Raw genomic sequence first — 72,089 nt, forward strand, 5'->3', positions numbered from 1 at the left:
AAAGCTCCTTTTCAAAATGCAGCCATGGAGGAGGAACAGTTTGAAGAAGATGAGGATGAAATTCACTGCTTGGAGGATAAAGGTAGTGCTGCATTTTTAACATTGGCCGAATATGAAGAGTCATTGCTGCAAGAGCAAAACAGCCAGAGGTGGGACAGTGGTGTCGTTCTATAATCCGGTGAGCAGCAGCAAAGATATAATCTAAGATCCAATGCAAAGAATGTCAAAGAAAATGTTGCGCAAGAAGCGGCTGCTCAAACAGTGCCACAGAATAGCAGGCAAAGAAGACCAGCAGTTGATCTTGTTACCCTCAAGGCTCTAGTTCAAGAGGTAAAAACCGCTGATAAAGTACTCTCTTCTTTTAGTTTTGAGTCAGAAGTTCCAAAATTGAAAATAGTTGTACCTCTGGCTGAGTTGGTGAAGAGTGAGTTGTTTAGGAAGCCCATTCTTGAGGCCCTTGAACTAGAGTCTAAACAAACCTCCATTGATTCTGTCAATTTGCAAGATGACAAGCCTGCTATCGTGCTTAGCCCCATGATTGAACCTGCTGATAATAGCTCTCCATCTTTCTATGTTTCATTAACTATCCATGATAAAATCCTCCACAATTGCCTGCTAGACACAGGGGCTAGCCACAATCTAATGCCAAAAACTGTCATGGAAGGGTTAGGCCTTGATATCACTAGACCTCATCATGATTTGTTCTCTTTTGATTCAAGGAAGGTAAAATGCCTTGGATTAATTAAGGATCTGGCTATTACCTTAACCCAGCTGCCCATGAAAAGTATGATGATGGATATAGTGGTGGCTGATGTTCCTCCGAAGTTTGGTATGTTGTTATCTAGAGGGTGGATTAAGAGACTGGGTGGGACATTGGAGAATGATCTATCTTATGCGACTGTTCCAGTGTTTGGAGGAGAAAGCAGGAGGTTATATAGAGAAGCACAGCTGGCATATGTTATGAGTGATGAGAAAAATCTTACAAACCATCCCATATATGCAGTGGACACTGATTTTGGAGCTTGCATTCTCCAAATAGAAGAATCTCATAAGGCTGAATTGCAGATCAGGAAACCAACAGCTCAGGTCGAGCATGATATATGAGGTCAGATTTGGGAGATGTTCTTTGATGGAGCTTGTACCAAGGAGACTGCAAGAGCAGCGGTGGTGCTAGTATCTCCACAACAAGAAACAGTTCAGTTATCTCTAAAGATGGTTTTTCAGGTGACAAACAACATAGCAGAATATGAAGCACCGCTGTTAGGCTTTCATGAAGCCAAAGATAGAGGAATAAAAAATCTGAAGGTATTTGGAGATGTTGATCTGATAATTCAGCAAGTAAACAAAACGTTCCAAGCAAAGCATCCAAGGCTAAAAGCTTATAGAGATGAGGTATGGAGAGTCAAAGAGTTCTTTGATTTTTTCTGCATTTCATATATTCCTAGAGCCCAAAATCAACTTGCTGATTCCCTTGCTGTCTCTGCTAGTTTGTTCATCCCTCCATCGCCTCCCAAACTAGTTTATGAGGTACAAATGAAGTATACACCCTCTGTGCCTGATAATGTCCACCATTGGAAGGTTTTTGATGATGATGATGAGTTAAATAGGTTCCTTCAATTCATTGATGAGTTCTCTGAAATTCATATTGACCAAAATAATGATGCTTTGCTAGAGGATCCCAAGGCCCAACTTAGAAATAAAATTGGCAAGAATAGCATAGTCCAGCTTCCTAGTAACCATATTCCTAAGGGTCTAATTCCTCTTGAGAGGTTGTTTGACCACAATGATGTGCCTTACAAAGCTGCCCAAAAACCAGATGAGTCTGAAGTTTGCAAGCATGATATAGGAGGTCCAGGTCAGCCCAGAGTCATAAATTTGTCCACTAATCTATCTGCTGATCAGAGTGATGAATATTGCAAACTAATGAGGCAATTTGCTGATGTGTTTGCTTGGGAGTACAGTGATCTGAAAACATATGACAGGAATATAATTCAGCACAAAATTCCACTCGAGAAAGGCACTACTCCTTTCAAACAGAAGCTCAGGCCAATGAATCCTATGCTCCTTCCTCTGGTTGAGAAAGAAATTAAAAAGTTGATGGCTGCGAAGATTATAGTGCCTCTCAGATATTCTAAATGGGTGGCCAATCTGGTTGTTGTGAGGAAGAAGAATGGAGAAATCAGACTGTGCGTTGATTTCAGAAATCTGAATAGATGCTCTAAAAAGGACAATTATCCCCTGCCAAAAATGGAGCATTTGTTGCAGCAAGTCTCAGGTGCCAAAGTAATGTCTTTTATAGACGGATTTTCAGGCTTTAATCAAATCGCTGTGCACCCAGATGATCAAGAGAAGACAGCATTCACCACGCCTTGGGGCATGTTCATGTATGCAAAAAAGCCCTTTGGGCTCATGAATGTTGGAGCCACCTTTCAGCGCGCTATGGATATTGCTTTTGTGGGAGAAAAGGATAAATTCGTGCTGATATATCTTGATGACATAACTGTTTATTCTGGCAGCCATCGTGATCATCTACAACATTTGAAAAGAGTGTTTTTAAAATGCAGGAAATTTGGAATTTCACTCAATCCCAAAAAATCCCAATTTGCTTTGGAAAAGGGGAAACTGTTGGGGCATGTAGTGTCTGCTACAGGTGTTCAGATTGACCCAGAGAGAGTCAAAGCGATTCAGGCCTTGACTCTTCCAAGATCAAAGAAGGATATACAGTCTTTTCTTGGCAAAATTAACTTTGTGAGGAGGTTTATTCCTAATTTTGCTGAGCTGGTTAAGCACATAACCTCCATGTTAAAAAAGGGAGCAGAGGTAAAGTGGACTAATGCGGCCAGAAAATCTTTTGAGTCCATTAAGATGGCTATTATGGAAGCTCCTACTTTAATAAGCCCTGATTATAGCAAGGAGTTTCATATGTTCTCATTTGCCTCTAAGGATACCATTGCATCCGTCCTGTTGCAGCAAGATGAAGCAGGCCAAGAGCATCCAGTGGCCTTTTTCAGCAAGAATTTGAGGGATGTTGAATTAAGGTATGATATTATTGAAAAGCAGGGTTATGCTCTTATCAAATCTTTGAAAGCTTTCAGAGTATACATATTGCATTCCAAAATAGTTGCATATGTGCCTTCTGCTGCAATAAAGGATGTCTTAATGCAGCATGATGTTGATGGAAAAAGGGCGAAATGGATTGCAAAAATGATAGAATTCAACATAGAGCTGAAGCCCACCAAGCTAGTAAAAGGTCAAGGGCTTGCTAAATTGTTGGCTGAAGAAAATTGCAGGTCTTTGGACATTGATTTCTTGTTTAATGTAGCAGAAAATGGTCAAATGGAAGAGCATGAAACAGCTGAAATGCAAAGAGGACAGTCGGTGGCTGAGAACCTAACTTCATGTAGCTGGTATGTCGCAATAATTAATTTCCTGCTAAAGCTAGAAGTTCCTTCAGAATTTTCTCAAAGTCAAGCAAGAACGTTAAAACTCAAGGCAATGAAATATTGCATCAATGGTGGCTTGCTTTATTGGAGGGATCCATCTGGGGTGCTTTTAAGATGCCTGGACAAAGAACAGTCAATAGAAGTTATGCAGCAATTTCATAACAGCGTGTGTGGAGGACATCATTATTGGAGAACTACAGCCCAAAAGATTCTCAGAGCCGGGTACTATTGGCCCTCTTTATTTTCTGATGTATTTTCTTTTGTTAAATCTTGTGACAAGTGCCAGAGATTTGAAGGTAAGCAGTAGTTGAAATCCCTGCCCCTAAAGCCAATAATTGCAAAAGGACCTTTTCAGCAGTGGGGCTTGGATTTCATTGGTGAAATCAACCCGCATTCTAGTGGCCAACACAGGTGGATATTAGTTGCCACTGATTATTTTACAAAATGGATTGAAGCAATCCCAACAAGGAAGGCTGATCATAATGTGATAATGAAATTTTTATCAGAAAACATTTTCAGCAGATTTGGTTGCCCACATAAGCTTATAACAAATAATGCAGCAGCCTTCAAGGCAAAAGAGTTGGTGGAAATGTGTGATTCAATGGGCATTAAACTTGTTCATTCCACCTCCTATTACCCCCAAGGGAATGGTCTAGCAGAATCCTCTAATAAAAGTCTGATCAGGATTATTAAGAAGCTGCTAGAGGATAATAAGAAGAATTGGGATGCCAAGCTGAAGTATGCACTTTGGGCGAACAGAGTGACCATTAAGAGATCTATAGGCTGCTCTCCCTTCAAGCTGGTATATGGTACTGATGTTGTTTTTCCCATTCAACTTACCCTCCCTGTGGTAAAGCTGCTCCAAATAGTGCAGAATGAAGAAGATGATATGGCCAACAGAATCACTGATTTAACAGAATTATATCAGACCAGAGAACAGCTGATTGAAAAAGCTACAACACATCAACAAAAGGTCAAGGAAGCCTTTGACAAGAAGACAAAAAGAAACAATTTTCAGGTTGGGGATTTGGTCATGAAATGGGATGCTTTTAAAGAAAATAAAGGCAATCATGGGAAGTTCGATGCTCTCTGGACAGGCCCTTTCATCATTTCACAGATTCAAGGGAACAATACCTTCATACTGAAAAGTATGGGAGGAGAACCAGTCTTTGATGGCCCAGTTAATGGGCGGTTTCTGAAGAACTATGTGATTTAAGGTCTTTTGGCCTTAAAAGCTGTAAATATTCTGCTTTCATTAGTTTTTAGTGTAGTCGTAATAACATGCCCAATGGAACACTAGGAATTTTGGCTAATTTGTTTGTTGCTGGAAAGGAATTGATCTGCAGGTTCTTGAGACCTCACAAGGAGGATCTCATCCCCAGAAGGAGTCAGTGTTAGCGCTACTATGCAAAAGCATCAAAAATGGATTCAAAAATTGCTCTCAAAGGCTGCAAAAATGCTTATAATTATGCTAAAGGATTCATTGATGTTGTTCAAGTTCTCAAATCATGGCTAAAAGTCTTCCACCGATTGAAAAAATTGCAAGGGGAAAGCCCTTTGGAAGGCGGAAATAATCTATCGGGAGGCCTAAAACACTCCAAAACAATCAAAAATCAAAAGCGCAGGCCTAGCAGTTCAAATGAGCGACAGTCGTTCGATCTGGCCGATCAACGGTCCAGATCGCATCGGCGGGTCGCAATCGGCGGAGGAAGATCGGCGGGTCATATCGCATCGGCAGGGAGGCAGTGGCAGCGACAAGACTTCGCCGATGAAGCGATCGCCGAGGGGCCGGACCCGACGGCGGTATTAATTCCTTCTTATAAAATATCGGGTCCGCGGCAATATTGGCGCATCGGCGGGACGACGGTATGGGCAGTGACAATGGAGATCAGCGATTAAGCGAGGACCGTTGATCGCGTGCGCGGATCAACGGCTCACGCTGCGTCGGCTTTTCGCTATCGGCAAAACCAAAGGGGCGGGCCTTTACCATCAGTTATGTGCCGATGCGATGGGCCGGACCCGATGGATGTACAGAGCTCCATTTTATAAAATTTCAAGTCCGCGCCCTTCGCGTTTTCAGTGTTTTGTGTGTATTTTCTTTGTATAAAGGAAATACAAGGGATGCCTGGGCAGATGCCAATTGCGATGGGTTTCGGATCCGAAAGGGTTCAGAAACAAAATATATATATGATTCAAATCCACCAAAGCCATTTTTCGTGGTTTTGTGGCGGTTTTGCATGTATTTGTCAAATGTTAAGAAACAAAGGAGGGCCTGTTTAAACATGCATTGCAAGCCAAAGGCGGACCCGATAGTAAATAAAACTATGCCTGAAACCTTTAAAAAGTCAACATGGAAGCAATGATGGGCGGGAATGAATGGTTTGGGGCAGCATTACTCTGTTTAAAAGCCAGAGCAGTCATATTAAAGCCATTAAATGATCCAACAGCAGCATTTAATTAACAGTATCGCCGAGGGGAAGCACGACACCGCCGATCAAATCGGAGCATTCAACGGTTATGGGTTTCACCCATATTTCATTCCACCTGCCCAAAGAAGGACTGCAGAGGGCCAGAGGGAGACAAATCCATTTACAGCACAGCCAGATTCGTATCAAAGGCCCATTCCTGAATGTAAATGTTGTTGGCCCTCATTTATTGATTCCTGCACGCATAACCAGCAGAGCAATTTTGTAAACAAACTCAATATATACCCAGAACAGAGATGTAATAGATTGATGAGTGTTTGATGAATGAGAGCTTATTGTAGCCTTTTGACTTCTGGAGACTGTTAATACTATGAGACCTGCAGCTTCTGGTCTTGATTTTCATTAATACAAGCTTCTTTTGCCGTCACCTGCTCACTTTCCACTTCTTCTTCTTATTCTAGGCTGTGCCTGCTTGCATTTATTTGATGTGTTGTGAATGTTTGATATCAGAGGGGCTATCATCCCACCTCTATATTATAATTTAGTGGCTCATTGAAATTGCTTACAGATTGCTATTGTTTAATATCAGGGAGCTTTCATCTTGTCTGTATATTAAATGATAGTTCTACAGATCTTCTGACTGGTTGCAGTTGGCCATCACAGGGTCCTGTGCATCTGCTGATGCAATTAGTTTTCTCCATCATCACCTTTATCTTAAACTGTGAGTAGTTGGTGGTTGAAAGCCTTGTAGTTTGGGGGTTTTCACCCATGCCTGGGGATAGTCATAGTAGGAGTGGTTATCTTGCTTAAATGTGCAGCATATCTTCATTTATCCATCATCTTATCCAACATAATTGTTGAATTTTTAATGTTCCTGAGCATCACTGATTTACAACTTAGGTGAGTTTCTTGGGGTGATAACAGGAGTCACCATGAGTTTTCTGCAAAACTGGATTCTTTAACAGTGAAGTCACCCTGAAAATTTTGAAGCTCTAGATACTTGAAACATGGAGTCGCCAGGTGAATTATTCAGCCTCCTTGTGTCTTATCACTATCGACCATCAGTAATCAGATTTGGAACTTGATACACTTTTCTAAGGAACATGAAATGTTCGTCTCCAGTATGGTCGCCAAAATTTTAGCACTCTGTAATTTTCTGAGGTTGCAGAAGAAAATCACAAAGGTAACAACAAACCACTTTGGAAGCTGGGATCTAGCCCTACCAACTTCAGAGAGAGCTTTCTTTATGAGATTTAACTTTTTTTCATTAGATATTAGGCTAGTTATGAAGGTTTGAAGTTTGATTTTAAAATGGATCGATTGATTAAGTGCCTAAAACTTCCATTGGGTTATGGAGTCTACAGTTTAAAATGGGTCTGTTTCAACTTTTGGAAAGGAGGTTCACAGGGCAAGGTAGCTAGACTAATTGGATCCTTTATATTAGAATGAAATGGAATGGAAGAAAAGATATAAGTTCAATTGAATTTAAAGATAAATTAAGAATTCCTTAGCTTGATATCAGAAAAAAACATTTAAATTATCCATGGCCAGAATCAGGGTGTATGTTTCAATAAATTATATTCATCAACATTCTGTAAACTAATTCAGATTTAAGAACACATAAGTATGGAAGCAAATAAATAAACACATAGAAAGTCAATGAAGCACTTCACTAAATAGTCGAACACATGAATCCTATGAAGAATGTCCTTTTTATTAATGATCAACCCATCAAATGGAAATAGTACAATAATGTTTTGGAAAGAAAAAATCAGCATCTCTTACTTCAAATGGACTTATTTATAAAAATTTATTACAAAATATCTTGATTTAAAATATCAAGATTCATTTCAAAATATCCTAAACTAATTGTAAAAATAGAACACAAATAAAGGAAACTAAAACTAATTGAAGAGTTTGGCACTATCCTTGAGGGTTGTTGGTGATAAAGAAGAGAAATTGGAATTTGATTGCAACTCTTATTTGATGAGGCTGCATCCAAGTCACTAACTCTCCATGAGCCTTTTCCTCCCGAAATTCTAAAAAATTGGGTCCAATGATCCCTTTGTATATCCCAAACCATAATATATGTTAGGAAACGAAGAGAGATGTTTGTACATTAGGATGTTAGAAACAAAAACCTCTTTCAATTTTTGAAATTCGTTCTCATATTTTTTTAAACCATGTTTGAAATAACTGTGTTGTATAGGGAAAATACATAGTTTTAAATGACCATGAAACGAACATATGACATGGAGGTGGGAGGTGACATGGAGGTGGGGGATGATGTGGAGGCACATGGTTGGTGGAAAGGAAGTGGGGTTCGCAAGGGTGATGTGGAGAAATGACGTGGAGGTGAGTGGGGACAACAATCCAAGTGGCAAGCAATGAGTGATGCGGGAATAACAACAAAGTCAAATGTTAATTACGTAACAGACATGGCCAAGTGTCGGGATAGGAGTGGAGGGGAGCACACGGGAAGAGCTAGTGGGAAAGGGGGAGAAGGTTGGCAGATTTCAGAGGGGGGTCAAAGTGGTAAGCAATTTGTGAAGCGGGGGGGTGTGAAATAGCGTGGAGGTGACACGTAGGGGTGGGACCAACAGGGAGGAAACCACTTTTCGAACCCCCCCCCCGCATGGATAAAGCTAGGATGGGTAAGGGGGGACCGAAAAACATTGCTAACCATTGATCTGACGAGGAGTTCATCGAACCATCAAATGGAGCGTAGAACTTAACATATATGACAGTTGCCTTTTGTCGCTTATGGGTTTTATTACATATTAAATTAATCGTGTTTAAATTACACGATTAAATTTATTAAAGCAAAATTAATTTATGATAAAACATAATTACTTTATCCTAAGGGCACATTTTGTATTGCAAGCCCATTTCTTTACTTTTTCTATTTTTACTAGGAAATAATTTGCAATATGCAGTATTATTTACAATTGGATATACTCTAAGAAAATACTCAATCATCATTTGATTCTATGAATCATAGGACCCTAACAATATGAAAGCAATGCTCATGATAGAGGGCACCCCATTGGTGTTTACTAGCAAACAACTCAATGAGTAGCACTCTGGAAAATCCACTTAGAAAAAAGAAATGATGGTTATCTTACATGATATGGATATATGGTACACATTCCTACTAGGTAAATTTTTCTAAGTTAAAACATTTCATCACAAACTAAAAAACTTCTTTGAGAAAAGAATTTCATCCCTAAAGAAACAAAAATGGGTTTCCAAAATGTTGGGATATTATTATGAGTTAATTTATTTTGGAATTTGATGCCTTTACTAAATGTATGAAAGCAATTTTCATGCTAGAGGGAACCCCATTGGCATTTACTAACAAACAACTCAATGAGTAGTATAGAAATTCCTTGTAGATTCAAACTTCTTATGTAATTTGCTAAAACAAAAGACTTGAATGTACTCAACTCATCAGCAAAAACAATTAATCGATCAAGAAATCACAACATAAACATGAGACAAGATTCAATCACACACTCTCATAGATTTATCTAAGGGGAAAGCAATTGCTCAAAACCACTTCCCATCCGTATTGCATTAATCAGAAAATAGAGAAGAAATGTAATGCTTGTTCAAGTGTGAAGAATCTTTGCACAAGTATAATCTATCTCACTGCCTCACAAATTGACTCTGGCCAATACTTAGCCAATTCTGCTGCCTGCCAAGCTCCTATTTCCTTGCGTTGTTTCCTTGGGAATTAGCTGACTATTAATTAGGGAAATTCCCAATTAGAATTGCGCAATTCCTATAGGCCCTTCTCTGATTGCATGCACCACCTGTACAACTCAGAAAATTATACAACTAATAGTACACTTCCCTTGAACTCCAATCTCAACTGGGTAACTCGAATTTCATGCACGCCTAAGTTAATTATGGCTGATTTATCAGTTAACTGGTTGAACACTAAAGTTGCACCCCACTACTAGACCTCATACTAGTTCCTCCAATAGTTGGAACTAATTTAACTAACTTTAACTTAGTTTAACTGAATTAAATTATTACAACTCAAATTAAACTCAACCTAGGCTCCTAAAATTTAGGAACGACTCTACATGACTCAAGTTAGGACCTCAACTCAAATTAATTGAGCCAACTAAGTGAATTAAACTTAGTTAACTCATTCTTGTCGTCTTGTGATGTGGAATTACAATTTTCTCCTAATTTAATTCAAGAGAAAATTAAATCAGGATTTTCTTATTTCCATTTTCAACACTCCCTCTCAATAAGAAAGGGATTATCTACTACCTCGATCTTGTCTCCATGGAACTCGAATTTTCATTTTGACAATGCCTTTGTCAAAATATCTGTGTCATGTTCCTCTATAGGAATGTACTCTAACAATATGATTCTCCTCTACACACAATCTCATAGAAGGTGACATCGGATGTTGATATGATTGGACTGATCATGAAAAACTGGATTCTCAGAGAGTTTGATACAATTCTAGTGGTCACAGTAAATCACGGTGGGATCCATCATCTGACCAAATAACCCAACAAGAATCTTCCTCATCCTAATAGCTTCACAAGTTGCTTGACTAGCATCCATGTACTCTGCTTCTACTGAACTGAGTGCAATTAATCTTTGCTTCCTGTTGTACCAAGAAATTGCTACTGACCCAATATTGAAGATTATTCCTGATGTGATCTTCTTGTCTGATGGAATACCTACCCAACCTGCATCTGTGAAGCCTTGTAGCTTCACTCCCTCTGTCCATCTGTACCAAAGACCATACTGAGTAGTGCCTCTAAGGTATCTCAAAACATGTTTAGCTGCATTCCAATACAGTTTGGTTGGCTTAACCATTACTTGACTAAGTTGGTTAACTACACAACACATGTTTGGTCATGTGTTCACCAAAATACATAAGTGAACCCACAAGATTCCTGTAGGTGGTAGCCTCCACTACTTCACCTGAAGTAGCATCTTCCTTCCTTTAATTCCTTGCTAGAGGAGTTTCCATGGGTTTGTTTCTCTCCATGTGGAACTTCTTCAATATCATGTTGGCATACTTTCCCTAAGAGACAAAAAGTTCCCCATCCCCTTACCATACTTCCATAGCGAGGAAATAATGCATGAGCCCTAGGTCCTTCGTCTCGAATTCTTTTCCAAAATCCTCTTTCTGAGACTTGATCAACTTCTCATCACCGTCTAAAATTAAATCATTGACATATAATACTATAATCAGTAATTTACCTTCAACAACAATATGGTAAATGTTTGCATCTGCTTCACTTTTGGTGAATCCCAACCTGGTGAAATCACTGTCGATCCTAGTGTACCAAGCATGGACCGCTTGTTTCAATCCATACGAAGCTCACTTGAGTCTGTACACATGCAACTCTTTGTCGAAGGTCTCAAACCCTTCCAGCTTCTCAATCTACACCTCATCCTCAATCACTCCATTGAGGAATGATGTCTTCACATCCATCTGATGTATCTTCCATCCCATATGTGTTGCAAGAGATAGAATTGATTTGATTGAAGAGTACCTTGCAACTAGATAAAAGGTCTCCTCATAGTCAATTACCTCCACATGAGATAACCCCTTGGCCACAAATCTGGTCTTGTATTTCTTGATGCTTCCGTCTGCTACTTGCTTCACCTTGTAGATCCACCTCAAACCTATCACTAACTTATTCTCTAGTCTTGGGACAACTTCCCAAACATTGTTTCTGACTATGGAATGATATTCCTCTACCATGGCATCAACCCATACTAGCTTCTACAATGCTTCCTCGAATGAGGATGGTTTTGTCTCAACTAGCTCACTCATTAGAGCAATCTACCCAGTGTACTAATCTGGTGACCTCCTCTTCCTGTGCTATGATGTGGGTTCTCCCACATTCTCTCTAGCATCATGCTCTTTAATATTTCAACTTCCATGGTGCGCTTCCTTCCATCTCTAGATGTCTCTACATGAGTGGTTTCTTCCACTCTCTGCTCCTCTTCTTGTGGCTACTCCATAACATCCTAAGGTTCTTCCTTTCGAGCCAAAAGATCCTCATCTGCATGCAATTGAAGCTCCCTCTCAATGGAACATATCATGGCCTCCTCTTCATCAAAATTCACATATCTACAAACAACTAACATCCTGTGAGATGGAAGGTACACTTGATAGTTGTGAGGCACATCATTGTACCCCAAAAATATTCCCAACTCATTTATCGACTCTAGATTTTTCCTTACATCCTTGGAAACATGAGAATAAACTGATGAACCAAATATCTTGAATTGTGACACATCTGGTTCCTTCCCTAAAAAACTTCTTCTAGTGTACTCATCCCGAGAATCCGATGAGGACTCCTATTTTTCACATATACCATTGTGTTGCATGCTTCAGCCCACAAGTGAATGGTAGGCCTTGATCATGCAACATTGGTTGTGCAGCTCACACAATATTTTTGTTCTTCCTCTCAGCCACCTCAGTTTGTTGTGGGTTATGGGGTGCTATTAACTCTCGTCGAATGCCTTGTATTGCACATAAATTATTGAACTCATTCGACACATATTCACCATCGTTATCACTCCTGAGAGCCTTCACTTTCCTGCTAGTGTCTTTCTCAACAAGTACTTTAAATTCACAAAATTTGGAGAATGTTTGGACTTTCTTCTGTAAGAAGAAAATCCAACACTTACATGAGAAAGCATCTACAAATATAACATAACACATGTGCTTGGTCATGGAGGCTGTCGAGAAGAGTCAACACACATCTACGTGAACTCTTTCAAGGACTTCTTGCACTCTATTGTCCTTATCATGAAAGGTGACTTTGGTGTACTTCCCTAGTGTACACCCTTTGCATGTATCTCACTGCTCTAGTGCACCCTTGGGAAGTCTTGTATAAATCTATTGCATGATCTTCAAAGCTCCATGGTGCAAATGGCCAAGTATCCTATGCCATAATTCACAGATGTCTCGGCTTTACACCTTCTCTGATTTCTTTCTTAAGGCAGCACAGTCTTCTACATCCAATTTGTAGAGGTTCTTCACACAAACCCCAATCCGCTTCACTTATCCCATGGAAATATGTATAAGGAAATCCTTTCCTTTGTTAAATATCACATCGTAGCTAGGTATTCCAACATAGAAACTAAAACTAAGTTCTTATTTAGACCTGGAACATACATGGCATCTTTTACTGTGAGAGGAGAACCAGGCTCACTATGAAAAGTAATTATTCAGATGTCGGTCACGCTATACCTTCCATCATCTCCCATCTCGATGTGCATCTGGAGGTCCTTCTCCTCTAAGTCACTAAAAAATTCTTTGTTTCCCATCATATGGAATGAGGCTCCACTATCTAGATACCACACACTACCCATCACCAATGTCACCATGCATGCAATGAGTGTGAAATCGAACTTGAATTGTGAAGTTAGAGATTCACCTCCCGCTCCTCCTGAGGGCTTCTTGTGTGGACACTTCGTGGCATAGTGTCCTAGCTCATGAGAGTGAAAACATTTAATCTTTGACATGTATTTCTTCTTGCCTAACTGACCATAATCTCCTTTGGATTGGGATTATTCCCTTTCCCTTTCTTTTCCTTTCCATCCAAGGCACAGTTCTCCTCATCATCATGCTTGGATGAGGTTCCATCTCTGGTGTTTTGCCTTATCTCTTCTTGCACCAAGTCGGACCACAATCACTCCCAATTTGGTAGCTTCTCCCTCCCATTTACTAAATCCTGGTAGTTGTGCCTTCTCTTGGGAAGGCATAGAAATGCTAGGATTACCAAATCATATTCAAAAATTGTAATACCAACACCCCCAAGTTCATCCTGACATTGGGTGAACCTTCTCAGGTACTGTGGTATTGTGTCGCCCTTATCCATCTTGATATTTCGAAGCTTGTCCTTTAGTGCCAACTTCCTGTGGTTACTGTTGTTCTAAAACAAGTCTATCAAGGCTTGCCAAATTTCATATGGGGTATTCTTCCTATGGAGATTCGAGACAATATGATCTTGAACTCCTTTTAGTATGATCCTCCTTACCTTTGCCACACATTTCTTCCACTCTACCAGATCTTCAGAATCAGTTGTTAGAGGCTTAGGAATATCATTGTCTATGAATTCCTTTAGCCTGTTATCTTCCAACATTGCCTCCATCCTGTCCTTCTAAGAAATATAATTCGAGCTAGCCTCGAGGGCATACTCGAGTCTCAATCCATAGAACGACATCATGCTAGCTCTGAAGAATGATATTGCAAATTCGATTCACCTACAAAGACAAACTTGAATTGTTCTCTTCTATTGTGATTCCTACTCTGATACCATTTAGAAATTCCTTGTAGATTCAAACCTATTATGTAATTTTCTAAAACAAAAGACTTGAATCAACTCTACTCATCAACAGAAACAATTAGTCAATCAAGAAATCACAACATAAACACGAGACAAGATTCAACCACTTATTCTCATAGATTTATCTAAGGGGAAAGAAACTGCTCAAAACCCCTTCCTATCTATATTGCATTACTCAGAAAATAGAGAAGAAATATAATGTTTGTTCAAGTTTGAACAATCTCTGCACAAGAATAATCTATCTCACTGCCTCACAAGCTGACTCTGGCCAATACTTAGCTAATTTTGTTGCCTTCCAAACTCCTATTTCCTTGCATTGTTTCATTTGGAATTAGCCCCTATTAATTAGGGAAATTCCCAATTAGAATTGCGCAATCCCTATAGGCCCTTCTCTGACTGCATGCACCACCTGTACAACTCAGAAAATTATGCAACTGATAGTACACTACCCTTGAACTCCAATCTCAACTAGGTAACTCGAATTTCATGCATGCATGAGTTAATTATGGCTTATTTATCAGTTAACTAGTTGAACACTGAAGTTGCACCCCACTGCTAGACCTCCTACTAGTTCCTCCAACAGTTGGAACTAGTTTAACTGACTTTAACTCAATTTAACTGAATTAAATTAGTACAAGTCAAATTAAACTCAACCTAGGATCCTAAAATTTATGAACCACTATAAATGACTCAAGCTAGGCCCTCAACTAGAATTAACTGAGCCAACTAAGTTAATTTAACTTAGTTAACTCATTCTTGTTGGAATTACAATTTTCTCTTAATTTAATTCAAGGGAAAATTAAATCAGGATTTTCTTTTTGCCATTTTCAACAAGTAGTACATGGGAAAATCCACTTAGAAAAAATAAATGATGGCTATCTTACATGATATGGATATATGGTATACATTCCTTTATTTTGGAATCTGATGCTTTTAGTAAAGATATAAAATCCATGCTCATGCTAGAGGGACCTCCATTGGTGTTTACTAGCTAACAACTCAATGAGTAACGCTCGGGAAATTGAACTTAGGAAAAAGAAATGATGGCTATCTTACATGATATGGATGTATGGTATACATTCCTACTAGGGAAATGTTTCTAAGTTAAAACATTTCATCACAACCTAAAATACTTCTTGGAGAAAAGAATTTCATCCCTGAAGCAACAAAAAAGGGTTTCTAAAATGTTGGGATAAAATGGGAAATTGAAAGGGAAACATGTGAAGGAAGAGTTACTAAAAGAGCAGGAAGGAAGAATAATAGAGATATTAGGAAAATAGCTTACCATTGAAGGTATCTTCAGCCAAATATAGTGAGTTACAAGGAAGAAGGTTGGTCTACCTCCCTCTCAAGGGAGAGTTACAAAATCCATAAGTAAATAATGAATTTTTATGTCATGGAAATTTTATGGGGATGGGAAGTGATAAGACAGAATCATAGGTTTGTAGCTTAGTCAAGCATGAAAAACCCCAAATCCTACTTCTCTAAGAGACAAAATTGGGCGAACAGGAAACCCTTCAAAATGTAATATTATATAGAGAGGAAGCAATGCTTCTATAGTTGGATCTTGAGGTTCTTCCAGGGGACTATATCCCCTTTGGTCTTGCTCAATGTTTCAAATATTACATCAAGAGAAGTATCTTCATTGCATAACACTTCATCTTTGGCATCTTTCGAGAAACAAGGCATTCAATGTGATTAATATTTATATTCCTATCACTTCTTAGAGAAATTAAAATACTAGTCATCCTTATGCAATCTGGATGAATATGGGTTTGGTGAAAATTGTTTTTATTTGTGGGGGTGGGGGGGATTTCAATACTATCATTCACCCTTAGGAGAAAAAAGGTGCTCATCCATTTAGTGATATTTTGGGGGAAAGGATGTAATAGTTCATCTCCTTATTGAACTTAATTGATATTAAACCCCTTAATAATATATATACTTGGAGCAACAAAAGAGTGGATCCTAGTCACATAGCAAGATTGAATAGATTCCTAATCAACAACAATTTTCCAGAACATAATTTTTCCTTCTCTTTCCATTCTTTGTCTTGGATTGGATCCAATCATAGACTTGTTTTCTAAAATTGTAGACAAAAGAAGACTATGGGCCCTTTACTTTCAGATTCAAGCCATAATGGGTCAACTCCCAAGGTTTTTATGAAGTGATTTCCAAGGCTTGGATTAAATGGGTAGTTTGATCTCCAATTTAAACATGGGAACAAAAGATCAAAGAAATGAAGTTAACTCTCCAAACTTAAGAAATACAAGAATTCTATACTTAAGATAATGACGTTTCTTTGAACAAATCCAACCTAGAATAAATCCAAATACAACTTAAACATGATCAAATTTCAAAAAAAAAAAAAAGCCCACACAACCAAAACTAATAGTTAATCTCCTCCATAAAACTCTAAAAGATAAAGAAGAATGATAAAATTTAAGAACTACACTTACATTTTCTTGAAAATACTACTAAACCCCTTTGTCATTGATTAGACCATCGTTTTGGACAAGGTATTGATATGATGATCTCATGTTTTTCAAAATGATTTATTAATCTTATATGACAAAATATACCTAACCATTTTAATAAACACCAAACATGGTTCACATGGGCAAACGTTGAAAGAGACTCGCTATCATGTTAATTAATTGTCAATAAACATAATCTGTTCATTAGTATAAACATATCCACTAATCTGTTCAAAGTCGTTGGAGATGGGCACACCTTCCATCAAAGTTTTATAATAACTCCATATCACCTTGCTTTCCAACGACTTGGAAAGGGACGTCTCCATCAAAATTGATTACACTCCCCAAGTCAATGGATCTCATGTAATTTCGATTTGATCTTTCAATTAGGTGAGCGGTGAAGGTAGTTATGGTCAATTTAATGTAAACTCTACAAATTCTAATCTATCTATTTATTTAGTTGGCAGTTGATGATTAGCTAATTTTAAATGAAATGATATCTTCACTTTTAAAAACTTTAAATCAGTTAATTTATGAATAATAATATTTTTAAGTGTTAAATTTTAATAATTGGATTATTTAGATATCAGTGTTTCAGATTAATCACATCGTTAAGATTTGGTCAACTTTTTTTGTGATTTATAATTTAATCATATTGTTAAGATTTGGTCGACGTTTTTTGTGATCTATAATTTAATCACATCGTTAGGATTTGGTCTATGTTTTTTGTGATCCATAATTTAATCACATCGTTAGGATTTGGTCTATGTTTTTTGTGATCCATAATTTAATCACATCCTTAGGATTTGGTCCACTTTTTTTGTGATCCATAATTTAATCACATCGTTACGATTTGGTCGACGTTTTTTGTGATCCATAATTGGATTATTATTTTTTTTTTGTAATTGTGAATTTTTATTTGATGGAAATTTTACAGTAGGTTTTTTCAAATTCTTTTAAAAAATTAAAACAAATGCTCTGAATACTATTTTCTTTTTCTTTTTTCTTATGGAATCTGAATTATATATGCTAAATTTTTGCTCTGTCGATTTTTCCCTTTGTTGACTGGTTTCTTCCTATGTTTCCTCTATAAGGGGGTCTGGTGGCTGGAACCCTAGAGTTGTGGTCTCTTCTTCCTCTCTTTGGTAGCTGCACGGACTCATTGGTGCTCTTGGGTGCAAGTGTTTCCTTTGCTTGCTATTGCCTGCTAGTGGGTTGTCATCCTCCTTCTGCCCTATTTCTCTTAGGTGTGGTAAGGGTTTCTTGATTGTCGGTGTTGCTCGAATGAGTGTGGGGAATTGAGAGGGTGGAGTTGTGTGCCATGTTTTATGCCTCTCCACGCATTGTTGTTGTGATGCTTCATCGTTGTTTCTATGTTGTTGTTACTCGCTTGGGTTGTTGTGGGGTTTTTGGTTGGGCGCTTGCTCGATTTCTTCTAGAGCTTACTTTGGTCTCATTTTTTAAGGCTTGTTGGGTGACCTGTGCCTAACCTACAGCTAGTTAAAATAGGGGTTTAGTAACTTGTATATATTTGCACCCATTTGAGTTTTTTTTTGGTTTTTTGATTAGTCTTTTTTGTATTTCTTAATGGGTATGCGTGGTTACATCTTGTTGTGACTTTTAAGCCTAGTTGCGCTAACATGAAACAAAATACTTAAATATGTTCAATATATATAATATAAATTTTATTCCTCTTTTCTGATAAATAAATTTATATATTTCTTTTCAATTTTATTTTTTTATTTTTTTTAACTTCTGAAATAAATACATAAATATTTTCAATTTTTAACCCAACAAAAATATCTAATCAATATAATTTTAATAATTACCCAATAATAAATATCAAACCAATTGATTCACACCAATGAAGGTGGTGCACGTTCATTTAATTGACACCACACAAAATGTGTTCATGAATGTCTTGGAATCAATATAACCAACCATATACGAGAATCTGTTCATGAATATCTTGGAATCAATATAACCAACCAATATTGCGTCACTTTGCATGACAAAAGCACCTCGCGTCACCGCAGCGTAGTTCCAAGGGAACATGTGTTTCAAAGTAGTTGGAGATGGGCAAGCGTCTATTATATCCGACACCTTCAATCATCAGAGACTTGTAATTACTTCACCTTGCTTTCCCTTTCAAACGAGTTGGAAAGGGATGGCTCCAAAATCAATTACACTTCCCAAGTATATGGATTTCATTTAATTTCGATTTGATATTTCAGTTCCTTCATAGCTGAAAGAAGTTATTGTCAATTTAATGTAAACTCCACAAATTCTAATTTATTTATTTAGTTGCTAGGTAATTAGTACTTACTTAATTATGTAATTAATTTATTATTATTATTTTAATTAATGTTAATAATAATAATAATGGATTAGAAATTTTTGTAGTGTGGTTTTTGAGATTGTGAATTCGGATATTCTATAGTTTGCTTTTTTATGTCTACATTTCGAGTCTAAAACAAGACTCATCCTCAGCACTGAATCCACAAAGAAGAGAAATAATGCTATATATATGATATGTTGCGCTTCGAAGATGAGGAGCCGACCAGTTCAAGGTGAATAATCACTTTTTATTAAACCTAATTTATTTGGACATATAATTCATTAATTCATTATTATTATTAACACTAATTAATGAACTATATGTCCAAATAAATTAGGTTTAATAAAAAGTAATTATTCACCTTGAACTGGTCGGCTTCTCATCTTCGCAGCGCAACATATCATATATATAGCATTATTTCTCAACATATCATATATATAGCATTATTTCTCTTCTTTGTGGATTCAGTGCTGAGGATGAGTCTTGTTTTAGACTCGAAATGTAGACATAAAAAAGCAAACTATGGAATATCCGAACTCACAATCTCAATAATAATAATATTTATAATTATTTTGCATTAAAATGATAATATAGATCATATTCGATTTAAAATATATAATAATTTTTAGAGTTAATTAATAATAAAAGATAAAAATAAAATAATTTTATTAAAAAAAATAAAACTCTAAATGTTTAATTATTAAAAATTAAATAACTATTTTAAATTTTATTTTCATAACTTAAAATCACTAACTATTTAATAAATAGTTAATTATTAAAAATTAAATAACTATTTTAAATTTCATTTTCATAATCTAGAATCATTAAATCTTTATTTTAAATAGTAAATAATTTATTTATTAATTTTTTAATTTTAAAAGCATACCAACTCTAAATTACATTTGCAAAGATGGAATCCCACTTCCCTTCATATTAGGTATAGAATGCCAATCTCAACAATAAATTTAATGTGAGGTAGACACATTTAATGTGAGGTAGACACTTTGTATCAATATATGTTAATGTTTTTAAAGAAAATAAAATATAAAATAAGAAAATAAAATATAAAATTGTTATTACATTGGCAAGGATGGAATCTCACTTCCCTTCAAATTAGCTATAGAATGCCAATCTCAACAATAAATTTAATGTGAGGTAGACACTATGTATCAATATATGTTAAAAGTTTTTTAATAAAATAAAATATAAAATTGTAATATAAAAGTAGTGTTATTTTTAAATAAGTAAAATTTAAAAATAACAAAGATATTAATAATTATATATGGATTTATCTTACCTTTATATTTATCAATCTAGATCTATCTTAACTTTGGAACTACGGTTGAGAGGGATCAAATCGCTTCTCACTCTAAAAGAGGTTTACATATTAAGAGATTTGATTCCTCTAGACGCTTAGTAAATCCAGAGTTAAAATGAATCTAGACTTATTTTATTATTATTATCATTATCATTATAATTTTATTTTTTTAAGTTTACATAATTTGACCAAATTAAAATGTTTTATTGATAATTATCATTATTAAAATTTTTATTTTATTTTATTTTTCAATTTTTTTTTTATTTCAAATTTTTTTTTTTTTTTTTTCTTTTGAAAGAGACAAAATGTTTACAGGACATTACAGCATTTCTACATATTGGTTTGGAAAGCGCTTCTCTAAAAAATTTATTTTAACCTTTTATTATTTTTTAATAGAGCACACATGTAAATGTTTAAAAACATTTACACCACTATAATATCTTCCCTATACCATTTTGATTTTAGATTTAATTTTTAAAATGTTATAAAATAAAATTAAAATAAAGAATTTATAAAATATTTTGAAACTCCCTAAAATTTATTAAAGACCCGGTGGACCTTAAAAATATGAAAGGTGTTTATATAATATCATGTTCCTGTGGGACCCCCTACTTGGAGAAACTGGTTGCTTCATAAATCAGAGAATCCATGAAAATGCAACCAAGATCGAGCATGGTAGGAATCACTCTTATGCACTGAAAAAACATGCTAAGAAGTCGAAACACTATCTATATTAAAGAGACCTAGGTCATTGCAAGGATCGATCATCTCCATCACCAAGAATTTAGATAAGGCATCTAGATTAAGAGGTGGCCTAACACTTGGAATAGATATCACTATTGGAAATTTAGTAGTTATTGGATCCCTACTCTTTCTTCTTAATGTTCCTCTTTTTAGTTGTTTTGTTTCCTCTCATTCCTTTGTTTATTCCCAATTTTGTTTTTTGGTTTATTTTTTAATAATTTCTTAAAAAATATTTTTTTTTATGATTATTGTACCTCCGGATTTTAATATATATTAATTATTTTTTATGCTTATTATACCTCCATATTTTAATATATATTAATTGACCCTTATCACTTTTATTCTTCTTTTATAGGTAGATGCTATAAATTTTTTTAGGTCATCTTGAATATTCATAATTTCAATTTATTTTTATTCTTTATTGACTTTTTTTTCCTCTTATATTTGCGAGACAAGCTCGAAGTAAATTCCATCAAGATGAATGATTTATTTATTGATCAAACACAAGTAATTTATACAGATGAAAAACAGAGGGAGACGGTTATGTCTAGATAACTCCTTTGTATGAGAAAAAACTGAAAAACAAACTAATCCTAGTAATGTACAAAAATCCTGAAGGACTGGTTTAACATTTTTACCCTTAATCTGAAGGGATATCTGACATGCCAAGTAAAGATCTGAACTTTTAAAAAATTTCACATCCTAATGCTTTGGTAAAAATATCTGCAATTTGTTCTAAAGTAGGACAATGTGTCAAATGAATTGTTTTGGCCTCTACACGACATCAAATCAAATGATACTTGGTGTTGATATGTTTGGTTCGATCATGAAACTTGGGATTCTTGGCCAACTGAATTGCAGAAGAGTTGTCGACAAATAGAGGAGTTGAATCTTTTTGTTTCTCCTGCAAATCTTCAAGTATTTTCTGAAGCCAAATGATTTCCTTAGTGGCTTGAGTTGCTGCAACATATTCAGCTTCGGTGGTAGAATCAACAGGAATAGATTTCTTGCGTGATCTCCAACTAATGGTTGTTGATCCAAGATTCATCAAATAACTAGAAGTAGAGACTCCATTCTCCTTATCTCCATCAAAATCAAAATCTGAATAACCAACAAGATGGAAGTCTAAAACTTTGGAATATTTGATGTCGTAAGTTTGGGTTCCTTTTAAATATTTCAAAACTCTTTTTGCTGCTACCCAATGCCCCTCACAAGGATGATGCATAAATCTAGAAAGTATTCCAACAACAAAGGTTATATCAGGACGAGTAATAGATAAATAAATCAAACTTCCAACAAGTTTCTTGTACTTTGTTGGATCTTCAAATGGTTTGCCCTCTTCTGAAGTGAGTTTCAAATTATGCTTCCTTGGTGTAGCAACGAGATTACAATCCATCATATTATATTTGTTCAATAACTTACCAACATATTTCTTTCGAGAGATGAAAATATGTTTTGGTTTTTGATCAACTTCAATTCCAAGATAGTAATCAAGTAAACCTACATCTGTCATATCAAAAAGCTTTTTCAATTCCTTCTTAATAGATGATATATATTCATCATTGTTCCCTGTGATCATTAAATCATCAACATATACAACTAGATATACAACTAATCTTCCAACTTTCTTAACGAAAAGAGTTGCATCATCTAGGTCAAAATGCTTATAATTTAACTTAAGAAGATGTTCAGTTAGTTTCTCATACCATGCACGTGGTGCTTGTTTCAAGCCATACAAAGACTTCATTAATTTGCATACCTTTTGTTCTTTCCCTTTAATAGAAAAACCTTCTGGTTGAAACATGTAAACATCTTCTTTCAAATCTCCATTTAAAAAAGTAGTTTTAACATCCATATGATGAATTTTCCATTCTTTCTGGGCTGCAATGGCAAACAAAGATCTAATAGTGCCCCATTTAGCTGTAGGAGAAAATGTCTTTGTATAGTCAATACCCTCTTTCTGTGCATATCCCTTTGCTACAAGTCTTTACTTGTGCTTATTAAGTGAACCATCAACTTTATACTTAGTTTTATAAATCCTTTCGCAACCAATAGGTTTGATGCCAACAGGAGGCTCCACTAGCCTCCATGTGCCATTTTTTATGAGACCATCATATTACTTTTTCATTGTATCTTTCCATTGATCATAATTAGTAGCTTCTTCAAAAAAAGTAGGTTCACAATCCACAGGAAAATTAAATTCACAATGAGAATAGTTACTTGAGGAACTTCCTATCTTAAACTCATCGTATTTCTTTTGAAATGTTCTAATACGAGTTGATCTTCGCTAAGGTTTTGTAGGAAGTTTCTCATCTTCTTCATCTGTCTCAGCTCTTTCCATCTTTGTCCCTGTCACTTATGTTGTCATCTCTGTCCCTATCATTTATGTAGAAACAATTGCATCAACCAATTTTTCTTCAGAAGCAGAATTATCGTCATTAACAGAAGGAAAATCCACAGTCTGATCTAATATAGGAATCCCCCCTTCAGGATGTTGTAGAATATTATTTGATTCATAATAAAACTTTTGAGGCACAAACTTTTCTACCTGATTAAGTTGTTTATCAACAGTGAGGGAATCTTTATCAAATTTAAGAAAAATTACATCTCTTGACAAAATAAGCTTCTTTTTCACTTCATCATACAATCGGTATGACGTAGAAGTCATAGAATACCCCAAAAATATACATTTTATGCTTCTTTCACTCAACTTATTTCTTTGATGTTTAGGAATCAAAGCATAACATTGAGAACCAAAAATTCTGAAATGTTTAACAACAGGAAGACGATTATACCACATTTCATATGGAGTTCATGTTGTTTCTCATAGAGGAAGGACATCAAATTCTAATATATGTTGCACAGAGCACTGCTTCTCCCCAAAACATCAATTTTACATTCTTGAAAAACATCATTGACCTTACCATATAAAGAAATGTTCTCTTCATTAGTTCTGAAACACCGTTTTGTTTTGGATTATATGGTATTGTGGTCTGGTGTTTGATGCCATTCTCTTACAAATATTTTTCAAAAACATGTGAAGTATATTTCCCCCATTATTAATTCTCATAGTACCAATATTAAGTTGAGCTTCATTTGTAATCAAGAGATGACCTTTTTTAAAGACATCAAAAACTTGTGATTTTTCTTTAATCAGATAACCCAACACATCCTCGAATAATCATCAATAAAATTTAGTATGCATTTATTTCCATTCGTAGTTGGTACAAGAATAGGTCCACATAAATCAGAGTGTACGAGACTTAATTTCCTTGTAGCTCTAGAAGTAGAATTATGAAAAGACTATTTGTGATGCTTTCCCAATATACAAGCATTACATGGGGTCAATTTTCTTGGAACTAATGGAAGTCCTTTAATCCCCTGTTGTCTCATAATTCTAATACTTTCATAATTAATATGACCGAAGTGTGCATTCCACAATAAAGATGATGACATAGTATCATTTTGCTGAACCAAATAATTAGTGTTCAATGCAACAAACAACATACCTTTCAACTTCAACAATTTATCTTCTTCCACACCAGTCATTACAGTTTTATTGTCAGTTGCTCTTCGAATTTCTATTTTACCATAAAATATGTGAATGGAATGTCCTTGCTGTCTTATTTGTACAAGAGATAATAAATTTCTTTGGAGCTGTGGAATGTAAAGAACATCATTCAAAGTATAATTTGAAAGTCCAAGAATTTTTAAATGAATAGAAATAATGCCTAATGGTTTGATTTGAGACTTATCAGCAAAATACACTACTCTATCAATATTATCACTGAATTGTTCAAACAAATATCTTCTAAAGGTCATATGAAGTGGCACCTGTGTCTAAAATCCAATTGTCATGCCATGAAGAAAAAGAAGTACTAAATATATCTTCCATATGAAAATTACAATGAGAAACAACATAATGTGCATTCCCAGAAGATTGCCCTTTTTCTGGAATTAGTTGATCTTTCTTTTCAAGCATTTGTTCTCTTCTTTCATTAATTTTCTCTCAGGGAATTCTACAATTTGTAGTGGTATGTCCAATTTTACCACATATAAAGAATTTTACAACTGTTTTATTAGAAAAAATTCTTTGTTTGTCATTTTGTTGTTTATGTCCCTGAATATTTCCGCCCCCCTACTTCTATAATTCTTCCTACCTCGTCCTCTATTACCCTTAGTATTTCAGACATATTCTTCTTGAGGTTTTTGGTCCTTTTCAACAATACATAGGGTTTCAGTAATAGAATTACGTAATGTTTTTTCCATCGAAAATCCTTCTCTCTTTCTGCAATTTTCCCTACTAATTTGTCAAAATCTAAATCTTTTAATTGCCCACTAGTTTGGAGAGATTCCAAGTAGTGTGAATAACTAGGGTAAAGATGCTTTATAAAGGCAATAAGCTATGGGTCAATTTTAACTCTAGTAGATTCAATTTCATGATTGATGGCTTTAATTTCAGAAGCAAATTTTAAAGGATCGTTATCTTTCATTTCCAGCTTAAATAACTTCAACAATAACTGAATTATCTCCAATTCAGAATGTGAATAATAAAGATCTTTTAGTGTTAGGCCCCTATACTACTAGTGTAACCCCTTATTGTTATTAGTATAACCCACTTATTATATTGATGTACCCATGTAGTGCCCATATTGTTACTATTGTGCCCCATAGAAGCCCATTATTGTTATTATTGTGCCCTTACATTATTATTGTTATGTCGGCTCTAATTATGTTATGACCCCTTAGACTCCTATATATAGAAAGAAGGTCTTTTCATTTGTATCATCCAAGAATTGTTCATTTATGTAATGTAAAGGAGGTTGCCCCTTCGAAGAGGCTGAATTCTAAGGCGTTGATCTATCTTTTCTATCTTTTCTTGAGCTGGTTTCATAACATTTGGTATCAGAGCTTTGGATTCTAGGGTTTCACTGCTCCAAACAGGTCATCGTGGAATTTTCGCTATAACTTTTTTCTGCGATGTTTCAGAAGTTGCAAAAAAAAACCATTTGAGAAGAAATCGCGTTGAACCTCGAGTCCGAATTTTAGAGCTTTTCGCGCTATATTTGCGGAGATATGATATGAGGAAGTTGGTCTTTTTGCAGACTCTTGAATTACATTCCAAACAGGTGACCTAAGGAAAATCGTCATAACTTTCTCTCTAGGGATCAGATTGAAATTTCGTAAGAAGGTACAGAAAGAGGACAGACTGTAGTTTCTTGTATGCATTTTTCAGATCCAAAGGTTGAAACAGTGACACGTGGCACTTCATACAATTTCGCTCTTCTGGAAAGGTCTATAATCAGGTCATCTTGGGAGATTTTGCATAACTCTTTCTTAGAGAATCCAATTTGGATGAGATTGGTGGCATTGGAAAGAGGACACAGAGGGCTACTATAGGTCACAATTTCAGAACTTAAAGATCCAAAAGTACAGAGTTACAGTCGTTTCAAGGTCGAGCTCCTAAAATCAAGAAAAAGCAAGATGAGGAAGTTTGATGGCAAGGATCCGGTAAATTGGATACTTCAGATGGAGCAATATTTTGATCTACATGATGTACAACTATTACAAAAGGTATGTATTGCATCTTCATATTTAGAGCCAGATCAATTATGGTACGAAGGGCTTTGTTCTCGTAAACAACTTGTTACGTGGTCAATTTTCACGGAGGAAATGATAGCACATTATGAGGATACAAAGAGCAACACCTTCTTTAGACCACAACAATTGGAAAGAGTAAAAGGGCTTTGTGACATAGTGGAAAGCAAAATTATGGAAACCAGGAAGCGTACCCCTCACAACTATAAAGATGGAAGTGTTGTTTCTCCTAGCCTTCCACAACCTACAAGGGTTACACCACAACAATTGGAAGAAAAAAGAGAAGAAGGGCTTTGTTACAATTGTGATAGCAAATGAACTAAAGGTCATAAGTGTGCCGAGAAGAAATTATTTTACATAGAATATGAATAGGAGGAAGAAAAGGATCAAGAAACATCAAATGAAGAAGATATACACGAGGACCCCACCCTAGAGAATGAATAAATGAATCAGACCATATCTTGTAAAGCATTGGCAAGAATTACCACTCCTCAAACGCTCAAGATAGAAGGATGTATCAAGAAGAAAAATGTTCAAGAAGTGAAAGATCACATCGAGCATCAAGAAATGAAGGCTCTGGGTTCCTATTTACTATTTGATCGGGTGAAGGGTCTTTGGCTCCTAAAAACGACCTACAGTTTTCCAACAGACCATTCAACCATTGGTTGATGAAGTGGAAGTGGTCGAGCCGATGCAACAATCTTTACTTGATGCTTCTTTTCCATTGAGGAGTTTTGTGACTACTGAACAAGTTTTTTCGACCTAGTTCAGAATTTTCTGGACATGCCAACATTCCACTCACTTCGAGTGTGCTCCCTCCAAGCCCCAGGATCGCTTCCTAGGTTCCCAATGAAGGTTACATCCTGGAATGTAAGGGGTCTATAAGACCCAGTCAGGAAGACGATGGTGACAATAATTCGTTTCTTTATAAAAGATAGATATTCATTTCCCATATCTATCCATATCCCTAGTATCATAAGAAAGAAAATGGACAGAAGAGAGGCATGCGGATAGGTACCCCTGCTTTAGATCAAATAGTTTCCTGTTGCTGAGAGGTCTGCTTGCTCATTATTCTATTCTATTTCTGCGGAGAATATACGATGCTGAAAGCAGAGAGACGCACCTGCCGTTTTTTCTGTCTGCTTTCTTTGAAGCGGGTAGGCCACCTGAAAACCCAACCATATCTTGTAAAGGATTGGAAGAAATTACCACTCCTCAAACTCTAGAGATAGAAGGACATATCAAGAAGAAAAAGGTTCAAGCAGTGAAAGATCACATCGAGCATCAACAACAAGTTCTCCAACTTTTAAAGGATAACGCCACTTCGGCGCAAAATCAAACGAAACAACAGGTAGATCAACATCGTAGTGAAAAATGTTTTGATGTAGGTGATTGGGTATTTTTACTGCTACATCTCAAGCAAGCTATTTATGAGAAGGAAATGTTGGCAATACTACATGCACTTAAAAAATGGCAACCTTACTGAATGGGAAGACTCTTCAAGGATGAGGATGTGGAAGCATTGTTTTGTGCTATTTATATTACCCAACCAGATTGGATAAACGAAGCAAGGGATGAATGGAAGAAGGACGAAGAAGTATGGCCACTTATTCAAAAGTTGCAAAAGATCCCAATTCAAACAATATTGCCAGAAATTGAAGAGGAAGGAAAAATCATATTGGAACCTGGAGCAGTCACAAAAACAAGAACCCGACAGCTATGAAATCGATCAATTTCAGAGTATCTCATCAAGTGGAAGAACTTACCCGCTGAATATTCCATATGGGAGGACAAGAATTTTATACAGAAGCATCAAGAACTACTCAAGCGTTGAGGACAACGCTTTTTGAAGGAGAGGGGCATGTTAGGCCCCTATACTACTAGTGTAACCCCTTATTGTTATTAGTATAACCCACTTATTATATTGATGTACCCATGTAGTGCCCATATTGTTACTATTGTGCCCCATAGAAGCCCATTATTATTATTATTGTGCCCTTACATTATTATTGTTATGTCGGCTCTGATTATGTTATGACCCCTTAGACTCCTATATATAGAAAGGAGGTCTTTTCATTTGTATCATCCAAGAATTGTTCATTTATGTAATGTAAAGGAGGTTGCCCCCTCGAAGAGGCTGAACTCTAAGGCGTTGATCTATCTTTTCTATCTTTTCTTGAGCTGGTTTCATAACATTTAGTTTTGTTATGCATCATATGTTGTTTTACTTTGAGAAATGTATCTGCTTACCTCTTCTGAGACTAAAGTGGAGATTAAGGCGTAAGCCTTCTTATCCTTACATTCCCAGATCGCTAATTGTTTCTCCTCATCAGGTTGATTTGGTGCATTCCCTTCTCTTCCTTCACAGACTCCATCCCATATATAATTAAAAATAAGAGTATTTTTAACCTTCCAGAACCATTCCTGGTAATTTTCCTTTCTGGATAGAACTATGCCAATTAAGGATACCAATGAATTCATCTTTTACAAAGCTACTATAAAATTGTTTTGATCACAGGCAAAGAAAAAACTATGTTTCAACCAACAAAATTCACATACAGATTAATACCTACAAGAATAAATCAATTTGTCTGCCCCAACCTTTGTGTGAGAACTAAATGAGAACCCTTTAAAAGAATCAATGTGTGTCAGGCTGCTAAAAAACTATGGTTGTTGCTGCAAAAAAAATAATTGTTGCGGTTGCTAAAAAAAGCAGTGGTTGCGACTACTAAAATAACAGTGGCTGTGGGTTTCAAAACCCCCACAATGTTTTTTTTTTAAATATAGGAAAAGAACGGGTGTGTGGGTTTTCAAATAATACATTAAAAAAAAAAACCTTTTCGGAGTTTCGACAAATAGTAGTCTCCAAAATCATAGTGACGGGTCACACGTTGTTCATCAACATGAGTCTCAACAAACAGTGGCCTCCAAACTCACAGTTTCAAAACCCTTTCGGTCTCTGCTGAAATGGGTCACACTCCACCAACAAATCTATTGCAACAAACAAGCCCCCAACGTTGCTTCCGGCCACCTCGTCTTCAAAGCCCAATCATTCCAGGGACGGGGGTTTCCACTCCATACACATGCAGTGTTCCACTGCAGATTGACTCCAATCCAAACGCTAGACATGGCAGTCTTTGCTCAGACTGTAAAGGGGGTCTCACACTATGGTTGATGCCGCCATGCCAGGCTCTAATACCACTGCTAGATAGGCCCGAAAAAAATTCCATCGAGATGAATGATTTATTTAATGATCAAACACAAGAAATTTATATAGATGAAAAACAACGGGAGACAGTTATGTATAGATAACTCCTTTGTACAGGAAAAAAAATGAAAAACAAACTAATCCTAGTAACGTACAAAAATCTTGAAAGATTAGTTTAACAATATTGATTTTTATCCATATATATATATATATATATTTTTGATCATGTCTTCATTTCCAATAGTTTAATTAGAGATAATTATTTTCCTTTTGATTTTTATTTATTAAATTTTGGTTCATGTATACATATAGTCTCATTTAATATTAATTTATATATACTGTATTAAAATACATTTGATCTTTCTTACTTAATGCACTATGATTTTCTTTTCTTGACTCGCTCAATATTTTTAATTTTTTAATATTATATATATAATTTGAAATAATTTGATTTTTTTTCATTTTAAAATTTGTCTCTCAGCAACCTGATAAAAAAGAAAAACCATATCCTATGGATATATTAAAATATTTAAAGACATAAATATTTCCACATCAACATTGTAATATTTGAAAATAGTAGTTTGATGTAGTTTTATAATAAATTTTGTTATCATGTAATCTGAAAAAAATCATTAAATCTAGTATTAATATTAAGGTTAAGATTATTATTAAATGTAATATTAGTATTATTAGATTTAATAATTTTGAATTAATAATTTGAGGAAAGGTTTGTATCTCTAGGGATTTGATCCCTCTCAACTCATGATAGATCAAGAGTTAGATGGATCTAAGCGGGTATATATATGAATGAATGAATAAGTCTTTTCCTTGGGATTTGTATAATTTTATTTTTACTTTTAGTTGTGGGCTATATTTGTATTTATTAATTAATTAGCTTTTGAATGTTTCATTTGTTGTTTATTACTTAGTATTAGTAAATTTTAACCATTATAATCCACCCCTTCTGAATTAATTTTATGTTCATCTCTTCATTATTTTTATTTTTTTGTAAGGTTAGGCATATTCATTCCAAAAAACAACAAAATACAATTAAACTAGAGTTCGGGTGGCTGGCCTGCCCGAGGGAAACCAGACCGCCACCTTTTGGCTTGAAAGCCCGACCAAAATTTAAAAATGTTTAACTCTTTCTTCCTATCATATCCACTGTTCTGCTTATTCAAAGCTAGACTAACTACTGTAACAGAGGAAGGTACCCAGATAAAGTTCAAATTCATCACAAAACATTATGGAAATTAAACACACCACTAATCTTCATCCGACAGATTCACCGGGGCAGGCTTGGAGTCGTTGTCGCCCGGCTTCAGGATCTTCTGCTCAATGGCCCATTTGAGCTCCAGTGTCAATTGCTCCATGTTTTTTAGCAGCAGATGGTTTCTGGAAACTTGAACTTGGACCGCCGCGAGTTCTTTCAAGAGAATGTTCTTTATGGAGGCAGATTCATCCGACAGTTGGCGTTTGAGGAGTTCTTCCGCTTGCTTGCATTCTTCATCTTCCTCCTCGCGCACCGCTTGGTTGACCTCCATGGCCCTGCCAACCACATGCTTCATTATCCAGTAGAATTGTAACGTTCTATTGAATAACGAGTCCCTGCCTCTGGAAGTGCCTGGGTCGGAGATTATAGCCCAGTCCTCACGGGGAATCTCCTGGTCCGCACTTATTTCCCTCAGCTCGCGTTCCCATTCATGGATGAGAGCGCGGACCTCAGGAGAAATGCCAGACATGTACCCATCGATCAGTTGAAGGAGTTTATCGAAGTCGGGCTTTCTGCCTCTTTTTTTTGGTTGGCTACTGGTGCCGGCTTCCTTCTTCTGTTTAGGAGTGTTCCTTCTTGGGGCCATATTTCCTCTGGTCCTACCACCTTTTCTTGCTGAGGCCGACGAGGAGGGCTGATCGCAGAGATGTGCAGGCGTCTTTCCATTCTTTGTCATTCTTCTTGCTGATCGAAATGAGCCTGCCATCTGTTTGCTTGGGTTTATTAACTCGATGTCGTGTCGAGCATGCCGCCACTTGGCTTATAGAAATTCCGGCCTCCGTTGGTTCATTTATTTTTCCGTCACGCCAACCGGTTGATCCATCTCGGAAAGTGGCGTGGATTGTCCTTTCCATATCATGCATCATCATTCCTTTCTCTGTCCGGCTGCTCTTGCCGTAGCCCGACTTGACTCCTGTTGCCATCTGTCATCCTTCCCCTGCTCATTCTCTCGAGTTCCGGAGCTGGTTCTAGATTTTTCTTTAATGATGTCGCAGCTCGCATGTCCTCTCCGTTTAATCGGCCATTCTGGTCATGCCCCATCACCTGCCTATCATGTGCCTACCTTACCCTTCTGCCTGTTCCCACGTAGGAGCTGTCCGAGCCTTGCTGATGTGGATGATCTCCGCCTCCGCTGCGTGCCGCCTGATCTTGGCCGTTCGTTTTTCCCATGCTTTGCCTTCCTGTATCATCGTTTAGAAGTTGCTGGAGTTGGTTTTTCTCTTCCTGATGCAAAAGAGGCAGACCCTCGCTATCAATTTCCTTGCCTCGGTTCCGGCAGCCCCAATTCGCAAGCCAATCTGCCGGCTTGTTACCTGCATGCCTGGTGTGGGTCGGGAGGAGATAGTCAATTTTTGGAATGAGCCTTCCAATTTCGGTTACCAGCCAAGCGGTTCGCCAGCTTTTGCTTATTCTCTCCGCTGGAATTTTCTTCTGGAGCTTCCTGACCATGTCAATTACCAGCTTTGAGTCCCCTTCGATTTGGAGTCGTTTAAAGTTTTCCCGGAGAGCTATTTCCAGTCCTCGTTTCAGAGCGTGCAGCTCTGCTTCGTTGTTCGAAGCTTCCCCACAGTCCATCACGAAAGTTCTGAGAGTGTTTCCCTCTGCGTCTCTGAAGACTCCGCCAATGCCGGCCTTGCCTGGGTTGTTCTTGGCAGCACCGTCGAAGTTCAATTTTGTGAATCCATGTGGAGGGCATCTGTACTGGTTACTTTCAGTCACCTCTTTGGCCTTATCTGCTCGAGAATCCCTGCAGTTTACCATACTCTGTCTAATTTCTAATTTTACCAGGATGTTTTCTTCCAAATTCGAGACTTTCCAGTCTTCGTCTTTCCAACATTCCGAAAGGATTGTTTCCCAGAGGTTTTTGGTGACCTACTCCCAGATTGCTGCAGTAGATCTGGTTTCTGCTTTGAAAATGGCCCCATTCCGGGCTTTCCAGATATTCCAGAGGAGGAATCCAGCGGAGAGGAGCCAGGCGCGGTTTACAACCGGGTTCAGGTAAGGCTTCTTTGGCCAATTGATGATTGTGCTTACAATATTTTGCTGGTTACGGTGTTGCCTCTCAAACAAATTGTGGTGGATGCTCCATAGGGAGGAGCTGACGGAGCAGCGGTTCAACAGGTGCTCCATGGTTTCCTCTTGGGCGAGGCAAAGGGCGCAGCCAGACGGGCCATGGCTACCTTTCTGCAGGATTTGGTCCCAGGTAAGCACTCTACCGTGTAGAACTGTCCAAATGAAGAAAGAAATTTTAGGCCAATGCTTAATTTCCCAGAGATTTTTCCATTGGTTGTTTTCCGGTAGGTTGTTGTTGGTATGAAGGTGGTAGGCTTCAGCTGTAGTGAAATTTCCTTGTATGCGTTTGCCCCACCTGAGAATGTCAGACCCCATTTTCTTGGCTATTTTCCGCGACGCCATCTCTGTATGGTAATCCTGCCAACTATCAGTTTCGGGCGCTCCTGCCCAGTCTTCTTTATATTTCCAATTGCGCCAGGATCCTTCCTCGTCATGCTTCCAGAAGTTGCCAACAGTTGTAGCCCCTGCCTGGGTCGAAAAGGTGAGGATGGCATGGAGGTTGTCTTTTTGAATAAGACGATCTCTTTGTTGCCAGGATTCCTCCCAGAATCTGGCTTTGTCTCCTTCCCAGATTTCCCAGAAACTGTGCTCCCTTATCAGATTCTTGTTGCTTCAATTTCCCCTGTTTCGTCGTATTTTCGTTCCCAGAGTATCTTCCATAGGTCAGGGCCCCCCTGAAGCCACCGCCACCAGAGCTTCGCGCCCATTACTTGATTGAGGACAAAGGGGTCGCGAAGTCCAAGCCCGCCAGCTTTAGGATGCCGACAGAGCCACTCCCATGAGATAAGGGCCCACTTTTTGATTTTGCTAGTCCCTTGCCAGAGGAAATTTTTGAACAGGGAGACTAGCTTTTGGCTCGCAGCCTTAGGAATTGCTTGGCAAGAGAGCTGGTAGTTTGGGATTGCCTGCAGTACAGATTTCAATAGGGTTACCCGACTTGGGGCATTTAATGAACGGTGGTTCCAGTTCTCCATTCTATTGCGGATTTTCTTGATTAGCAGGTTCCAGTTGGCTGACCGGAATTGGTGCTCATTTAACATGATTCCCAGGTATTTGGAGGGGAATGATCCTCTGTTGAAGCCTAGAGTACGGGCCAGGAACCTTTGGACTGCCAAGGAGGTGTTGAAGAAGAACACTTCCGATTTTCCTTTATTTATTTCCATCCTGGAGGCTCTGCTAAATAGAGATAGGGATTTGATAATTCTTTGGGCTTCCTTGATGGTGGCCTGATGGTAAAGCATTACGTCGTCCACAAACTGCTGGTGGTAGACCGGAATATCATCGTCGCATATGCGGAGGCCTTTTATCTGTTCTTTAGAAACCTGAGCCTTAACCAATCTGCCTAGGCCGTCTGTAGCCAGGATGAAGAGGAAAGGGGACAGGGGGTCGCCCTGCCTTAGCCCACAGGAAGGAGTGAAAGCTTCAGAGGGGGAGCCATTTAGGAGAATTGACATGACGGGGGAGCTAACCATAGATAGGATCCATTTTATCCAACGTTGATCAAACCCATAGGCTTTTAGGATTCCTTCCAGATAGATCCAGCTGAGCCTGTCAAACGCCTTGGCCAGATCCAATTTGATAAGCATGCCTGGGGCTCGGGAGCTTTTCAGGGAATGGATCACTTCCTGGGCGACTATGATGCCATCGGTGATCTGCCTTCCTTGGACAAAGCCAGTTTGCTCTGGGGCAATGAGATCCGGCAAGATAGGCTTAAGCCTGTTGACAATGATAGTTGCAAGGATTTTGTAAACCACATTACAAAGTGAGATGGGCCTAAAACCCTGCGGTTCATCTGAGCAGCCAGACTTAGGAATTAACGCCAGGAAGGTGGCATTCAAACCTTGGTGCATGCGTTTGGAGCATCTGGATTCTTCCACTAGATCAAGTAGATCATTTCCTATGAAGCTCCACGTTGCCTGATAGAATTCAATGGTGAATCCATCGGGACCTGGGGCCTTATTTTTGGCCATTTTGTTAATTTCTTCCTCCAGTTCCTCCTTGGAGATTATCCGAAGAAGGGCCAGGTTTTGATCTCTAGAGACTTTCTTGGGAATATGGTGGCTGATTTTGTCTATGTCCTCAGCTCTGTTGATATTTGGTTCAGAGAGAATACCTTTGAAATGCTCCACCAAAAGATGTTCTATTTCGTCTTGCTGAGTCACTCTGTTTCCTTCCTTGTCCTTTAAGGAGAATATTCTGTTGTGTTGGCGGTGATTTATCATGGCTTTATGGAAGAATTTGGAGTTTTTGTCGCCTTCTTTGAGCCATTGGATTCTGGATTTTTGCTTCCACAGGATTTCCTCCTGTTTTCTCCTTTCCTCTAATTGGGTGATTACTCTCCCTTCCTCCTCTGCTAGGGCCTGACTTCGACCGTCCAAAATGATTTGCTGCTGGATTCTTTCCATTTTGGCTTGGAGTTTGCCCTGCTCCTGCTGGATATTACCAAATTCTTCCTTGTTCCACTTTTTAATTTTGCTTTTAATTTCTTTGAGCCTTTGCTGAAATGAGCGCATTTTGCTGAGGCCCTCCTTTCCACTTTTGTTGTCCTGCCACCATCCTTTTACTTTGTCTAGGAAGTCAGGGGCTCGGAGCCAGAAGGACTCGAACCGGAAGGGTCTCCTTTTGCTTTGATTATTTAAGGCTATTTCCAGCTTTATTGGCCAATGATCCGACCCTGTTGAGGGTAGGATAGAGGCTTCATAGAAGATATCTAGCTTAATTATGGGTTCAGAAATGAGGAATTTGTCCAGTCTTGAAGCTATATGTTTGGAGCCACCTCTTTTGTTGTTCCATGTGTATTTTTTGTTGATGGTTGGGATATCTACTACTCTTAATTCTATCTGCACTTCTCTGAATCTTTCCATTTCTGTGTCTTCCCTACTTATTCCACCTTTTTTCTCTTCTCGAGAAGCAATTAAGTTGAAGTCTCCAGCCAGGATCCATCTCTGTTCCTGGTGTAAACTTCGAAGCTTAGTCAGCTGAGTGAGGAACATGTCTTGGTCTGTGTGGGTGTGGGGCCCATAGACAACTGAGATTGCAACCCATTCACTTTGTCCTATTAGTCTGAATCGCCAAGTGAGGATTCTTGGCATTCCTATCCACCAGTCAGCGAGGACTTCAGCTGGGTTCCAAAGGATAGCTATTCCTCCTGCACTACCTTTGGGGTTTATAGTGACATGGTCATATCTTGGTTTTATTTTGTTAAGGATTTCCTCCATTTTCTGTCCTGGGATTTTGGTTTCTTGGAGAAGCATGAGCTGTGGTTTGTCTTGTTTGAGTCGTGCTTCCATATATCTCTGTTTTCCTTTACTATTTAGGCCTATGATATTCCATGAGGTCAAAATCATTGATTAACTTGAGAGGGGGTTTGGAACACCGCTGAAAGCCGTACTACTTTTCCAGTGTTGACTAGGGTTTCTCCCATAAGTTGTATGGATTCCTTGATGTTTTTTCTTCCTCTTTTCTTTTTTCCCCCCTTTATTTTGACCAGTCTGATCTAATCTGGTTTCTTTTTGAGTCTCTTGGTTCTCTGCTGATGAGGCTTTGCCTTTTTCTAATTTGGTTTTGTAATGTTGGAAGGTTTCAGTATACAGCTTCTTTTGATCTTTGGGGATAAACCTCTCGTCCAGGTTCTTCCATTCATGTAACAGATTTTCCAACACTTCCTCTTCCTGGCTTAGGTCCTCCCTACTGGACTCCTGGTCTGTCTCCATCTGATCTGTTTGTTCCTCTGTTTCCTTCTCCTGTTCTTGTGTCTCACTCGGGGCCTTTCTTTTGGCTAGGATCCTGTCACTAGATTCACTGCAGCCTGAGCCTTTGTCTTCCTGCTATTCCATGTGCTGATCTTCCTCATCCTCATCTACCTGCAGTATAGCGAAACTGTTTGGTTTCACTGTGTCAGGTTGTTTTCCTTTCCTATCTTTCCGGGGGGATTCCTTGTTGGGTTTCTTTTTATTTCTCACTTCTTGGAATTCCTCTTGTTCCGACTCTCTTTGGGGCCTTCTGGCTTCTTCATCCTCCCGGGTTAATGGGAATTCCTTTCCTAGATGAACATGGGTGTGGCATTTGCGACACATGAACGGAATATGCTCATAGTTTATGCTTTGCTTCCAGATCTCTCTGTGGTATTCAAGCTCTATAGTGTCGGGGATGGGGTTTGCTAGGTTCATGTAGACACAAATCCTGGCATATGAGGTGTATCTACCTTTCTTAGTAGTATCTGCTATCTTCACGAAGCTTCCTATTGAGTTGCCTATTCCTTCCAGAATGTCCGGGTCCCAAAAGTCTGTGGGAAGCCCAAAAAGACGGACCCAGACAGGAGCAGCCAGAAAGGTTTCTTTGTCTGGGTTATAACAGTCTTCCCAGAAGCGTAAAAATAGACCGGCATTATTATAAAAATATGGGCCATTATCAAAGACCTGTTCTCTATCTTTCAGGTTAAAGAAGATTACCGTAAAGAAGCCCTTCGCTCCCAGCTTGAGCTCAATGTGTCCTTGAGGCTGCCATTTTTGTTGTATCCACTTTGTGAGGTCCCTTTCTGACGGCCAGACTCCGACGAACTTGCATATAAGGGCATGGTCCCTCATGTAACTTCGGTACTTTTCCAGCTTGTTCGCTGGGATGACATATCTGGGTTTTTCTGTGGTACATGGCAGACATTTCCCTCTTCGGCCTGATTGCCAGGCCGCTCCTAACACCGGTCCCGTGCTCTTCTGTTCCTCTGACTCCTGGTTGCTTTGCCTGTCTCCTGCCGCCACTTCTCGGTAGGAGGGGATCTCTCCCCTCCTGACACTTTCTATCATTCCTTTTCTGCTTTGGCCGTTGTCAGTTCTGTTGGACTAGACTGCGTCGGTTGTCTTCACTCTCGTCCCAGCTTCCTTAGGTTTTCACTGCTTTTCCGCCATTAGGTTTTGAGTTGCAGAGCTACCCTCTTCATTATTTATTTGATATTGTGATCAAACTCTCAATAATGATGAACTACATTATGTGGTTCAAAACGGGTAGACAAACAATATGAATGTGATCTCTTACCGAAAGAATTTCTTGATTCAAGATGAGTGACAAAACCCTAAATTCAAAAAATATTTTGATTTTGAAATGAGTTATGGTTGTTGGGCAAGTGGTATTGATAAGCCATGGTAGTGAGCAATGGTATTGTAACAAAGCCTATTTACAGGTTAATAACATTCATGGTAAAATGAGGATGAATATCCATGGTTAAGAATCTTGCTATATTGTAAACTTATTGTAAGTATTAAGTACTAAGACTAAGACTGTCCTGCATCCATATAGACATACGACTATCCTTCCAATTGTTTGAAGTACTAAGATTGTCCTGAATCCATATAGTCATCACGCAGGGGTGAGATTGCCCCTATACAACTTCAACCGGCTCCTATTGATTCTTCCTAGAAATAGATCCCCATTCAGCTTCACAAGTTGAACTGCACCCCCATATGTAATCTCTTTGACGATGTATGGTCCCATCCAATGCATCTAAAAATTTCTTGGGAACTTAGTAAATTTTTTATCATACATCAACACTAAATCACATTTTTAAAGGCGCCCTGGTTAATGTGGTGATCATGCCACACTTTTTCTCGAGCCTTCTACACCTTCTAATGAAAACCTACCAAGAATCGATCTTCTTCTAACTCAAGTATCTGCATGAGGTGTTCTTCCATTATATCTCGATCTTCCATCTTTGTGACCGCAACAATCCTTAAACTGGGAACTATGTACTCCATTGGAATCACCACTTCTTGTCCATAAACCAGTCGAAATGGTATCTGTCCATTCAACTTCTTACATGAAGTTCTATATGCCCATAGAATAATTCTTATGCACACATCCCAATCGTTCCTATTCGCATTACATATATTCGTCAAACCATTCTCCAGGATCTTATTGAAAGATTCAACTATTCCATTTGCCTGAGTATGGTATGTGTTAGCGTTCGAATTTGCCTCAGGCTGAGGAAGGCAAAACTCGAGGCAACATCAAACCAAGCTCAGCCTTGTAGCTAGCCCTACGAGGACAGGAGAGGGCTCTCTCCGGTTAATCTCGGCAAAAGGTAATCAAAGAGGCTCGAGATGACTGAATTGATGACTAATTTTAGGCTAGGTATGAAGTACAAGGACTATGGAATTTATTTTTTGAAATTTTGTTGAATTCAAGGGAAAGGCAATTTTGGGTGCGGGGATGAGGCACAACTTTTGCAGAGGTCTACTTGGGGCAAGATAGGCGATTGTTTTAATGCCTTTAAAGTGATTGAATGAATAGACCTGACAGGTGAGGAGCTAAGGAGAGCAAGGAAGTCTCAAGGATTCTCCTTAAACTGAAGAAAACATGGAAAATTAAACAAACTTAAAGGCAGAGCATAGAAAATTTATGGATTCTACCTTAACACTTCATTTGTTTAATTGCAGAAGATTAAATAAGGAAAGTGGTACACATACACAACTTACAAGTACTAAGAGAAACACACCATCAACACATAAGGCCACATGAATCCCAAATAGTGCTGCAAAACCCTGGTCTATCCTTTGCCAAAATTGCAGATAAAATATGTACAATAGTGTATCAAGCTATTCCCAAGAGTCCAACCCTGAAAATGACTAAGAAAATACATAATATAGGCAAGCTAACACATTCCCTTGCCTCTAGGGGTCGATCTCATCATCCTAGGAGTTGTTTCAACCAATTCTAAACAAAGCACTACAATCTAGGCAGTCAAAACAACTTGCCTCTATAAGCTAGGAAACCAATTCATTCATTAAATTTTTGCTATTTTATGAATGAATCATCTAGAATAGGTAAATAAGTGTCAAGTCAACATAAAGTTCCATTAATTACATCAAGAAGGGTGAAAAATCCCATCACAAGTCAAAACTGGTCAAACTGGCTTCGTTTCCTGAGCTGAAGATGAAAATTACGCCAAAAACCCTGATGCGCCGCGCGCCTGAGCCCTATGCGCCACGCGCCTTTCCACCTGCTTTTGGGGCACTTCTTCGCATCCAAATTGAGCTCAGGTTGGCTTCTTGGAAAGCCATGGATGTCTACTTTCCAACCCAAGTGGAATTTTCCAATTTGATGTCCATTTGCCCCTCCAAAAGTGCATTCTCCCAAGGCTACTTCCTGTGTGTCCAAAAAGGGGCAGTGAGGTCATTTTTTGCATGTTTTTTTACCTTTTGGGGACCCAAACCTTGATGAAATGCCTTGGAAATAGCTGAGCAGGTATATTTCATCATGAAAAATCCAAAAATTCAAACCATTTGTGATTTGGGCCTCTCAATCTTATGGGTTGCGCGCTACGCGTTGAGCCAAAAAACCTGTTTTTTACACAAAAATTTCAAAATTGACAAAATTTTTCCCAAACTTGTTGAAACTTGGGCTGGTGGTCCCCAATCAAGTACTATGCTCAGTCAAAGAGGCTTCGGCCAAAATCTGAAGACGATCAAGCTCCTTTTGTCTTTTTTGCTTCTTGACCATTTTCCTCAATTTTTCTTTAAGACTCCTAATTCGTACCTTGCAAAACAGGTTCCAGAACTTGTAATGCATAACCATGTGTTTCAATAATGCATGGTCTCTATTGGCCCTTTTCAGCCATTCCTCCAAGTAGATGTTGACCCTCTCGAGATTAGCCTCTCGATCCTCATTTACCTGTTGCTCTAGAGAGCTGAACTCAATTTCTCTATATTGGGCAGCTTGGCGATTCTCACGGATGTTCTGTAGCTCTATGATCATGTGCTGGTCCTCAAGCTGTTTATTCCGCTGTTCTAGATACCTGATATATTGGGTCTTCTCTGATTCTGAAGCTGTCTCATCATGAATAGTAACAAAACCGGATGGCTCACCTGAAGGCCCCTCCTCATGCTTGGGCTTCTTGCCCTTATCCTGTACCTGTGGTGCTGCTGTTGAAAGCGAAACCCCTTCCACATGAGGTGGAGATAACACTCGTTGTGCTGATGAAGTCAACGAGACCCCTTCCACCCCAGGTGGAGATAGTACTCGTTGTGTAGATGCAAATAATTCCTTGTGACCTCGCTGGTATGTCACATATGGAGGAGCACTTATATGCTCAGTCTCGGGAATGTCTGGCTGGTGTGAATGTCCTCCCTCATCATGAACTATCTCGGGAGGTGGCTGTAATGGTACAAAGTAATCACGGGAGATGAAATATTCCCAAGTAATGCCTTGCTGTGCCAACTGATGCATCACTACAATTTTAATCAATGCATAATGATAGATGCTCTTATGCTGATGTGCTGGGCTCTTCCTTTGTACTAAAGGCACCATCCTCTCTATGTTGCGACACATAAAAAACGGAATGTTCATCATACATACCCTTGTAAAATGCATCAACAAACGGACATGGTACGCATATAGACGTGATAATCTGCCCTCGCAACTGAAATATCGAATGATGAGTTTCATCAATGATGCATACTCATCCCTTAGGAATCTGAAAGGAAAAACTGCAGTTAAGTGTCTTATATACCCGGGCTTGATATATGGCTCATAGTAGAATCTGTCTAACTACTGGCGTTTACTCCATTCCTCCCCTACATTTGGTATCCCAGTGGTCTGAGCAATAGTCTCGGGTGACAAGGTGAAATTCACTCCAGCAAGGTTTACATGACCATTCTGAAAATGTAGAACAAATAAGCGGACTAGTTTCCGATGATGCTGGATTTGTGAGATCTGCTCACAGTATTCAAAACATGATTGATACCGAAAACAGTCCATTGCAAGTGGATAAGCGAGCCAAAGAAGTAGGCTCCTCCCTGACATGATGACCACCTTTGCCACCTTTGTGATACCTCCTTGGCATGTTTACCTCTGGTGTAGAATCACTATCATAATCCTGCTCATAAGCTGACTCGGTCTCTGACATGTTCTTTTTAAACAAGGTAGCTCGAATATATATATGCTGATATACAACTGTGTGCAAAATTGATTGTAGACTTTTTTATTTTTCTCAAAATGCTGTGACCAAGGGGACACAAATATACAAGGGAATTGTTAAGAAAGGGAAAACATTAGGGAAATGGGGAAAATGTAAATAAAACAAGGAATTTAGGGAAGGGAAGGGGCATGGAAATCTTGAAGTTTTAGGGTTTGGGATGAGGTAGGGTAGGGAAAATATGTTTGTAGTAGAAGGGAGGGGTTAGGATTTGAGGGAGGATAGTGTAGGGTTTTATGAGGAATTATTGGGGAAAATATTGGTGAATATAGGGGGTGGGAAACAAAGGAAATAGGAAAACCTTGGCAACATTTATTTTGAAAACCCTACAGCAATCTTGGCATTTAAATCCTTACAACAAACTAATGGAAAAGGAGGGTTTTTACACTTGGTTTTTCATGGCAAATACAGCATAATTTCTTTACATAAACCTTTCAAAACCAAGAATGAGCTGTGGATAAAAGCCTACCTGTGATTTGATGCGTGAGAAGAGGTGTTTGAGTGTGTTTTGGACAAAGTCTGGTCATAAACTTCAATGAGTCGCGCGCCTCACCCAACGCGCCGCGCGCTCTTGATGCGCTGCACTCGTGTAAGATAGCACTGGAATTTGTCCCCTGATGCACCGCGCACCACTGATGCGTCGCGCGCCCAACCTGATGCGTCACGCGCCCTGGAAACGGCCCAATTTGCTCACAAACTCACAAAATCGCTTGAGAACAATGCTCTTTGCTCTTGGAATGCGGAATGGGTTGCAAATGAAGAGAAATATCTTTATATAGACTCCTTGTTGATTTTTGCTTAACCCAAAACCCCTTTTCTTATGTGTGGTTGTTGACACTTTTTCAAAATTAATAGGCTCTGACCTTTTTGGTTTCCCCTTTAAAATTGGTTGAAATAATGATTTTCTCTGATAATTTTTTGCAAGGATAGCTTTGATATGCTCTAGCAAAGGAGACCAAAGCTGCACTTGAACGATTGAAGAACTGAAAATTTTGACAATTTTTACAAAAATGAGATGGCGACTTATATTCAAAACAGAGTTTTGAAGAGAAGTCCTAATTCAACTGTACAATGATGAAAATTATTGAAGTGATGATCTATAAAAACATCCCTCTGGCCTGCTGGTCTTCTAAGACTTTTCAAGACAAAATTGACTCAACCCTAGACCTAAGACCTCAAAATTTAAAACATGATTGTAAATGACCTTTGAAGACTTATTTTAATAAACAGGCCTGAACCGGCAGTGCCAAGCACGAGGGGAATGAATGACACTAATCGCTCCATCAGAGTTATGGCATGCCTAACGAAATGCAACTGATCAAAAACTGATGGGACACCTAATCATGAAATGCAAAAGAGCTTTGATCTCTGACGGAGGGATAACTAGACCGACTCTAACAGTATGGCATGATTTTCTGATGATACATCTGGAATTATTCTAGCAAAGAAGCAATCGTTTCATTCAGGAAATGAAAACCCCCGTCGCTCATCAAAATCTTAGGACAACGAAACCTAGGCAAAATGTATTCAAATATAAAATTCGTAGTTGTAGTTGCACTACAATCCCTCACGGTTTATGCCTTAGTCCACCTGGTCAAGTATTCGGTCACCATGATAATGTAGCGCACTCTTGTCTTCATTCCTGGTGGTTGAATAGGTCCCACAAAATCTATTTCCCATTTTTCGAATGCTTGTAACGAGACTTGCAGGTTCAGAGGTAGTTCATCCCTTTGCAATGGATTCCTGATCCTTTTATAGACATCACATGCCCTACAATACTCCTTGGAATCTTTGTGCATAGTTGGCCACCACAACCCAGCTTGTAGCATCTTTTGCACAGTCACTCTTCTAGCATAATGTCCTCTAGCAACTCCTCCATGTGCTTTAGCGAGGATACTTTGTCTTTCATAATCTGGTACATACCTGTGCAGAACTTCATCCGACCCCATTTTATATAAGTGCCCTGCAATTATGGAGGAATCCACAGCCCTGACCACTAATTCCTTCAGGAGTTGTATCTATAGACATGAATTGGATTATATTCGCAAGATGTTCATCTGCAACATGCACAATGAAGAGTTGCACGTTAGGCAATCCTTCATCAAGACTTGTAGGTTCTTCACCATTCTCAATCCGCGAAAGGTGATCGGGTCCAAAATTTAATCTTCATGGCTTCAAAATTACTTCGAAGTAATACTCCTGAAATAACAGTAACCACCTACAAAATTCCCCTGCAAACACAAGCTTGTTAATCAGGTACTTTAAAGTTGAATGGTTTGTATACATTTTGAAGTGCGCACCCAACAGATAATGCCTAAACTTCTGGAGTGCATATACCATCGCCAACCCTTCATGCTCCATGGTTGAATAATTCTTCTCTGCCTTAGACATTTTTCTACTCGCAAATGCAATCGGATGGTCGATATCTCCTATGCCTAGTTGGGTTAAAACTACTCCTAACGCTATGCAGGACGCATCCACATGTACATGGAATTATTTCTTCCAATCGAGGAACACTAAAATAGTGTTATAACCACATTTTCCTTCAAAACATCTAATTTTTTCTAGAAATCATCATCCCAGGAAAATATCACATCTTTTCTCAATAATTTCTCCATGGGCATTGTGATCTGTGTGTATGCCTTAATAGACTTTCTATAGTCTCCTGTATGGCCCAATGATGTGTGTAGCTGTTTGACATTCCTTGGGGGCTCCAAATTGATAATCACCACAATTTATCAGGGTCCACCATCAATCCTTGCTTACAAGCAACGTGGCCCAAAAGTATTCCATACGGTATGCAAAATATACACTTATTTAGATTTAGAGAGATCTGATACCTCCTACAAGTATCTAGCATTAGACGAAGACTTGAAACATGCTTTTTAACTAACTCGAACACCATCCAATAATCATAATAGACCTCCAAAAACTTTTGAATAAATTCCTTAAAGGTGGAGACTACCACCCTAGAAAAGATCGCAGGGGCATTCTTAAGTCCAATGGCATAACTGTATACTGAAAAGAGCCCCATTCTATGGCAAAGGTAGTCTTACTTCGATCTTCAAGCATGATCCCGATCTAGTGATATCTTGAGAATCCATCTATAAAAGAGTATGCTTCTTGAACACCAACGTTCTCTAAGACTTCATCTATGAACGACGTAGGGAATAGATCATGTACACAAGCATCATTCAACTTTCTTCTATCTACGTAGATCCTAATTTCACACTTTGTCTTCTTCTCCTGAACCACCATAGGACTAACCCACTCTGATTCTTCTACAGGCTCAATAATTCCTGCTGCGAACATCTTATCCATCTCTTCGACAACGTTTCTTTGTATTTAGGATTCAATCGGTAGGGGCGCTACTTTACCGTCTTCGCATATAGCTTTAGATTGATCTTCATAACACCCAAATCACCTAGTATCCCCTCTAGATCAGAGAACTTGGTGGGAAACAAGTCTTGGTATTCACATAACAACTCCGCGATCTTGTCAACTATATCCTCATCCTAGTAATCACCTATATTTGTGAACTTCGACTGTGCTTCCAATGCAATGTTCACTTTCTTTGTCTTCAATGGTTTTGAAATACTAGGAACCTCTATCTCAGGCCCAGCAACTTAACGCTATTCCTCTGACTCAAGGATATTGATATTCCTGGGATCTTCTTCACCCTATTTGGTGGTAAAATTTTAGCAATCCAGAGTATGGTGCAGCTGCATACTCTAGTCAGGTTGTACCCACATGATAGGTTCTATAGGTGTTCTGAATATCATGGCCTTGATTTATTGCAATGGTTCATCAATACATTTGAATTCGTCCTCAAAATTGAATGTTAGTAAAACGCTCCCCTTCAGAATGCCCCACTCCGCGGTTCCATGTTGCAGCTCTGTTTCTAAATACCAATTCATCTGAATAGTATCCAAGGTATGGCAGAATATATGTACGCATTCAGGTTGTGGTTCCTCTCCCTATGATTTTGTCCAACGAGCGAGATGCTTGCGCGGATCATCCTTCCTTGTATCTTTTTCAGTAATTTGGGTATTTGCATAGCCATATCACAACTTCGTCATTCTTCAGTACTCCTTCCAGTTTTCAAATTTGTTCTTATGTTCACCCCACCATATGGCAGGCGTAGATCTCAGTGAGATGTCCAATGTCTTGAACCAATGCTCCTTCGGTACATCCCTTTCAAATTTATCAAGAAACAAATTTACATCTTCTAAGCCATCATAATATTGTAAATTGTGTACCTTAGTGGATATACACCGGAGTGATTTAGTAAGTTTGTCGCATCGCAACATTGATACTTCATGCAATCTATTCTTCCAATGCTCAAGCTCCTCATCTGAATTTGAGTTAGAGGAGCTGCCATTTTCCCAAGTAATTCTTCCATCTGCCATAGGATTGATCTAATCCATGTTTTACGCAGTAAGCTTATAGATCTCTTCAATATCATCCTCCTCATAGTAATCTCGGATTGGTTTAGTATACCGCACACCTTCGGCTCGATCCAATGGAATAATGACTCTCAATTCCTTCTTCTCAAGTGTCATGTTGCGCTTCTTCAGGTTGGTGACCACATTCATATCAAACACCCAATCGATTCCAAGCAGCGCTGGTTAGGGATTACTATCATCCACTATTTCGATTGCCTCAAAATCAGCTATAACGCATGCCCCATCAATGTTTATAGTTAATCCATGCAGGCATCGCATAGGAATGATCTTTTGTTGGTTCGCCATTCACAGCTGAATTGAGGACCGCTGTAATGAAAACTTTCCCATTCTTTCCCAGGTATTTTTAGGAAAACAATTTGCATCAGATCCCAAGTCTAAGATCACTTGGTCCATTTCAAATTCTCTGATTTGTGTAGTTAATCTCATCTCCCAACCATTTATTTTCTTACTTTTGTCTCTTTTATGCACTGCACGTTGTTCAGGTAGTGGTTTACCCATGCCAGCGCAGTTGTCTATTAATTCTTGCAGTCCCTCCAATAATTTATGATCCCTTAAGAGCATCATGCAGGTTTGTAAGAAGTACTTCAATACTGAGGGATCTATCTCCTGTGAATCAATGACCTCTTCAGGCTTCTCTGCTCGTGCATTCTGGTTCTTTGACGTGGAAGCTCCTGAATCCACAAATCTCTTCTTTTCCTCCAAGAATATATACTTCATGCAATCTATTCTTCCAATGCTCGAGCTCCTCATCTGAATTCGAGTTACAAGAGCTACCATTTTCCCAAGTAATTATCCCATCTGCCATAGTATTGATCCAATCCATGTTCTACATAGTAAGCTTATAGATCTATTCAATATCATCCTCCTCATAGTAATCTCCGATTGGTTCAGTATACCGCACACCTTCGGCTCGATCCAGTGGAACAATGACTCTCAATTCCTTCTTCTCAAGTGTCATGTTGTGCTTCTTCAGGTTACTGACCACATTCATATCAAACACCCAATCGATTCCAGGCAGCTCTGGGTAGGGATTACTATCATCCACTATTTCGATTACCTCAAAATCAGCTATAGCACATGCCCCTTCAATGTCTACAATTACTCCATGTAGGCATCCCATAGGAATGATCTTTTGTTGGTTTTCCATTCGCAACTGAATTAGGGACCACTGTAGCGGAAACTTTCCCATTCTTTTCCAGGTATTTTTAGGAAAAAAGTTTGCACTAGATCCCAAGTCTAAGATCACTTGGTCCATTTCAAATTCTCCAATCTATGTAGTCAATCTCATCTCCCAACCATTTCTTTTCATACTTTTGTCTCCTTTATGTACTACACGTTGTTCAGGTAGTGGCGTACCCTTGCCAATGCAGTTGTCTATTAATTCCTACAGTCCATCCACTACTTTATGATCCCTTAAGAACATCATGCAGGTTTGTAAGAAGGACTTCAATACTGGGGATCTGTCTCCTGTGAATCAATGACCTCTTCAGGCTTCTCTACTCATGCGTTCTGGTTCTTTGATGTGGAAGCTCCTGAATCCACAAAGCTCTTATTTTCCTCCATAAATGTTTCTTTTGTCTTATGCAAATCAAATTCAATATCTTTGTCAGTAGCCCTGCACACCCATGTACTCTCTTCTGGTTGTTTCCCTGCGACTTTATCTTCCTCGGTAGCTACATTTCTTTGCGTAACTATATTAACACTTGGGTCATCCTCGCATGGTTCTGACCTCATCATCTGGATGTTCTAAGTAGGCTGTGGGTTCTTCTTCTCTTGCATATTTGTGATGAGTATAGGAAAATATTCTATTACGTGGTCAAACTATCAATAGTACTGATAAGAGGGGTGTGTCGGGTTCTGAAAATCTTGCCCAAAGTGGCCTGGTTCCCCAAAATTGTAACAAATAATCTGTCCACGAGCTCTTCTAGCTCCTCCCCCTCGTCATCTTCCTCGTCCCTGGAATCCTCCATGCGCTGCTGGTGCGCCTTGATCCTGTTGAGGATGTGTCTCAGCCTATACCCTATATGTCAGAGTTATGTCCATCATTATCTCATAACTTCGGCAATTGCACTCGTCATGGCCTATAGACTTACATAATTTGTAGAATAGTTGTTAGGGAATCTGTACGAACTTCAGCAACAAATGGAAATTGTCAGTTGAGTGTTTTCTTGTTATTTGGCAGACAGTGTACCAGGTCACTATTGGGTGTGGTATTTTACTTATTTTCTGCACATTCTTTCCCCTGTTTTGACCTTTCTATCCTCCAGGCCTATGCCCTTATATGACCAAACTCCCTGTTTTCTTACCTTTTTAATCCATTTTACTATCATGTTACTTTGCTATATTTTATCAAATAATACAAGGATTTATTCATTTTTGTGGCTAACTGGGAGAGTATTGAAGAAGTGTTTTGGGAAGTTCATCTTTTCAGGTGTTGGATCGCGAGAACGAAGCTATGAAGCAGACAGCAAGCAAGGATTAACTGCGGGAAAGGGTAGAACGGTTCGCTGTTACACCCTGAGTGCTGTTACAAGTTGCTGCTATTACAGATTGTTGTTACACATTAGATGATGTTATAGATTGCTGTTACACATTGGATGTTGTTACAGATTGCTATTACACATTGGATGTTGTTACACCTCGTGCTGATCTGCCGTCACACCAATAGTGCTATCGTTAGTTATGTCGCATCATCCCGAACCACCATTCACTCAATGCTATTGCACCAAAGTTGGAAATGTGGGTACTATTCCACATAACAGCTCTCAGCAGTAGGGATTGTTTATTTTTGAAGAAACAAGACTCCAACAGTTGCAACTGATGTATATTTATTTAGCAATAGGTTGTAACTTCTTTATTTTTTATCAGCATGAGAATCAGGAGATTCTCATGACCAATCTGTTTCTAATTTTTGGGTTGTAATAGTTATAAAAGACACGACCTTTTATGTATCAAGGGATAGCATATAGAAGAGTACCATTACTCAGTTTCTATAATTCTGAATTTATTTTAATATAAATTAGCATGATGATGTTGTTACTGCTTTCCAACTAATTCGTTAATCACTTTAGTGTTCTTCCCGTGCCCTGCTGAGGAAGAAGGGCCCTCCTCTTTAGCAAGGATTGTAGTGATTTAGGTAGTGTACATTCTAGTTTAGTTCAAAGATTTATGGTTTTTCGATGTTGTTGTACAAATAGTGGATTACATTTGTTGTTGTTTCTATTTATCTTATGCTGTTACACTGAGTTAATCAACAGAGTGGTAGTAACCAGCTGGAGTAGATGTTAGTTCTTGTGTGGCGCGCCCTTACTTTAATAGCTACGAGTTGTGATTTAATTCTATAGAGTGTTTTTATATCTACACGCATGGTTTGATTCAACAATTTAGATCAGCAACATCTTTTACAGTTTTCTGCATTTTCTTCTACTTGGCTGGAGTGTATCGGCACAGACAGTGCAAACTCCATTGAAACAACAAGACCTACCCTGGGTTGACAATTAATGTTGCAGTATGAGTCAATTAAGGTTGATTAAAACAACACTACAGTCACTACAACATTACTTGATCCGGTGGAAGTTTCTAGCTTTAGGTGGTTAAGACCTCCCCCAACTAAATAGTTTTGATATATCGGACAATGATTGTTGGGTGTAGGAATTGCACTTAAGCAAGCTCCTTCAACACTTAATTGTCAACTTGAGGGTTTCGTAAACTTAGCGACGGAGAATAGGTAATGCTAGAAGTGGTATGAACTTTTCCTATTTCTATTCCTACTTCTCAAATGAAATCTTGCATAATCAAACAGAAAAATATCAAAGGCAACTAACACCAAAGTAATTCTAGTGCTAGGATGGAAAAGAATGAATTTGCGAAGAAATCAAATAAAGGAACTTTTACACTGCTGTAAACAATCTTAACTGCTAGATTAAAACTCTATGTTTATTCTCAGTATAGTTGATGGCAGTTTAACAAGTGGGCCCTTGAAAATATCTTCCTTCTAAATGATTTTCCTTCACACTAAGCGATTGTTCCTGTACTCTTGCAATCTTCTTGCACTAGTACATGTATAGAACGTATGTGAGAAGTATATTTTACACTTATACTGAAGACTTATGTCTTCATGTAGGGGCTCTAAGCCTCAAGGCTTGGAGCACTCTGTTCCTGTAACAAGACACTGGTCCTTGTACCAGAACAGAGCTTCCTACACCAAGTATTCCAATTTACTTTTGGGAAAAATAAAGAGCATGTTAACTATAAAAAAAATTGCAAATGCAAGCAGAATCTAAAATAACTTGCACACGAAAAAGGATGCTTTAATCAACTGAATCTCGCAAATAGAAATACACTTTTAAGATGCAAACAATCTTCAGAAGTTAAAGCAGACTTTATTCAGTCAAAGGGTTTTGCATGCAATCAAACCTAACTCGAAACGGTTCACTATAATATTTCAGATTACTTTTAATCCTAAATTTCCTTAAATCGTGAGGTGCAGTCATAAAGTCATAAATTAAGATATTGCAACAACATTCTTTTCTTATCTCATGAAGTCATCTTTAATCTTGAGAAGTTTAACCAGTAATATTAGAAATGCTTCCCTTGGATGATGAATGTTTACTTTGCAGAAATAGATTAAATAATATAAATGGAAAAGAATAAAACACTTGTTGTAAATAAACTAGCAAACTAGAGTGAAGAATCCTACATGCACTGGTGCAGTGATATATTAACCGCATGATCCAAGCAAAAGCAAACTAGAAAGGAAATTACAGGGAGTAAAGTAATTCAACTTAACTTTTTCACAACGAATCCGTTCACACTTTGACTATTTTAATGAAATAAATCAGAATTCGTAAGCAAGAATGAAATTAAGATTCAAACCACGCTTCTGCAAGTAAACAGAGTTAACAAACCTTTAAGATAATGAAAGCAAGAAGGTAAACAAGCTCGGTTGGCTGGGCCCTAGCCAACCAGCTCGTTTCCCATTTTAGGAGACGAAAACCTTCAACATGTAATAACATATCAATGAAGAATTAAAACGAAAATGAGAAAATCATGGCGCAACTCCTTGTATTAATTCCAATTAGCAAATATATATTTGCGTTCAAGTCGAGCCCATAACGAGGGCAATAATGAGATTACAAATTAACCAAAAATTACAAATGTACTGCTATCGCTATCGCTTGCTAACCTAGTTCTATTTGAAAGCTATATTTTATACAACCCTTCGGCTTGTGGCCGTAACAAAAAATTACATAGTCGTTCCAAATCAAGCTTTTCGGCTGAAACGAAATAATAAAGAAAACTACAAAATTAAGCCAAAGACTATAAGAAGGTGCGACTATTCGTTGGTCGTAGACCTGATCCTTGGCCATATCCATGACTATCCTTCACTTGAGTTCAACTCTAGATGACCGCAATCGAATTGGACGATGTGGACCAAGATGCCCACGTGAAGTGATCGAGTTGTTGCGGAGATCACGAAATGGGTAGTTGTCGGCGGTGCAGGAATCTACCTGCAGTAGATCAAGCTAGTACAACGATTACTACTTTAGCTTATCAAATACTTTAGGAAGGTAAATATAAGTTACAAGAAATATTAAAGGCATGAAATATATTTAAAATTATTAATTAAGAACCTAATAAAACTTAAACATGAAATATGAAGTTTATGTAGGAATAAATAGTATTCTTGGACTAGTGCAGGAATGAGGAGGTTTATGGAGATAAACAGAGGCTATTGATTATGGTTTTGTAATAGGAATGGGGTAAAAATAAAGCATTTCAACCTACCAACATCCTTCCATCCCTAAGTTGTTGTGTGTCCTCACACAACCTTTACCTGCTACAAAAATATTCAACATAGGGAGCCATCTTTCAATCTTGCACTTGGATACTGATCCCTACTTTCACTACCTTTGTCTTCATGCCTCGGGCTTTCTTAAGTTGTTTGGTCACTATTAGGTCCCTATACTACTAGTGTAACCCCTTATTGTTATTAGTACAACCCCCTTATAATATTGTTGTGCCCATGTAGTCCCCATATTGTTATTATTGTGCCCCGTAGAAGACCACTATTGTTATTATTTTGCCCTTACATTATTATTGTTATGTCAGCTTTGATTATATTATGACCCCTTAGACTCCTATATATAGAAAGGAGGTCTTGTCATTGTGTCATCCAAGAATTTTTCATTTGTGTAATGTAAAGGGGGCTTCCCCCTCGAAGAGGCTGAATTCTAAGGCGTTTATATCTCTTTTCTATCTTTTTGTGAGCTGGTTTCATAACATTTGGTATCAGAGCTTTGGATTCTAGGGCTTTGCTGCTCCAAACAGGTCATCGTGGAATTTTTGCTATAAATTTTTAGCTACGAAGTTCCATAAGATAAAAAAAAAAAAACACATTTGAGCCGAGATCTTTCTAAACCTCGGGTCCAAATTTCAGAGCTTGTCTTGCTATGTTTTCGGAGATATGATCTAAGCAAGCTGGGATTTTGTGCCCTTATATTATTATTGTTATGTCGGCTCTAATTATATTATGACCCCTTAAACTCCTATATATAGAAAGGAGGTCTTGTCATATGTGTCATCCAAGAATTGTTCATTTGTGTAATGTAAAGGAGGTTTCCCCCTCAAAGAGGCTGAATTCTAAGGCGTTTATATTTATTTTCTATATTTTTGTGAGTTGGTTTCATAATATTCACCTTCTTTAGGCGCTTGTAGCATTTAGAAGCCCAAAACTTCCATAATTTCACTTGACGTTTTTGTTCTTTGACCTCTTTTGCCAACTCTATCTTGCCTTGCTTCTGCCAAGTCTGCTCCTTCATGACCTGGTTTAATGCCTCCAAGTCGTGAATTTTTTGTTCGAGCTCTACTATCTGGTTATTCAGATAGAGGGTAGAGGTCTCCGTTTCTAGCTCATCTAGTGCAAGCAATTTTTCTACAACTGATTCAAAACATGTACCGTCATTGCCAAGATCAAAGTCATCTTGGCCATCCAGTGTTTGCATCATAATATCACCAAGGGTTTCTATGCCAGGAGCTTCCTTGTCACTGAGGGTTTCAGTCCCCTGCGCATCTAACTCATCAGGGTTTCAGTACCCTGTTTATTCACCTCGTCAGGGGCTTCAGTACCTTATTCATTTAATTCATTAGGGATTTTAGTACTCTATTCATTCACCTTGTTAGGGGCTTCAGTACCCTGTTCATTCAATTCATTAGGGATTTCAGTACCCTGTTCATCAAAATTGTCGAGGGTTTCTATGTGTTGTGCCTCGTCATCTACCTGACCCTCTGTCGGGTCTCTACTTGCACTCAGTGTCATTATTTTCTTCTTCAACTTATGGAGGAAGGCCGAAAAGGGTATTTTGTCATCCTTCTTTACATTTTATTCATTCACCATAGTATGAACTTCTGCATCCGCAAGAACCAAGTAGTTGTGATCTTCAGGTGAAGCCTGGGGTGACTCGTCAATCAAAATTGGGTAGCTCGACTAAGCGCGACTTGTCCCCAAAGAGACAATCATTTTCTTCGTCAAGGTCTTGGTCGTTCTTCTTTTTGTTGAGGATGGAGTTTCTTCAATATATTTCTCCTCTGCTTGCACCCGTTTGTCCTTGATTTTTGTCTTGGTAGGGCACAGAGTCTCGACTTTTCTCTTCTTGCTTGCACTCTTTCCAGTTGACTCTCCTGCACTTCTTTCCTGAAATTCTTTCAAGAACGCCTCCCAGGTTATTTCCTTAGCCTCCAGCTCTTTCTTAACCAGGATTGAAATGAGCCCGTGATGATACATTTTATCTACAACCTAGCTCACATCCCCATTCTGCACTTCTTTCGCCATTTTCTCTAAACTTTAGAGCAGGTAATAAGGGAAATTGATGTGTTTCCTTGATTCAAAATGCAGCAAAAACTGGATATGGTATACGAACGTTAATGTGTAATGTCCCTCACAAGTCAAAAACTTCTATAATATGTACAGGATGTTTCACCATTTTCCAAGCATGGGGCTCTGCGGAAGCCCTTTCTTCCAGTCGACTTTGAGCTTCCAGTCGACCACAAATTGATGCCATCTTTTATTTTCGATCCTCTCCTTTTTGAACCATTTTCCCCTGTAGTTGACAAGCCTATAGCTCGCGCTATAGATTCTTCCGTGACCTCAAATTCTAGTGACCCTACCTTAGCTCGACCTTCCTCGAATGTCTTTGAAAATTCCAGAGCCACAACCGTATCGAACCCATCGAATTTATGCAAAAATGGGAGAAATCTCGATTCTTGCAATAGTGAAAGACTACTTCAATATTCGGTCGTCTGTTCTATCTCCTTCACATATGATGGTTCATGTCTCACATGTGCCATCTTTGTTTGAATCCATCTCAATTCTCTGTCACAACATTAGGAAGGTTTTACACTGTAGAGTGCAAAGGAGTTGCCGAGAATTTTATGATGGAGATCCATCCGTTCCACCATCTTGTTGATCCCTTCCATCCGATCACATTCAATCATTAAAATCACCCCTTCAGGATGGATGCACACACATATCAGTCTGCTACGGGCAGGAAATGATAATTGGAGGAGGACAAAATTTTTGCGCCGATGGTGTAACAGTCATGGGTGATCAGATTATGAGGTAAGGCTATCATGAAAAAGTGATGGAGGATCTTTTCAAATGGAGGTAAGTGTGGGATTTTGAGTAGATCTCTACTATCGTCATTTACTTCATAATTCACATAAGGTGTACTTTGGTACTCATTAAAAAGATTAGACCTGAGAACCTAAAATATCTTGCCTTTAAATGATTTCTCCCTAAATTAGTAAATGATAAATAAAAGTCTTGACCAAAATTTAAATAATACAATGCTATGATCTATCACTGTGGTAGTCATTCATCTGCAAAAATAAAAATTAAATTTCATCAAGTGTTCTACATCAAGCGCTCCTGTATTGTGTTAACCATTTTTGCATTGTGTTGTCACAGTCAGGCGCCTGCTTGCACTAATCATGCTTGGACTGAACTTACTTGCACTGCAACGTGCTTGCACTGAACCTGCTTGCACTAAACCTTCCTACATCGATCATGGAGGTTCCTGCACCAGGGATTTCTATAGCATCAAAGAAAGAGGGGATAAACAATTCTGATAGAACTTAGTCCTTTGGTTGGACTAAAAAAAAAATTGCTTGAATATACAAGAGAAGTTTTAGTCACCATTCTTTGGTGTTTCATGAGCATGCCTTCTATTATGACTGCATCAGATCCTATAGTCGATCCATGAGGGAACAAAGAAGTGGGAAGGGGTAATTTTTAGAATGGGAAGGAATATCATAACAGGGATTCCAAGAATAATACTATGAAGGGAGATAAACGAAAATGGGATGTGGAAAAAAATTCAAGGGGGAAAAGGGATTTTACGAAATCGAATAGGGATAATTTTTTTTAGAAGAAAAATGAGGGTGATTCATTATGGGATTAGGAAAAGAAAAATATTGGGAATTACGAAATGGGAAAATAGAAGAAAGGTAGAATTTTATCTTCAAAATTTGCCTACGCTGGTGTCAGAAAACGTAAATGCGGCGGGAATTAAGCGTTTACTTGGATAAAAATTTCCTTGCTAGTTAACCCAAACTTGGGTAAGGGCTGGGTTCCTTGAACCTGCTTCTTCTTGGTGGCAGGAAACATATCTAAAAATCAAGTAACATACCCTTTTTATTGAAATTTCAATCTTCCTGCCAGCATGCTAGTTTTCAGGTTGATCCTTCTACAATCATGTCAGTCAACTGATTTTCATAGTTACAGGATTAATTTTTTAATATTTTATATTGTTTTCATCTTTTTATTTTTTATTTTATTATATGAGGAAAAGAAAAAAATCAAATCTTCAACAGGTTGGTGTTTCCACCTACCAACTCCTTTTCAAATTGCTATTGGACTTGCTGCATAAAATCTCCTTTAGTAAGGGGCTGAAAATACACCTTCAATCTATGCCCATTTACCAGGAACACAGAATTTCGTCCATCAATAGTTTTAATTTCTACCGCTCCATTCTCAAAAATTTTGACTACCTCATAAGGTCCCATCCAGCGTGTATGGAATTTCCCTTTAAAATATTTAAATCTAGAATCGTAAAGGAATACCCAATCACCTGGTTGGAACTGCTTCTTCCAGATAGACTTGTCATGCCACTTCTTGCGCTGTTGTTGAACCAATACGTTCTATTGAACAACATCCCTTCAAAATTCATCTAACTCATTCAACTGCAGAAGACATTGTTTTTGTGATTTAGAGAGATCTAGCCCTAATTGGACTACAACCTTGAAAGTCTTGATTTGGAATTCTATCGCAAGAGTACTTGTTTCCCGTACACCATCTCATATGGTGTGTGTCTTGTGCTCTTCATCCGAGTGGTTCGGTATGCCCACAGGGCTTTCGGTAATTTGTCAGCCCAATCCTTTCTGTGGATATTTACTGTCTTTGTGAGGATGGACTCAATCACCTTGTTTGTGGAATCCACTTGACCATTTTCTTGCAGGTGATATGATGTAGATTTCCTGTGCCAAATTTTTTACTACTCCATCACACCCTGTACTAGATTAGAAATAAACTGTGGTCCATTGTTAGAAACAATATCTTTAGCCACACCAAATTTGGTAAATATTTCAGTAAAAATAAAATCAACAACAACTTTTTTAGTAGCAAAAGAAACAGCTTTGGCTTCTACCCATTTTGTAACGAAATCTGTACAAACCAAAATATGCTTTTTATTTAATGATGTTGGATTTATTGGTCCTACAAAATCAATGGCCCATTTTTCAAAATCCTCAATCATAACTTGAGGAAATAAAGGGATTTCATTGGTTTGATTAGGTTGTCCAATTCTCTGGCAGCTATCACATCACTTGACATATTCTTAGGCATCCTTAAACAAGGAGGGCCAAAAATAGCCATCTCGTAACACTTTGTATGCAGTCCACTTATCAGCGAAGTGACCTCCGCAAGGTTCGTCATGGGCATATTTTAAGATATCAAACACTTCTTCCTCTCTTACGCATCTACGGATAATAAGATCTGGTCCAGTGAAAAATAGGTCTCATTGAATCTAAGAATATGCAGCACTTTTTTGTATAATACTCCGCTTTTCATGAGCAGATAAGTGAGGTGGTGTTTTTCTAGTGACTAAATAGTTAGCTATGTCAACGAACCACGGGTATTTTGTTGACACAACAAAAATATGTTCGCCAGGAAAAGCATCATCAACAGGAATTGCTTCACCAAGATTATTTAATCTTGAAATATAATCTGCTACCACATTAGATTTTCCTGGTCTATCGACAATATTAATGCTAAATTCATGCAACAATAATAACCACCTAGTCACTCTACCGCTAGTTAATAAACCATGGTTTATTCATCAAATAATTTATTGTGGAATGGTCAGTATGCACAAAGACTTCATATCCTGTAATGTAATGTCTGAATTTATAAATGGAAAAAATTACACCTAAAAACTCTTTCTCAGTGACCGAATAATTTATTTCAACTGGTGACAAGTTTTTACTAATCAACTAAATAACATAGGATTGTTTGTCTTCTTCTTGTCCTAAAGCTGCGCCAATAGCAGTATCTAAGGCATTAGAGGAAATATGAAATGGCAGGGACCAGTTTGGTCCTCTAAAAATTGGTGCCTGAACTAGTTTTTCCTTTAATTTCTCAAAGGACTGTTGGCAAGCTGTGGACCTAGAAAACCTCTCACTTCCCTTTGAGTTTTGGGTATAGGAAGACTCAAAAAAAATCTATTTTTGCAAGGTCAACCTGGATACCTTTGTTGGAAATAAGATGGTTAGGAACCACTCTCGCCTTGCACATTAATCTAAATTTTTTGTCACTCAAGGCAAGATGAGCTTCTTGGCAATGAAGAAGCACTTTTTCTAGATTTTTGAGGGCTTCCTGAAATGAATCACCAAACATAGAAAAGTCATCCATATAGATTTACACACACTCAAGGTCAGCAAAAATGGCCAAGACTTCCATTTCAAAGTTAGCCAGGGCATTACATAGCCCAAAGGGGAGAACTCGGTAGGAAAATGTACCCCATGGACATGTAAAAGTGGTCTTGTCTTGATCCTTAGGTGCAATCTGTATCTGGTTATAACCACTAAATCCATCTAGAAAAGAAAAGTACTTCTTACCAGCAAGGGTATTGAGAACCTGGTCGATGAAAGGAAGGGGGAAGTAATCCTTAAGAGTGGCTTTGTTCAATTCTCTGTAGTCAATGAAAATGCACCATCTCCCATCTTTTTTTGGGACTAATACCAATGGAGAGACCCACTGGCTGTTAGAAATAGGATAGATAAAATCAGCATCCAAGAGTTTTTGCAATTCTTCCTTTACAACATCTCTTAGAGCTGGGTTCATACGCCTTTGGGGTTATCGGACAGGTCGGGCTCCATCCTGTATATAGATATGGTGAGTCCAAGTTTTAAGACAGATTCCTTTCATATCTTCATAGCCCCACGCAAAGGCATCAATATGGTTTCACAACAAATTCACAAGCTGTTCTTGCTGGGATGAATCCAAGTATGAACTGATATGAAAGGATTTGCCTAGACTAATCTCAACAAGAGTGGTATCAGGCTCAAGAGTACACAAAGGTGTTGCTAGAGATGGTGGTGAGGGAGGTAGAGAGTCGTGACTTTCCTGAAAATCTAGACTAAAAATCTGACTCAATGACTCAAAATTGGGCATGGTGTCTAGATTGTTCAGGAAGTCTTGAATCTCACCCTCCTGTGAGGACTCAACATACTGATGTATCAAGGAAACATACGGAGTCTCCTCATCACTAATATATTCTAAACACAAAGTGTCCTTGAGCTCCTGAATGGATCTGGCGGGTGGATATAAGGTGACCTTCTTCCTAGAATCTCCATGGGAAATATACATGTCACTAGAATGACATCCAATGTAAGCATCAACCGTAGCAAGCCATGGTCATCCCAAGATCAAGGGATGTCCTCCCACAGGATTCTTTGGCTAAAGCACAATGAAGTCTATGGGGTATTCCCAAGAGTCTAATGAAACTACCACATCATCCAACACCCCTTCCGACTTAATTTTAGATCTATCTACCAATTCAAGCACAGTGGGAGTAGGACGAATATGGACCAATCCAAGTTGATCCATGTTTTTCTTGGTCATAACATTAATGGATGCCACTAGGTATATAAGTACATTATAGACAAGGACATCACCTATCTGAATAGAGACAACAGGGTTTCCGGGGTCAATATATTTCTCCATGTGCATATACCCCGTCATTAACTTTGTTGCTCTACCAACAAATTGAATAGTTTGAGGTTCCAATCTTCTCCTTCCTGGCTTCTTGAGACAGAGTTCCCTAATGATTTTTGTGAAAATTGGGATCTCTTTGATAGCTTGGAGCAAAGGTACCTTTATGAAAAGGTTCCTAAGCTTAGAGGCCAAGCTAGACTCAGGAAATGGGTCATTCTTCTCCACAACTAACCTCTCCAGATAGGGAGGCCGATTGGAAGAAGATGGCAAAGGCTTTAAGGGTGCGGGGATGGGCTGGATGGTTACATCTTTTTTCAGAATGGTCAGGAGTTTCCTCCTCAATTTTCTTATCGATAATCACCATAGGTTTCTTTTGATTTTCTGAGGTTACTATCTTCCCTGACCTCAATTGAAGATCATTGACTCAAACTAGCATGGACTGATATCTGGATGAAGAAAGTGGGTTCAAAGAATGGATCATTTGTACCGATTTGTTATTGGGCTTAGGTAACGGTTGGGCAGGTAGCTGAGGAGGTCGAAACGATGGAGGTAAAGGCAATGGTGGCATTGGCTGACTCAACTGAGGTGATGATGGTTGTGGAATTGGGTAAGGTGCATATGTAGGTGGGTATGACTGCATAGGTACAGGATAGGAATGGTGTGAATGGTTTGGCCCTTTCCATCCTTGTTACCAAGATTGGGAGGGTTGTCCATAATGATATTTGTTCCCATGTTTCCAATGTTGAGAGTGACTAGTGTTAGGATAGGAATATGGATGTGCATTATAACAAAAAAAAATGTGGTGGAAGTTCAGGAGCCATACCTGCACTTACCTGAGGCCAGTTTCTTCGTGCTCCCATAGCATGCAATGATTCGGCTTCAGGTTGCCCTCCTTCAAATAAAAATTTTAGCCTAGGTATGGAGGGACATTTTTTCATGGCATGGTTCTCTGTACAAATTTCACATTTATTAGTTCCTTTAATATCAAGAGGACATTCTCTTAAAATATGTTTTTTTTCTACATTTTGGAGAAAAAAATAGACAATGACTCTTGTTCCGCTACAAGTTTTTGTTGAAATTTCAAAGAGTCTATTTGTTTGCTACCAATATTCATTATTTCAATTTTCATATTGTCCATTTTGTTCTCTAATCCAATAATCATAGAATCAGTAGATTCAATTTTATTATTTCTATTCTGAATTCCTTTACCGGATCTATATTGGTTCCTTGAGAATTTCTAGCACAAGTCATAGATTTGGTCAAAAGATTTATGATCAATATCCCATTGTCCTAAAAAATTTAGATTATTCCTAGCATCATCAGTAAGCCCACGTAATAACAAGGTTCTAATGGTACTTAGATCAAATTTATGCTTTGACCTCTGGAGGATGTACAAAAATCTCTCTAAGTAGTCCTCAAGAGTCTCATCATCATTTTGCATAATAGTAAAGATTTCATCTGGAATATCTCTAGTCTTACAATATTCCTGATATTTTGACAAGAACACTCTCTTCATTTGTTCCCAAGAAGATATAGTTTTTCCTCCTAGTCCCTTGAACCAGTGGAGTGCTGCATCCTTGAGAGTTGCAGGAAACAATTTTAACTTCTGAGCATTAGATGAATAATCATAACTTCTACACAAAATATCAAACTCAAATAAAAAAGAGTCTGGGTCTTCATATACCTTACCATAGAAATGAGGAAGAGCTAATGGTGGAATACTTTTCATTTGTACTTGTTATCAGGATCCACAATTGGGAATCCAAAAGTGGATTGTTCCTTATTTACCTTATTTTCACCAGTTCCTTTTGCATGGTATTCATGATCTGCCATTGTTTCTCCTCCAATCAAACTGCTCTAAATAGGTTGAGAAGGTTGACTATGGGTTCTAATAGTCCCCTTATTCCCCTTTGTGGGTTGTGTCACACTTGGACAACTGCTACTAGAGACGAAGTACACTGTTCCTGTGTGATGAGTCTGGGTCTATTTGGACTTTTTGCCTGCAAAAAAAGGCCTAATATGAGATTTGATTTCAGATTTATCAGTATTTCCTCGATCCTTAGTGGGCTTTGGACCCCTACCTCTTTTAGGCATTCATTTCAAAAAATGACAAAAAAAATTCCAATAAAATGTTGCAGCTCAAAAATAACTAAACACCTATAAATTCCTTCAAGCAATAGAAGCACACTGCAGAAAAAATAATAGCAGACTTACCCCTATTGCAAAAAAAGGAAAATTCTTACCAATTCAAATCGCCTCCCCGGCAACGACGCCAAAATGTTGGGTGCAGGAATTGCACTTAAGCAAGCTCCTTCAACACTTAATTGTCAACCTGGGGGTTTCGTAAACTTAGAGACGAAGCACAAGTAATTCCAGAAGTGGTATGAACTTTTCCTATTTCTATTCCTACTTCTCAATTGAAATCTTGTAGAATCAAACAAAAAAATCTCAAAGGCAACTGACACCAAAGTAATTCTAGTGCTGGAATGTAAAAGAATGAATTTGTGAAGAAATCAAATAAAGGAACTTTCACACTATTGTAAACAATCTTAATTGCTGAAGTAAAACTCTATGTTTATCCAGTATAGGTGATTGCAGCTTAATAAGTGGGCCCTTGAAAAGATCTCCCTTCTAAATGATTTTCCTTCACACTAAGCGGTTGTTCCTGTACTCTTGCAATCTGCTTGCACTAGTACAGGTACAAAACTTATGTGAGAAGTATATTTTACACTTATACTAAAGACTTATGTCTTCATGTAGGGGCTCTAAGCCTCAAGGCTTGGAGCACTCTGTTCCTGTAACAAGACACTGGTCCTTGTACCAGAACAAAACTTCCTACACCAAGTATTCCAATTTACTTTTGGGAAAAATAAAAGAGCATGCTAACTATAAAAAGAATTGTAAATGCGAGCAGAATCTGAAATAACTTGCATGATCCAAATGGAAAATAAACTAGCTAGGGCGATGGTAGCTTATCTCTGAGAAGAGATGTGGTGGCTACACCCATGGTATTGTAAATGGCATCTGCTCGTGGTATTGTAAAATCCACCCATGGTATTCATTCACCCATGGAATTTACCCATGGTATTGTAAATGGCATCTGCCTGTGGTATTGTAAAATCCACCCATGGTATTCACTCACCCATGGAATTGACTCGTGGTATTGTAACTGAAAAAACTATAAGTAACAAGTCACATTTTGTAAAAGGACAGATTTTCCGCCACAATGTAGCCTTGACAGTTTAGAGGCATGTAGCAACCACATCTCTTCTCAGAGATAAGCTACCATCGCCCTAGCTGGTTTATTTTCCATTTGGATCATTGCACACGAAAAAGGCTGCTTTAATCAATTGAATCTTGCAAATAGAAATACAATTTTAAGATGAAAACAATCTTCAAAAGTTAAAGCAGACTTTCTTCAATCAAAGGGTTTTGCATGCAATCAAATCTAACTCAAAATAGTTCACTATAATATTTCATATTACTTTTAATCCTTTTCCTTAAATCGTGAGGTGCAGTCGTAAATTAAGATATTGCAATAAAGTTCTTTTCTTATCTCATGAAGTCATCTTTAATATTGAGAAGTTTAACCTTTAATATTAGAAATGCTTCCTTCTGTTGATGAACGCTTACTTTGCAGAAATAGATTAAATCATATAAAGGGAAAAGAATAAAACACTTGCTGTAAATAAACTAGCAAACCAGAGTGCAGAATCCTACATGCACTGGTGTAGGGATAATCTTAACTACACGATCCAAGCGAAAGAAAACCAGAAAGGAAATTACAGGGAGTAAATTAATTCAACTTAACTTTCACACAATGGATCCATTCACACTTTGATTATTTTAATGAAATAAATCAGAATTCGTAAGCAAGAACGAAATTAAGATTCAAACCACGCTTCTGCAAATAAATAGAGTTAACACACATTTAAGATAATGAAAGTAAGAGGGTAAATGAGTTGGGTTGGCTAGGCCCTAGCCAACCAGCTCGTTTCCCATTTTAGGAAATGAAAACCTTCTACACGTTAATAACATATCAATGAAGAATTAAAATGCAGAATGAGAAAATAATGACACAGATCCTTGTATTAATTCAATTAGCAAATATACATTTTAGTTCAAGTCTGGCCCAGAACGAGGGCGACAACGAGATTACAAATTAACGAGAAATTAAAATTGTACTGTTATCGCTATCACTTGCTAACCTATTTATATATGAAAGCTATATTTTATACAACCCTTCGGCCTGTTTTTGTAACCAAAAATTACACAATCGTTCCAAATCAAGCCTTTTGGCTAAAACGAAATAACAAACAAAATTACAAATTTAAGCCAATGACTATAATAAGGTGCGACTATTTGTTGGTCATAAACTTGATCCTCAGCCATATCCCTGACTATCCTCCACTTGAGTTCAACTACGGATGACCGTAACTGAACTGGATGACGTGGACCAGGATTCCCACATGAAGTGATCGAGCTGTTGCGGAGATCACAGAACAACTAGTTGCTGGCGGTGCTAGTACACGGATTAATACCTTAGCTTATCAAATACTTTAGGAAGGTAAATATAAGTTACAAGAAATATTAAAGGCACAAAATCTATTTAAAATGATTAATTAAGCACCTAATAAACCTTAGACATGAAATATGAAGTTTATGTAGGAACATATAGTATTCTTGGACTAGTGGAGGAATGAGGAGGTTTATGGAGATAAATAGAGGTTAATGATTGTGGTTTTGTAATAGGAAGGGGGTAAAAATAGAGGATTTTGGCCTACCAACAATGATCCTTGTCATGACCATTTCCTTTTCACTTTAAGCACCATAATTCGGAACGGGTCTCATTTTTTACCTCTTTTCCATTCTTGAGATCGTGCAACTCCATATGCAGGCTAGCCAACTGCGTCTGAATCTGCTACACTCCCAGATTTGTATCCTGAATAGGTGAAGCCTCCAACTTCATAGAAATTTCTAGCGCTTCAGCCTACGATGTAATCTTCTGTTGTGACAATGGTAATCTTAAATGAGGCTACAATGTAGCAATATACCAATCCTTATGTTTCTCTTCTGAAATATGTAGATTAGCCTGTTGTAGTAGATATTTCAGCCTTTGATCAATATCCCATGCAGATTCATTCACCTTTTGCTTAATTTCTTTGACCTCAATCACATACTGGGCTTGAGACTTTAGCTTTATGAATTCATTATTCAGTGCATCTTTTGTGTCTTTTAATGACACAGTTGGATTAGTCATACTGTACTTGATATACCAAGGCAACACCCAATCTTACAATGTTGTGACCAACTGCACTTTCTTCAAATTGTCATCAATTATTTGTTGTGACTTCCACACAGCATCTGCTACAAACCATAATTGATCAGGGTCTTCTGTCCCCATACCCTTGAATATAGGAATCTTCATAGTGTTCGCCATACTAAATAGATGAGGTGGAGGTGATGGCAGAGGTGGAGTGGATGGATGTGGTATTCCCGCAGTGCCCTGATCTACCAACTGTGATGCACCTATGGGCGTCTTTGAACTATTACTTTCTTCTTCACTACCGAATGCTCCCAACAGAGGACTGTACTCAACAATTGTATCTAGATCTTCTCTGAACTGTTTCCCACTTTGCATATCTCTTGTCAAGCCTATTCTAAACATCAATTTAGTGGCATAACCCATTTCTCACACAATAGAATTTTAATCCAAGTTTTTAGAGACTTCAGATACTTACCTCTTGGTCCTTTGAAAAGCTAACGTTCAACTTCGCTATAACTGGTAGACGTATCAATTTTGAACTCATTAATAAATCTGCCCAACATACTATCGATCTAGTAATCAACAACCTTCACAACATGTGTTCTGATCCTTCCAGGAGCTTCACTAGCTCTGGAGTCCACACAATAGGGTTATCTAGCATCCAGGTAGGTTGACCATCCACCAATTTAGCTAGCCATTCATATAATTCACATGCAAAGGTGCAAAACAAAACTTTTTTTTGGTCTATATATAGATATCTCTACAACCACTTTTCTTTTGACAAGCGTGGATTCTTGTTTTCTTGAGCTGCAAACTTGTGCAACTTTTGATGTATCTACTTTTCAATATCCTTGTTTGTTGGCCTCCATGGACCCCACATCACACGTCCCTCAAATAGATCTCGGTCTCGGCAATGGAACCATTTGTTGGCTTGACTGGGCTTGGACCCAAGTTTAGAGCTAGTTGCGTTAACCAAAAAAACCCTACACTACTGGCCCTTTCGGCAAGAACCTACGTAGTGCAGGCTACAGTCTCACCCGAGGCAGTATTAGGGGATGCTAGAACTAGGTTTTTGCATCCACAGGGCTATGTGATGTGTTTTCTGCATATCTAGGGCTTTATTTTGACCTTCGCGAACCTTAACCCTTGAAACCTATAACTTATAGTAAATAACAATTAACAGGTTTATGTCCTTTGCCAATTGTGGTAAACATGCATAAAATCATATAAATAGACAAATCCGCGTCTTTGGGAATATATTAAGTGCTTTTCCTGATTAAATGCATTCAATAGATAATAATTATAGTAATTTCATATATACACAGTTATACACATATACATGAATATCACTTCAAAATATGTGTTTGTTATGCTTCAGATTTTCAGATACAACCCTTTCCAACCCTACGCACACAGCTGCAGGGGCCCGCATGCCCAGTTGCAGACTTACCAAGCTCTTTGCGCACATAGCTGGAGGAACCTTCCCCTTCGCACCAATACATAATAAACAAAATCAGACTCAACTCATGCACTACTACTTCCATTTTCTATGATTCTTCTATGAATTCCTTTTATACTCTTCCTTCATTTCAATACCATGGTCCGTGAACCATGGGTGGGTCTCAAAACAACTTGACTTTAACAAACTAAGGGGATTTGACCTTCCTAAATCCCATTTCACTCTTATTAACCTTCACAACTCTTGCTCTGCTCCTCAAAATGTGGAAACTTTACAATAAATTTAACAAAACTTAACAAAATATGACCCAGAGGATCCCGTCCCAACAAGGACACATGGCAACATCTGATTGCCTCTAATAAGGTACAGTGGCAACTATCATCAGCATGACATGGAAGTATGATATGACATGTGGCAGGCTTATTCAACCTTATCGGGTAGGCTAATGGGCTAGAACTTGGTGACACGTGTCACCACTAAGAAGTCGCCACGTGGAGTGATGACATCATATAAGAAGTCGGAAATAGGAGGATTGAAGACATCAAAACTCTATAGCAGTTGAAGTGTTAAAAAGTTCAGATATAGAAGGGCTTCTGATATTGGGCTAGCACATGGTTGTAAGGGTTCAAAGAACCAAGGGATAAGAAAAAGGAGCCAAGGGTCTGAGGAATATCAGAACACAGTGCCATTGTGGAGTAATAATGTGAAAATTTTCCAATATAGAGATTTAATGGAATATGGGTCAACAGTTGTGAAGTTGAATGTAGGAGCAGAGGAGTTGGTCTCAGGAGTAATGGAAATTGTCAAATATCGCTAGGTCAAGTCAACAAGGACCATGATCTTCAAGAAAGAGTGTTGGATCCACCGTGATATGAGACAAGCCATCACTGTGCTTCGATGCATGTCTTTAGTGAGTTAAATGGAAGTATGGGACTCATGAAGCAATGTGAAGGTCATCTGAGAATTAATTTCTCAACATGGAGCTCCATCTAGTCAGATGATGAAGGACTGCAAGGTCGATCTCTGTTTCTGCACTGACTAGAAATTGATAGGAGACACAATAGCGGCAAGGGAGGCCATGCCTAAGTATAGATCGGAAGCCAAAGGACATGTAGAAAATTCTACCTTGGGTATAGTGCCTTAGTATAACAAAACCATTGCCAGTAATGGATAAGAGTGGGGAGTTGAGAAGATGTGTGAGAGTATTGAGATGTGAGTGAAGCACATAGTGACAGTGAGATTGAATCACCTGAGAGGAATTTGTCTAATAGTGCAGCAAGAGAAGCGAGAGTGTTGTGTGGAGAATGGTGAGGGTAGTGCTAAAGAGCAGTCAGTGAAGAGCCCTTGACGGTGAAGGAAGAGCACAGAGGAAGTGTTGCTGAGAGAAGCAAGAGGAGATCTGCTGCAAGTGAGCACAGAAAGAAGAGTGTAGAAGTTGAATCTGCAGACAACCATTTATTCGTATTTTACTTGTATAATTGTATGCCTATGTTTTTAGTTTGAAAATTGCATGAAACAGTAGAACAAGGAAAAGGGTAGTTTGGTGCCTGCATATTGAAGAGGTTGGTGCCTCTTGGCAAGTTGATGCTTGCTAACAAAAGGTAGTTTGGTGCCTGCATACTAAAGAGGTTGGTGCCTCTTGGCAAGTTGGTGCTTGCTAACTGAAGGTAGGTTGGTGCTTGCATTGAAGAGGTTGGTGCCTCTTGGAAAGTTGGTGCTTTCTAACCAAAGGTAGGTTGGTGCCTCTCGGCAAGTTGGTGCTTGCTAAACAAAGGGTGTCGGTACCTCCTATGAGTGGGTTCTCACAAACAACATATGTAATTAAGTGGGTGCTTAATTTACACCATAAACAAATAAAAAGTTTATGGTTTCTTCCCTCTCGGTTTCCACGTAAAAAACATTGTGTCAAATGTGTGATACTCATGTGATTGTTGTTTGAATATGTGTGCCTGAAATATTGTTGGTTAACTGAATTTGTGAATGAATGCTCTCATAAGATAAAGATTATATGAAGAGACCATAAGCATAAAAACAACAAGAATAAGAGTTTCTTAATTACTGATTCACCACCCCCCCTGCCCCACCCCCCCCGCAACAATTTCTTATTTCAACACTAATTTCCCCAATTACCAAAAACTATCCAAGAGAAAAAATAAAAGGGGTTCCAAAGGGAATAAATTGTCTTTTCAATTATGATGTGTGGAAAAAACTTCCTTAGATATATACAAGAAATTAAAGCTTTATGTTTAGTTGTCATCTATTTCTGGAATTCAACCATCAATTACTCTTGGGCATAATTTAAATATTTTCATAAAAAATAGATAAAAACAAGATGTAAATAAATATACTTAGAGTTATTGCACACCATTATTTATGTGTTCTTCAACACTTGTGTAGACACAATGGTAACTACCCACTAAAATTGATGCAAGTATTTGTAGCAATTAATTTGGCCATAGTCTAACTTATAGATGAAGTGACCTTCTTTATGACAATTTTTCTAGTTAATTTTAACCAAAATCCAGCACAAAATTTTTAAAAAATGATTTTAAGTTATTTAATCTATAGAATTTGAGTGCCCTAATAGTTTTTCAGGGTGTTGAATCCATTTTGCATTTAAAACTATAATTTAAACAACAACAAAAATTCCTTCTTGTTTGAAATTTTATCGTTGAATTCCAAAAAAAAAGGTTATTTCATCTATAAGTTGGATTATGCCATTAATTTTTCCATTTCATATATCAATCATCTTATTCTTATCCATTTTTTATGTAAATACTTGCATAATGTTGAGAAGTAACTAATGGTAAATGTGTTATTCACTTCCTTAGAAACTTAAAAATAAAAAATCACTCCAGAAATATCTAAAATAATGCATGAATTTTGTAACTATATCCATAAATTGTGGCATAAAATATGTAGGCAGTTATCCACGTGGCATTATCTCATCCAAAGGTTGTAATAAGACCTTCAAGTTATGGTCCAATCAAATGTTTGAAAATTAGTTTTTGCGTGGAGAACAGCTCTATGGTAGAGATGTTGTAAATTAATGTAATGTAATGTAAACCTTTTAAATGAGGCAAAATAAAAATAAAAATAAAAAATAAAAATAAAAAATAAAAAATAAAAAATAAAAAAAATAACCTTATAAAAATAAAAATAAAATGATCCATGGTATTCATGTGGAATATAGGTTATTTAAAGGGGGAAATTAAATCATCCTAGATCCATCTTAACTCTGGATGTGCCAAGATTTCACGTCCCCATTTTTATTTTCCTTTATAGTGTACTGAGGATGGGTTTCGAGGGTATGTGATGGCCAAGCTGCAGGAGCAGGATTACATCATCAGGAGTTTTGGGGGAGTATTGAGGATTTTTTGCGGGATCTGATGGAATTTGCTTGGCATATTCTATCACATGTACAATTTTCCTTTCAATCCATTGCATTCCAACAACTTTTGCAAAACAGGGTTATTATTGAGCCTATCTTAATTAATTTTGCATGGAGTGGTATTCCGAGAGAAATATTTGATGGAATGCCTCATTGTAATAACTTGTTCGAATTGGAATGATAATATCTAGAATATAGGATGTTGAGAAGTGACTTCTAGTGGCCAGAGAGCGTATGGTGGGTGATTTACCATTTTCCATGATTAAAAATGACTTTAATTAGTCATTTAATTTAAAAAGGGGGAGGAATAATTAATTGAAGGAAAAAGGCCAAAAGTGACTTAAGTGAAATAAAATAAATTAAAAATTCACTTAAGATAAAGTCAATGGAGGAGCTTCTAGAATAATAATAAAATAAGATGCTTCTAGAGGCTTAGAGATCTATCCATCATATCTATAAAAGAGAAGGAGATAATTTGGAGATATCTTGGAGTTGAGTATTTCTTCATTGTAGGGAGGTTTGGAGAACTAGAATTTCCCAACTTCAGTTGTAGCCCCAGGACCAAAACCCTTGGGTGATGAAGTGAGAGCGGGCAAGAACCCTTCTCTCCCTTTGGTGAATCCATTTAGAATTAACAGGAGTGCTTATTGCTTTCAATTTCCTTTTGAGAGGCCAGGTCCAGTGTTACAACAGGCATATTTTTAGGTTGGATCTAGTTTGTAGTAGTTGTGCGAGATTCTCATCTATTTCTAGCTATTTCATATTTCCATATACTCCTATTTATGGTTAATATAATAAAATTGAGATTAGTTGCATTCTCCTTGTGTTCACTTTTTCTTACGACATTTATGGTTATTTACCGTGTTGCAATTTCTTCATGAATTTGTCGTAGTATCAATATTGTGTATTTTTTGGGCTATATCGCACATTACAAATATTGCTAGCAAAAATTACTGTAAATTTATGGTGTTTTTTGCATGTGCTTTCTAGGATAATTTTCTATAACAAAATTACCATTATTTTGGCCAAATATTTCGAAAGTGATATTAGAGTGGTATCAAAGCATGATTTTGGCCGGTTGTGGGTCAAAATAAAATTTTTGTATTGTCGTATTGTTCCTGAAGAATAAGGGAGCCAAGTTTGTGGGTTAAAAATCTTAATCTATATGTTAGAGGGTAATTGTTGCAAGTGTGTAAAATAAAAATTGTTGTACCAGTTTGTTACGAAACCAGCTCACAAAAAGATAGAAAAGAAAGATAAATGCCTTAGAATTCAGTCTCTTCGAGGGGGCAACCTCCTTTGCATTACACAAATGAACAATTCTTGGATGATCCAAATGACAAGACCTCCTTTCTATATATAGGAGTTTAAGGGGTCATAATATAATCAGAGCTAACATAACAATAATAATGTAAGAGCACAACAATAAAAATAGTGGGCTTCTATGGGGCACAATAATAACAATATGGGTACTACATGGGAACAACAATATAATAAGGGGGTTGCACTAATAACAATAAGGGGTTACACTAGTAGTATAGGGACATAAAATGCCCCTCTCCTTCAAAAAGTGTTGTCCTCAATGCTTGAGTAGTTATGGATGCTTCTGTGTAAAATTATCATCCTTCCATGTGGAATCTTCAGTGGGTAAGTTATTCCACTTGATGAGATACTCTGAAATTGCTCGTTTTCGCAGCTGTCGATTTCGTGTTTCTGTGACTGCTTCAGGTTCCCATATGATTTTTCCTTCCTCGTCAAGTTCTAGCAATATTATTTGAACAGGGATCTTCTACAACTTTTGAATGAGTGGCCACACTTTCTCATCCTTCTTCCGTTCATCCCTTGCTTCGTTTATCCAATCTGGTTGGATAAACAAAATAGCACAAAACAATGTTTCCACATCCTCATCCTTTCTTGAGAGTGCATCTGCAACAACATTTTGCTTCCCTTTTTTGTAGACGATTTCAAAGTCAGAGCCCAACATATTTGTGACCCATTTTTGTTTCTCTTCAAAGGATAATCTTTGTTCTAA

Source organism: Pinus tabuliformis, chromosome 6 (genome assembly GCF_031772625.1).
Source record: "Pinus tabuliformis cultivar Carrire ecotype Pingquan chromosome 6, CPIR1, whole genome shotgun sequence".
Classification (NCBI taxonomy): domain Eukaryota; kingdom Viridiplantae; phylum Streptophyta; class Pinopsida; order Pinales; family Pinaceae; genus Pinus; species Pinus tabuliformis.